Below are 72,089 nucleotides of genomic sequence, written 5' to 3' on the forward strand. Positions count from 1 at the left end.
TACATGATATTAAGAGTTCAAAATAATTTTTGAATGATTTTTAGTGATGAATAAGTCATTTGAACATGCAACACAAAACAAATGTTCATAAGGAAAGTGCTGTTTGAGCAACATTTTTGTAAAAATTGGTAAAAATCGAAATGTTGGAATTTTCCAGTGAGGTCAGATGGGTTTGAAATCTAACTCAAAATATTATATTTCAGAAAAAGAATCACGAATTTTGGTTCATAAATGAGTGAGATATGGCAGTTTAAAGTCAGGTAAAGAAATCTGACAGATTGCATGCATGATGATTTGTTAGAAAAGTGAGTTTTCATCATTTCCTTGAGTAAATCTTTTGAAATATTTTAAATATATCATGATAAACTCATATTTTAGTCATGTTTCCAGAGATCAAAAGATTAAAAGTTATCAAAATGTATACATGCATTTATGAACAAAATTTTGTTTCTCAAAAACTCTTAACTTGAGTTTGATGTTTTAGTCCTTAAAATCGATTTTTGCACTAAGATCATGAACATGCAACCTTGTTTATCATACATGCATGGTGTTAAAACACATCCATGATGTTCTAAAAACCATTTTAACAAAAAGAAAACAAGTTTGAAGAAGATGAAGAAGGAGAAAGTGTAAGAAAAAGAGCAAAACTTGAAGGAAAAGTGAAGTAGAAATCGATTTTACCTTCAAGAATACCACAAGATGATGAAGATTTCGAGTTTGAGGAGTGTTCTTGGGTTTGTTTCCTAGAAAATTTCTTCGTTCTTAGAGGGAGGAAGAGAGAATGGAGTGGTGTTTGGAGAGAAAAAGTAGAGAGAAGGTAGAGAGAGTTTTCTAGAGAGAGAAAGAAGAGAGATGTGTGTGTGTTGGAGATTGAGAGTGTGAGAGAGATATGGGGAGAGAGGGATCCGATTTTAGGGGAGGAGAGGCTCTCTCTCTCTTGTTTCTTTTATAAAAATTCAAATCTTTTATAAAAATATCCAACTTTTTATAAAATATGCACCTTAACCTAGTTTTTATGCATAAAACTCTTGATTTTTGACTTATAAATCAAGGGTAAATGTTAATAACTAAATCTTTATTTTTCATTGAATTGTATTTCATAATAATTATTATGATAAGATAATATTATAAGGTTCATAATTGTTTTTATAAGATTTTTAAGGTTAAAGTTTATAAATATGAGTTTTTAGGGCTTTTAGGGCTTTGGAGTTTAATAAACTTTGAATATCAAAATAAATAGAATATTTGAAACTTTAAATTATCTTATGGTATTATAACTCTTTTATAGTTATAAATAATGTTTGCAATTTATTTTTATCGGTTTATTGGCATTCTATGTAGTGATTCCGAGATTCAAGCGAAATTGAGGAATCGAGTATACTAGTCCTAGTCTTCAACTTTGACATAAGTTCCTACGAGACTCGGACCTAATTTATACCACTAGGTCAAGTGCATGATGTGTGTATATGATTCATAAAAAGGTGTTCGATTCAAAGAGCGACCCGAATATGGATAGTCACTACAGTTAAGTAGTTGTAGAATTCACATATCAATGTGAAATCTAAGTACGCTATCATTCGATCCTACTTGTTTCCAAGTTTCTAGTAGGTTATAACTTAGCTTCTAGTTACTAAGTCTATTATGTCTCGTGCCTATATGCGCAACTAAGTTTATTCAAATCTAGAACCGACTCGAATTTTGACGGTTGTCACACATACTTGAATAAAACGTAATCAATTACTAGCTTCTTGGTAACCTTGTGACTTTCCCTGATCCAAGTGCGAGTCCTGTGCTTCCGGTAGTATAGGCCTCTACTACCATTCACACCTACTCAGACTCGTCCCAAGTATTGTCTCGCAGTTTTCAAAGTCATCATACAAGAAAATCACACAACAACTTAACACATCAGATAGTAAAACGAAGGTTTTATATTATTCCTTGAAACGATTACATGGGTGTTCAAGTTCATCCTAGACTATGCCTCTAATAGGCTACACCTTAAGATACTATAAATTGATCTTCGGATATCCATCCTCACTCCTGATTCCTTGCATTGTCAGCTGCTTCGTCTAGGATCATATAGAATGCTCCTGCCTTCGGTTTTGGCGTCACATTTGGATTTACAGCTTCTTCTCTCCTTGGGCAGTTTTGCTTGTACTGTCCTTCTTCACCACACCTAAAGCAAACTTCTCTCTTGGTTGTGCATTCGCTGGCGTAATGACCAGTCTTCCCGCATTTGAAGCAGGTCATCTCTTTAGAGCATCTCCCAATGTGCTTCCTTCTGCACTTGTCACACCATTGTGCTCCTTCTCTAGACTTTGAGAGTTTTCTCTTCTCGTCGGACCTTGTGCATCCTTCAAACTTTCTCTTATCGCCAACTTCAACCTTGCTGGCGGCTCTTCCCTTGATCATATCTTCAATAGACTTGGCAACCCAGATAACTACCTCTAGAGTAGGTACCTGACGTACCGGCACCGCATACTCCCAGGGAAGTCCCTTTGCGTACTTGTCGACTTTTGTCAGCTCGTCTGGGACAAGGCGCAAAGCAAACTCCATTTTTTTTGTGAAGTTGTTGGTATATTCATCGATTGACATGCTCCCTTTCTTCAAAGTTAGGAATTGGTTCTCTAGCTCGAGCAGGTTTTGGGCTGAGCAATACTGGCGCTTGAAATGCACCAAAAACTCTGCCCAATTCAGTTGCAGGGGCTCATTAGGGCTTAGAGTCTTCCCCAGTGTTGAAAATATACGATCTGATTACCACGAATAAAGGCTCGGATACCAGTTACTGGGTGACAGATATATATATTTAAGGAGATAAGATGCGGAAAAAAAATAAGAAGTGCGGAATAAATATAAACTGGAAAGCTATAAATGACTGAAAGCTATAAATGAAATAAATGACAGTATTTAAATGACGTAAAGCTGTAATAAAATATATAAATATATATAAAGTCGGTTCGTCAATAAATTGACTGAACTGGTTTAGAATTGGACTGGATCTTAATAGACTGTGTCTCTATTTGTTCAAAGTTCAATCCGGTAAGTAACAATAAGTTCTTTTTATGTAACAATGAATTGTTTACAAAACGATACAAAATACACGGGTAATGTTTTTTGTATGTGGGTGTGGGGTTTTTTAAGGTGATTTGATGAGGTTGAAGTGGGTATTTGGAGGGTGGTAGAAGGTGGAATAAGGTTGTAGTTTTGGTGGTATAAGGTAACAAAGAGGGTGATGTTGAAAGAGCTTTGGGTGGTTACGAATATAGATTTTCGTAGTAAATCTCTCTGGATAGCCAATTCTCTCTCGCGTCTCTCTGGGGTTTGCAGTGGTCAAAAAAATCGACGAAAATTCCTGGATGTAGGTAAGGTCCTGAATAATTTGCGGTGAAAATCTCTCCATTATTATCTTGTTGAGTTGTGCTCGGTGAATTTTTTCTTAACTTGCAAATTCTGATGTCGAAAAACAGCAAGGTGGTGATGGTTGTGGTGATTTGAAATGGTTTTTGGAGGAGGTTTAAGGAGGGTATTTGGAGGGTGTTTGGAGAATATTTTGAGGTTGGCTATGTGTTTATTCTTCTGGAGATGAGAGAGTAATAGGAGATATATTACAAGGAAACACAAAACACACACAAAAACTCATGTAAACATGCATCTATATATATGCAAAGGAATCAAGCAACTCTTGTTTGTTTAAGGAAAAGTAACGAAGTGATTGATTGTAAAGGTTGGAAGCACACATGATGTTTGGTACTTTTGCTTTTGTGAAGATTTCTTTCCAATATATATATATATATATGCATGATTCATGTATATATATATATATATATATATATATATATATATATATATATATATATATATACAATATGCATACATATATATATACAATCTAATATATATACATATATATTTATATAATATATATATATATATATACACACGAACACTTGTATATATATATATATATATATATATATATCCAATTGTGAATTGAATTTCCATTTTTGACCCTTGAGGTTTTTAAATTCTTGACAATTTTAGTCTTGATTTGTTTTGTCTTCAAACGACCAAATATTGCATCTATCTTTCCGTCTTTGCGTATTTCGTCTTTTGCATATTTTTCTATTTCATAATTAAGCACGAATCCACGCAACCTGAAATAACTGATAATATTTGTTAGATAATATAAAACCAATTCGTCTTATTTCAGTGATGATCACATATAAAAACATTTTTCAACCATTTCCCCCTATATGATCATTGATGAAATAAGGATAGATATAATCACATTAACAGTGTTAATCTTGAAGATTTGGGATAAAAGTTTTGTTAATGAGAAGATATATATAAAACCATTGTAATAGTTTTGAAAGTTTGTGACCTGGTTTAACATATCTTATGTAAAAGATTTTCAGAAATTTGTTTCCGAATCAAAGTCTCGGGTTCGGTTATCAAAGGGTAGTCATATATGTATCTAAAGAAATTTCCTTAGATTTTATAGCATTATTAATGACGACAAGTGGTCTAACAGGTCGATTCAGATGAACGCTCATAGGTATAGCTCACACTTCACTTGGGTGTTTGGTTGTTCTGGCAGCAGAACAAGTTAATGATCACTAAAAATGAGTGATATCTCTGTCTGACGACTCACACTCATATCGGAGGTGTTCAGCTATGCTTTTCCTGTAAAGTCACTTAGTCTCATTATTAGATAATCAATCACATAAGACTGGTTTCGGCATTACTCAGCGGGTTTCTTCATTCATGCCATTAAAGTTCACTCTCTCTCCGTCGGGAAATACATGTAGAGGGGTTTAGCAATTTTCATAGTGCAGTTTGCAACTAAGATTCTTCAGTGATGAAGGCTACAATATCCCGGGAAATCCATTGTTGTTGCAGCTTCTTCTTTGATAGTATCCTGTTTGTTGATCAATATCGATTTATTGTAAAAAGATATTTTGTTTTAGCATTGAGAATTTGCTACATTTGAGACCTTTTTAAGAGTATTTGACTAGAGTGATTGAGATATCTTCTTTTGTGAAAAAAGGTTAAAACAAATCGCGGGATTTTATGATTTTTGTTTTGAAATAACCATTTGGTTGAAAGTTTGTTTGAAAATACCAAATATAGAATATATTTTTTTTTTTGTTTTGTTTTGTATATCTTTATTGAATCCATTTGTTTTCTTGTTGATTTGTCTTTGAGGATTGGATGTTGATAGATATTTGTTTTTCCTTTGGTTTTCTTGTAAGGATATGTCGTTGTTTGCTTAATGGATCATGGGATCGCAAGTCTTCATTTTTGGTTGACTTTTATCTAGGTAGGGATAGGTGGCATAAAAGACAGTTTGTCTAGTATGTAAGAAATGAATGTATCGTCCCTGGTCATTTTGATATCTAAGCAAAAATGAGACCGTGACAAGGTATAATTGGGTACACCTTATAAGCAATAGTGACACACCTAAGCTCACAAGAAATGATTTCCACAATGATTTAGATCGACGAGGCACAAATTCCCACATGGGTTTTTGTTTTCATCTGAACCTCCTAACCTTATGTCCCTTGATTGTTTAAAATCATCAATAATGAAATAAAATCGAAGGAAATAAAGTTATATACATTATGAAAAGTAGGATATTTGAACCTTCACTCCAATTGAGAATCAATATGACTTAAAATCTTCATCGAGCATAAGCATCTGAAAATTAAGTCAAGAGAAGATTAATCACAAGGTTCTATAAAAGCTTATTATGGCAAGTCTTTTATTAATTTTTTTTTGAAGATTTGTTTTTCTGAATGTTTTTGGAAATATTGGTTATTTGAATGTTTTTGGTAATTTTTAAAAGGAAAGCAATTTTCAATTGTTTTTGAATTTTCCTTTTGAATGAAAGTAAACACACTTTTGTACAAACAAAAAGTAAAAGTTTAAGGATAGATGTTATCTGGATTTAACATTCCTAGACGGCCTAGGAAGTATTGAAACTTTGTTTCATCGAGAGCCTTAGTGAAGACATCGGCAATTTGATCTTCGGTGTTGATGAAGTGCAATTCGATATGACCCTTTTGAATGTTGTCTTTGATGAAATGATATCGAATATCAATGTGCTTTGTCATGGAATGGTGAACGGGATTGTAAGAAATGGCAATTGCACTGGTTGAGTCACAAAATATGGGAATTTGTGAAATTTTGAAGCCATAGTCTCGCAGTTGAGTTTGCATCCATATGACTTGCGAACAACAGCTGGCGGCAGCGACGTATTCAGCTTCTGCTGTTGATGTGGATACATAAGTCTGTTTCTTTGAAGTCCAACTCACTAGTCTACCTCCTAGGAATTGACAGCTACCAGATGTACTCTTTCTATTTAACTTGCATCCTCCATAGTATGAGTCGGTGAAAGCGTTCAGCTGAAAATCGGATTTAGCTGGATACCAAAGGCCAAGTTTGGGAGTGCATTTTAGGTATTTGAAGATGCGTTTCACAGCGACTACATGGGATTCCATAGGATTTGCTTGGTATCTGGCACAGACACATGTAGAAAACATGATGTCAGGTCTGCTGGCAGTGAGGTATAAGAGTGATCCGATCATTCCACGATATCTTTTTTGATCAACAGGTTTGTCATTTAAGTCTGCATCGATTTTGTATCCAAAAGCCATTGGGGTTTTTGCGGGATTGGATTTGTACATTGAAAAGCGAGTGAGTAGGTTTTTGACATAATTCTCTTGGTTGATGAAAATGCCATCAGTTGACTGTTTGATTTGAAGTCCGAGAAAAGTAGTCATCTCCCCAATCATGCTCATTTCAAATTTGCTCTTCATTAGATCTGCAAACTTAATACTCAAAGATTCATCAGTAGAACCGAAAATAATGTCATCAACATATATTTGTATGATTAAAAGATGTTTATTATAGATTTTACGAAAGAGGGTTTGATCGATTGAACCTCTTTTAAAACCTGATTCTTCGAGAAAGGTTGTCAATGTGGCATACCAGGCTCGGGGTGCTTGTTTCAAGCCATAGACAGCTTTCTGCAATTTGAAGTTGTGATCAGGAAATTTGGGATCTTCGAAACCTGGTGGTTGTTGGATGTATACATCGCGATCTAACTCTCCATGTAGGAATACACATTTAACATCCATTTGGAATACTTTGAAGTTCTTATGTGCAACATATGCAAGAAAGATGCGAATTGCTTCAATTCTGGCAACTGGAGCATATGTTTCATCGTAGTCGATTCCTTCTTGTTGTGAATATCCTTTGACTACGAGACGTGCCTTGTTTCGACAAACGATTCCTTGATCGTCAGTTTTGTTTCTGAATACCCATCTTGAACCTATAACAGAAACATCGGGTGAGGTAGGGACAAGATTCCATATGTCATTTCTTTCAAATTCTTCTAGCTCTTCTTGCATAGCTTTTACCCAGTCTGGATCTTTGAGAGCAGAATGTATGGTTTTGGGTTCAGTCATGGATAAGAAGGCTCCAAATAAACAATCATTAGAAGTTGCAGATCTAGTTTGGATGCCTGAGTTTGGATCTCCGATGATTTGGTCAGTTGGGTGGTTTCTGGTCCATTTTATTAAGCGATTCTCTTCCGCTATAATAATTGGAATTTCAGTATCCCATTGTTCTTCTCCGGGAGTTTCATCTTGGAATAGGTTTGAAGGTTCCCCCATAAATGATGCATCGGGATTGTTTTGGATATTTGGGGATGGGGTATTTAAAGGAGGATTTGGTGTTTGTTCCAATGAAGAAGTATGTGTAGGTGGTTCCCCCTCGAATTGATCTGCATCATTTTGGTTTGTTTGTGGAGTTCCTTCAGTGGTTGTTCCTATAGAATCAATAGAAGTAGTTAGAAGTTCAGAATTGTAAGCGGTTTTGGGTTGTTCAAAAAGTAAATCAAGATCGATTTCAATATCTCTGTCAGGAGAAGGTGTTTGTTGAATTGGATTTTGAAAAATATTATCGATCATTTTTGAACCAAAATGTTCACGATCCAATTTCCTGACATAAAATTCATCGAAATGAACATCGGTACTTTCATCAATTACTCTGGTACGTTTGTTCAGTACTCGATAAGCAGCTGAAGAAAATGAGTAACCAAGGAAAATTCCTTCGTCCGACCTTGATTCAAATTTTGAGAGGTGGTCTTTATTGTTCTTTATGAAGCATCGACAACCAAAAATATGGAAAAATTTGATGTTTGGTTTTCGGTTGTTAATGACTTCATATAGTGGTTTATGAAGATGTTTATGGATTAAGGAACGATTTTGAGTGTAGCAAGCTGTGGCTATTGCTTCTGCCCAGAAGTATTGTGGCAGATCAGCGAAGATAAGCATTGATCTTGCAGCTTCACATAGAGTTCTGTTCCTTCTTTCGACAACTCCGTTCTGTTGTGGAGTGTATGGGGCTGAGAAGTTATGTTCAATTCCTTTGTCTTTGAGAAATGAATCTAGAGTCTTGTTTTTGAACTCTAAACCATTATCACTTCGGATTCTTCGAACAAGTCGTTTGAGCTTCAGTTCGATTTGTTTTATGAAGTTGATCATCTCTTCAGGTGCTTCTGATTTTAGTCTTAAGAAGAAGACCCAAGTAAAGCGCGAGAAGCCATCAACGACAACAAGAATGTACTTCGTCCCTTGTATAGTTTGGGTTTTGGCAGGGCCACAAAGGTCTATGTGCAGCAATTCTAGTGGTTCGGATACACTAGATTCTGAGATGCTTTTGTGAGTGGATTTGGAAAGTTTTCCCTTTTCACATGCAGCACACAGAGTTTCATTATCAAGCTTCAGAAGTGGCAGTCCTCTAACAAGATCATCGCCGATCAGTTTGTTGATGTACCCAAAGTTTAGATGGGAAAGGCGGCGGTGCCATAACCAACTGATATCTGCTGGGGCTTTTGATTGCAGACATATATCGGGTTTACCATAGATAAGATCCATGTCAAGTGGATACATATTGCCGGCACGGTAAGAATCAACAATGATTTCTTTGGTTTTGGCGTCCATGATCAAGCTTCTTTGTTTGGTGAATAGGACTTCAAGATTGTTATCACACAGTTGAGAAACACTGATGAGGTTGTGTTTCAGGTCATCGACATAGGCAACTTTCTTTATGGTGAAGTTACCATTTGTTATGTTTCCATAACCCTTGATTTTTTCCGTCATGTTGTTGCCGAAGGTAACGTCTTGATTGGTTTGGGTGGGTTTGAAGTCACGAAGGTAGTTTCGGTTTCCTGTCATATGCTTGGAGAAGCCACTATCAATATACCATGTATCATCCTTGGGTTCTCCAGCATTAGATACCTGTTCTATGACGTTTGGAGCTCTTGAAGGTCTATCAACACCAACTACGAAACAGAAGTTTGATTGTGTTGGTTCATTGTCAGCTTCGTCTTCAGAAGTTGGCCAGTATTCCACGTTTGGTTCATGGATTGCCATCAATGCTCTTTGCTTATCTTGATTTTCCTGTTTCTTTAATTCATCGGCTTTTTGAGCGTAGTATGCTGAGTCTTTGACTTTGGTTTTGTTTTTGGCTCGACATTCTCTGGCATAGTGATTAGTTCCTTTGCAGTTGTGACAAATGATCACTTCTTCATCACTGTCATCCTTTTGACTTTTAATCGGAAGTCTTTCAGGAGCTTGAGTTTGGATTTGTTGGAAAGATTGGGAAGGGTTCTGTTGGAATCCAAAATTTTGGTTGTTTTGAAAGCCATTGTTTTGATTAGTGTAACCTTGATTTTGGAATCCTCTGTTTTGGTTTTGAAAACTGTTGTTTTGGTTATTGTTATGATGACTTGAGTTGGGATTGTTTTGAAATCCCTGGTTTTGAAAACCTTGGTTTGAATTGTTTTGGAAGGAAGGTCTTTGAAAATTTTGTCCAAAATAAGGTATTGGTTGAAAACCTGAGTTGTTTTGAACAGGTTGAGGTCTTGGTTGAAATCCAGAATTATTTTGTCCAAATGATGGTCGGTTTTGAAAATTTGGTTTAAAATTCGATTGACCGTGATTTGGAATAAATCTCTGGAGGTTTGTGTTTGCTACCAAAGCACACAATTGTTGGTAGTCTGCTTCATCATTTAAATCAGATTGTTCAAAAGAATTGTTCAAAAAGGGTTGGTTTTGAAAAGATGTCTGATTAAAATGATTGAAGTTTTGTTCATTAAAAGGCGTTTGGTTTTGAGAAGATGTGGAAACGAGAGCAAGTGGTCCTCCAAAAGTTGTAGTGGTTGGTGGGTCAATCGAGGATTCATACGATTGAAGTTCTCCATACAAATTGTATAAAGTTTCAGTATGAATGGCTGGATTTCCCTGAATGATGAGTTTAACCATCTTCTAGCTTTCGTAAAGAATGTTTAGAAACTTGAGATTTATCTCGTGTTGTGTCTTTTTGATGCCTAAATTGTTCATTTTTACCATGATAAAATTGAACCTATCATGAGCATCATGGATGGTTTCTGATGAAAGCATCTTGAAATTATCGAATTCATTTAAAGCAGATGTTCTTTTGTTTCCAATAATTCTTTGATTTCCACAAAAACGATTTTTTAAATTTTCCCAGATTTGATTTGCAGTCAACAGTATTATGTCATCCATTTGACTTAGAATACTGTAGGGAATTCCAGACACAAGTTCCTTTTTGGCTTGGAGTTGCAGCCTTTTTTCGGTTTCAGCAAGAGTGGCTTGATTTGTAGCAAGAGTAGCCATATTTTCTGGAGTAACATATGTTCCTTCTACACAATTCCAGACATCTTCATTTATGGAGTTGAGATGAAGATTCATACGGCCAACCCATGAATTATACTCTTCGGGAATAAGTATGGGTGCCTGTGAACCAGATCCCAAGCTGTTAACAATAGAAACAGAGTTCATGTTAGAATAATTAGCAGAAGACATAATAATTTTTTTGTTTTTGAAAGGATTTTGAACAAGTGATATTAAAATGAAATTTTTAAAGAAACGCTAATGGAAGGTTTTTTAAAAAAACGCTAACCAAAGGTTTTCGACAAAAATTTCAAAGTAAATCACACAAGCTCTGATACCAATTGTTGAAAACATATGATCTGATTACCACGAATAAAGGCTCGGATACCAGTTACTGGGTGACAGATATATATATTTAAGGAGATAAGATGCGGAAAAAAAATAAGAAGTGCGGAATAAATATAAACTGGAAAGCTATAAATGACTGAAAGCTATAAATGAAATAAATGACAGTATTTAAATCACGTAAAGCTGTAATAAAATATATAAATATATGTAAAGTCGGTTCGTCAATAAATTGACTGAACTGGTTTAGAATTGGACTGGATCTTAATAGACTGTGTCTCTATTTGTTCAAAGTTCAATCCGGTAAGTAACAATAAGTTCTTTTTATGTAACAATGAATTGTTTACAAAACGATACAAAATACACGGGTAATGTTTTTTGTATGTGGGTATGGGGTTTTTTAAGGTGATTTGATGAGGTTGAAGTGGGTATTTGGAGGGTGGTAGAAGGTGGAATAAGGTTGTAGTTTTGGTGGTATAAGGTAACAAAGAGGGTGATGTTGAAAGAGCTTTGGGTGGTTATGAATATAGATTTTCGTAGTAAATCTCTCTGGATAGCCAATTCTCTCTTGCGTCTCTCTGGGGTTTGCAGTGGTCAAAAAAATCGACAAAAATTCCTGGATGTAGGTAAGGTCCTGAATAATTTGCGGTGAAAATCTCTCCCGTATTATCTTGTTGAGTTGTGCTCGGTGAATTTTTTCTTAACTTGCAAATTCTGATGTCGAAAAACAGCAAGGTGGTGATGGTTGTGGTGATTTGAAATGGTTTTTGGAGGAGGTTTAAGGAGGGTATTTGGAGGGTGTTGGAGAGTATTTTGAGGTTGGCTATGTGTTTATTCTTCTGGAGATGAGAGAGTAATAGGAGATATATTACAAGGAAACACAAAACACACACAAAAACTCATGTAAACATGCATCTATATATATGCAAAGGAATCAAGCAACTCTTGTTTGTTTAAGGAAAAGTAATGAAGTGATTGATTGTAAAGGTTGGAAGCACACATGATGTTTGGTACTTTTGCTTTTGTGAAGATTTCTTTCCAATATATATATATATATATATATATATATATATATATATATATATATATATATATATATATATATATATATATATATATATATATATGCATGATTCATGTATGTATGTATATATATATATATATACAATATATACAATATACATACATATATATATACAATATACTATATATACAATATATATATATATATATATATATATATATATATATATATATATATATATATATATATATATATATATATATATATATATATATATATATATCCAATTGTGAATTGAATTTCCATTTTTGACCCTTGAGGTTTTTAAATTCTTGACAATTTTAATCTTGATTTGTTTTGTCTTCAAACGACCAAATATTGCGTCTATTTTTCCGTCTTTGCGTATTTCGTCTTTTGCATATTTTTCTATTTCATAATTAAGCACGAATCCACACAACCTGAAATAACTGATAATGTTTGTTAGATAATATAAAACCAATTCGTCTTATTTCAGTGATGATCACATATAAAAACATTTTTCAACGCCCAGGGTGTTCCACCAACGCACAACGCCTCCTCGGAACTGACGTACTGCAAATGTGGTCTGTAACTTGCTTCTGCATCCACACATCATGAAGGCCAACTCCATCTCCGATATCCAATCCATAACTCCGATCGGATCTTCCTTTCCAGTGAAAGTCGATGGCTTGTAAGTTAGAAAATCCTTGTACTTGCATCCGTTCCTCTCGTCTCCGTCATCTTGGTTGTTTCGTCGAACTATTGGTGGGTTGGCTTGACCAACGGTCCCACTATAGTTCCCTCCTTCCGACTGCCCATCATTCAGTTCGGGTTGTTCAATTGGTATTGTAGCTTCCTCTCGATTCTGTTGAAGCAAACGTCTAGTTTCCTCCATTTGACGATCCAACATCATTTGGATCATCGCCTATACTTCGACCATAGTGATGGGCTCAGGAGTGGCTACCACAACAGGTATTTGCCTAATCACTGGAGGTTGATTCCTGTTTCCGTTCACATTCCCGACTCCACTTCGGGTTCTTTCCATTTCGATCTATACACCAATTCAGACGTTCGGAGTGTAATGACGAGAATTAAGATAGGACAGATTTTATTTACGATCAACGTGTAAATCTCCCTATCACTCCAAAAAGTTATATGCCAGTTCTAATATCGTAATTAAACGTTTACAAACCTGAACACATAAAGTTTCCAGATCCGGTCGGCAACAGACCATAGATCCGATCATATAATGCATATCATAAATCATTTAGCATATAAAAGCATGTTAAGTATTTTCCCTAAATAAGCTAGTGCTTGTGTCTATTCAGGTGTATTACCTAAATTTTATTAGATACACTCCTCACAATCATTGCTTTGCATTCTAAGTTTAAGTCTAGAAATAAATCCATATTCCTAGTTCGCTTAAACTAATGCTTTGATACCAACTGTGACATCCCCATTTTCACGGCCAGAAAATACCGATTTTGTTTATGCTTTATAAAAATCAGAGTACCTCTTTTAGTGAAAATGTTGCGGAATTTGTTCTCAGTAGAACATGATAAATACGTTATCAAAACATTTCTGAAGAAATGTATTTTTATTCATTTTAAAACATTTGGGATGTCATCGTCAATACAGAAACATAAGCATAAACAGAACTTACATTCATTAACACTAGTGATCTACATCTCTTCAATCTCTCAGTGTAATGTAACTTCGTATCGACACCTGTGATACAAATAAGCTTGAGTGGGTCAGGTTGGGAAACCTGGTGAGTACACAGGAATTTCAATCCCATAATGTTATATCATATATATAATTTAAATGTCACAAAATATACAATTTCACCATATATATATATATATATATATAAGCAACTCTTACCACACCCCGTTAATCCTTACAACAAGACTATCCATACTCTCGGACCTTAAATTTTACCTGTTACTTAACCCATACTCTCGGATGTAATTCATGCTCTCGGATCAATAATTGTGCCCATTCCATACTCTCGGATTATGGACAAGTGTCTATGTGTAAATCCATTCTCCCGGATTAACGACGAATGACTATGTCCTATTCATACTCCCGGACTTAGGACGACTGACTATGTCTTAATCCATACTCCCGGACTAAGAACAACTGACTATGTCTTAATCCATACTCCCGGATTAATGACAATTGACTATGTCCAATGCATACTCTCGGACTAGGGACAATGACTATGTCTAATCCATGCTCCCGGATCAATGGCATATACTAAAGTTCTATTCTCTGAGTATAACTCACTCGTACTCGTAAGAAAATACTACCCAATATTCCTCATAATTAATTTAGGTTTACTCTTTATCCTAAATCATCATATATAATCAGGTATGTTCTTTAACACGTATTTCAGGCAACATCAATTAACTCACACATAAACATATAATTAATACTTCAATCAATACTTGTATTAAAATCATGTTCATGAAAGGGACTATGCACTCACCTGCAAAGGTGGTGACTCGGTACTCGGACAGCACTTCGTTTACTTTAAAAGAAATTTCCATTGACAAAACCTGGTATCATTTCCACTAGAGTTTAGTCTAATGTTCAACGAGACTAATTAATAGTCTAGCTATTATTATTATTATATAAGCATTAAACAATACTCTTCACCCACTATGTACAGACATGGGTCAGACATGGAACACCGGATGGCAGGATCATTTTGGCATATAGCACTTCTGAAATCCAACAACCCAGGCGGCCCTTCAAACCGGATTCCCCGTACCGCGAGTGGTTAAAAAGATATTATAACGACACTTATATAACCCATAATAATAGCTCAAATAATTATTATAAGGTCCTAATAACGTTACTATATTTAAATAAAAGCTATATTAAAAATTAGGTAGGCGTATCTTACCTACAAGGGGGTTTGGCTAGAAGCTGGGCTCTGTAGGGGCAGAACTTTCGAGCCGAAAGCTCTTCTTCTCGGAGTTGTCGAGCGCTCCGGGGCTTTCTTCTAGCGCTAGGGGAGTTTTGGGAGGTTTAGGGAGAGCGTAGAGAGGAGAAAGAATGGGAAATTTGTGAAGCAAATGAGGGTGGGAGAGGTTCTATTTATAGGGTGAAATATGGCTGAACTTGGTGCCACATGTCACCATCTGGTGCCAAGACTTGGGGAGAAAGCAATGGTCAAGATTGTGCCACGTCACCCATTTTCGCACAACACACTTCCGAATTCTAAAACTCGTTACTTTTGCATACGAGCTCCGTTTTTTACGTTCTTTATATCCACGCGTAGGGTAAAATAAGATCTACAACTTTCATTTTGACTCCGTCGGCTAATTCTTGACCGATCTTATATTTAACAGTAGGAGGAGATTATAATGTTAAGTGACTGCGGAAAATTCGTAACTCTTTCATACGGACTCCGTTTTCATCTGTATTTTTATCGTTGACTTCCTATTAATGAGATCTTAAACTCTCATTTAGGTCAAGTAGGCCAAAACCCGCTCGATCTAAAATTCGAGTTTCGGGCCGTGCACTGCCATGCCAAATCTTAGAAAATTCATAACTTTCTCATACGAAGTCAGATTTGGGCGTTCTTTTTATGCATGCTCTCAGTTTAACGTATACTACAACTTTTGTTTATATCACTACGCTAAGAAGTCCTCTATCGTAAATTCACTATTTACGTCTCCCGGTGTCGTGCCGGTTTTGCCGTAAAACTTCGACGGGCCATAACTTCTTCGTTATAACTCGGATTTCGGCGTTCTTTATATTTACGGAACCCTTGTAACATATACTACCACTTGGTTAAGATTACTCCTTCTAAATAATATTCCATAAATAACTCATTTTTTATTCTTATTGTCTCTAAATTGACTAGCCCGAATCTGCGGGCGTTACAACAGCTTCCTTCTAGCCCATAGCTAGAACTCTCCCAGTGTTTCCAGCAGTTGTTGCCTTGGGGCAGTTCCTCTTGAAGTTCCCAGTCTCCCCACATCCATAATAGGCTTGACCAACACCCGCTCCAGAAGCCTGATTGGTTGGTTGAGCTCGTGTCTTGCAAAACGAGTTGTGTGCCCCTTTTTGCCACAGCTGTTGCACTGCATGTCACAGCAGGGTCGGTGATGATGAAAGTTACACTTATCGCACCTTGGAAGAGTACCAGCATATCTACTAGCAGGTCCTTGGGCGGTTGGAACAGCAGCAGGAGTAGTAGCAATGTGGACTATCATTGTTTGTTGCTTTTTGGAGGGCTCTTGCGAAGATTGGCCCTTACGCTTGTTCCAAAACTTTTTCTTCTCACCACTCGCCTTTGTTGGTTTGGGAACAACTATTATGGTTTCATGATTAACCCTGTGATCAATTATAGTCTGCGCTAGACACTTGGCGCTGACAAATGTGAGAGGTTTAGCAGCCAATATGTTCCCTTGAGTTGGGGGTGTCAATCCCCATATGTACTTCTCAATTTTCTTGCTTTCCGGGGTGACCATCCCGGGACATAGAAGAGCCAGGTCACTAAACCTAGCGGTGTATGCAACAATGTCGGAACCTTTCATCTTCAGGTTCCGGAGCTCGTGCTCTAGCTTTTGCGTCTCGTCCCTTGGGCAGTATTCAGCGAGCATCAGTTCCTTCAGACTTTCCCAAACCATAGCATTGCCTACTGGTGGAGTTAGGGATTTGAGTCGGCTGTTCCACCAAGTTAGTGCTCTACCGGTGAAGGTGCAGGCGGCGAACTTCACCTTGCTTGCCTTGGGGTACACACAGATCTCAGAAATTGATTCGATCTTCTCGGACCAACGAGTCAGGGCAATAACACCTCCATTTCTGTCAAATGACTTGGGTTTTGCGTTCATGAAATCTTTATAGGAACACTCCCTCGGGTGTCCCTGACCACCATCAAGATTGAGGGGATGGGTACCACTACCCGACCCGCCAGAGACGCCAGAATTCATCTGTGACATGGCGGCAGCCACAACGGCTGTAACTTCTGCCTGGAACATGACATGATCGAACTGAGGAGATGGCGGCGGAGGATCGTTGTTCTTTCTGTTGGGTCTCTTCCTGGGAGGCATCTTTCTCTAAAAGATACAAGGGGAAATGACGATAAGCCTTCCATATTGATACAAGGGGAACAAGATATATCTTAAGTGTTAACAGATATCTACAATAAAGGTTTACTAACATAAACAAGGAATTGCAGGTCTTTCATTTCTGAGGGGTAGTACTACTTGTAACCATTATGTGCAGTGTTATAGAACTATAAAATACTCCTATAGTATCTTAACTTTGTGCTTCATTTGAATAAGATTTGGTGAGTTTTAGACTTGTCGCAACACCACAGTCACTCCCAAACACATGTTGGTCATATCTCAGACAAATATAGTTGATCAGGTTATATTGGCCCCACATATGATTACATAAGTATTCAGGTTTAACCGTAGAGTCCGACTCGCCCTAAATACTTATATGTAGTTCTTACTATGATACAATTTCTAGTATGTATGTATACTTGTATACTTTTTATGAAATACTTAAATGTTAAAAGTATACTTTTAGTTTCAGAGCGCTTCGACCCCTTTAGTGTTTATAGTTGTATACCATGTAAGGTTCGGTATACTTAGTTCAATATAAACAATAGCTCTGATACCAATCTGTCACACCGCCAAACCGAAACGACGGAAAGGTTCGGGGGTGGAGGACGTCATGTGTAGTATCACAACAATTGCATCATAGTAATCAAAGTAAACACAACCATTACATTGAATAAGTAAAATATTTACATCTGTTTGATACATAGCTAGTATACATCAAAAGCATAGAAAAATATAAAAGACGTGACTCTATACGCTCCGTCTTCTCAAAAGCTGCGAGAGTACCTGTCTACTAATTTCCTGAGAATACAAGCGTTTTTGAAAAGTGTATCAGCATTAAAGATGGTGAGTTCATTAGCAATGTTTTTGTAATGAAAACCAGTTAATAAATCAGTAAAAATGTTTGTATGTTTCCAAGAAAATCCAATATCTTCTAACATATGTGTGTTCATTACGGTGTTCCACAAAGTATTAGTTCGTATGCCTGGTTACCACCAGATGTATTGTATAATGTTGTTTTGAATGAAAACCCTTTTGTATGAAAACTCTAGCTACCACCAGTATGAATAGAATATTCTGTTTGAAAACCCTGATTACCACCAGTACGTATAGTAGTTTCATTAATTAAAATAAAACTATGTATGTTATCCCGTGGAATCCTCCGGTACAATGTATAATAGTTCTATTAATTAAAATAAAACTAATGAAGAATGAAATCCCGTAAACAAAAGGTTAGTTTATATTGTTGTGAGTCGTATAACCATGCTTGATATGACCTAGCGACCTCTACGATGTTCTTCAGGCGTCGGACGTTATGACATTTGTCGCCCCACGCATGACTGCCTAACTGTAGCTAGCAGTTCAGGTATGGGATAGTCAATCCCAAATAGATCTATTCACAAATTTCACGCTCTCCCTCCAGGAGACTCTGGTTATAATATGATAGGATTTAGTTCTGTACTCCGAAGGGTACAAATTAAAGTAGTGCCTCACAACCCTGTATTAACTAGTTTACGTGTTGTTTAGTATTTTTCTCTCGTACTTGAATCTAAATGTATGTCTTGTAGAGTAAAAATAATTATACTTAAATAATTATTTAGTAATGTACTCTTGTTATCCGAAAGATAATAGTGTATATCATAAACTAAGTCTGTCATAGTTTATATGAGAGTTAATGTATAATCCTGAGATGATAAAACTGTGTATTGAATTCCCAAACTATACCTATTATAGTTTGTATGTATGTTACGTACTAGTTTGTGTAATGTTCTGAAAACTATGTAATTATAGTTGCGAGTTGAAAACTTCCCTTATGCTCAGCATGTTACAAAAGGGATAAGGTATCTAAACATTTTATAAAATGTGGTAATCTTTTGATTGTATTAATTGCATAAGTTTTAACCCTGTTTGAAATCCCATGTATAGAAAAAATATTTGTATTTAGCTTGTATTCCCCCTGAAAACGTTAAAATAATAAAAGCGTAGGGGTATGAACTTACAATTTGTTGCGTGTATGAGCCGGACAACGAGACTGGAAACGAAGACCCTTGAGTTGATATACAGAGCAATTAAAGGGATCCTAGTAATAATTAAATACATACATGCGTATTATTAGCGAAACCATTAATTATAGTGTTGGAAAAACACTTGCTTTTGGTTAAGGAATGTTACCGAGACTCGATCAAAGTGGAAAAGCAGGTTTTCAGCTATGTTTATGGCTTAGGGATGATTGTGGTCGTGAAGGGATTACGGCCCTGAACTGTTCTCGGCCGTGATCAGTTTACTGCCTTTGAAGGGTTCACGATCTTTGAAGGGTTCACGATCTTTGAAGGGTTTACAGGCTGTTCTTGGTGGTCTTGAAGAGATATGATGGTTTGAAGGGTTCACAGCCGTGAACTAATTTTGGCCCTTGAAGATTTGAAGATTTGAAGGGTTTACGACCGTGATCTCAAGAACAACAATGCTTGATTTAATGAAAAGTCGGATGTTTGATGCTTGAAAACGGGTTCTAAGGTGGATTGAGTGATAGATGAAGAGAAAACGTGGGTTTTTCGGGTGATGATTTTAGAGAGAGAAAGTGTGTTTTCGTCCAGAAAAGTATAAATAAGGGTAGGAACACGTATATATAAGCTGGGTTGATGGTAGGTGGTGGGGTCCTCCAGCCGTGATCGGGTTCACGGCCGTGAACACCAATAAGACCGGATTATGTTGATTCTCGAAGAAAAATCGGGTTTTCGCATGATTTTGGTTCCAAGTCTTATTTAAATAAATAAACAATTTTCTAAACCATAAGAATTTAACGGGACAAATAAAATTCAAAATTTATTTAACGAAATCGAGCTAACGTTAACGGAAAAAGTTTTGAGTTGTCACAGGCTCCGATAGCCAAAGCACCGTATCGGCTAGCTCATCTTGAGATGGAGGAGTTGTCTACACAGCTGCATGAGCTGTTAGACAAGAGATTCATTCAACCGAGCATTTCTCTATGGGGAGCACCGATCTTAGTTGTGAAGAAGAAGGATGGGTCTCATCGTATGTGCATTGACGACCGGGAGCTCAATAAGGTAACATTGAAGAACTGTTATCCACTCTCGAGGATTGATGATTTGTTTGACCAACTTCAGGGTGCATCTTGGTGTTCCAATATTGATTTGTATTCAGGTTATCATCAGATGAGGGTTAGGGATGAGGATGTGTAAAATACGGCTTTCCGGACTCGTTATGGTACAATGAGGATGTGAAATATTGATGTGCATTCAGGTTATCATCAGATGAGGGTTAGGGATTTGCATTCAGGTTATCATCAGTTCGCGGTGATGCCTTCTGGGCTCACCAATGCTCCAGCCGCGTTCATGGATCTCATGAACCGTGTATGCAGACCGATGCCGGATCGGTCTATGATTGTATTTATTCATGATATCTTGGTCTATTCTAAGACCCAGGAGCAACACGAGTAGCACTTAAAGGAGGTGTTGGAGACTTTGAGGAGGGAGATACTTTTTGCAAAGTTCTCCAAGTGTGAGTTCTGGTTGCATGAGGTGCAAAATCGTATTCTAGTCAATCCGGACAAGGTCGAGGCTGTGATGCGGTGGGAGGTTCCGAGGTCTCCATCTAAGATTCGAAGTTTTCTTGGTCTAGCAGGTTATTATCTAAGATTTATCTAGGATTTCTCCAAGATAGCTGTTCTTTTGACTCGGTTGACGAAGAAGACGGTCACATTCCGATGGGGGCCTGAGTAGCAAGAAACTTTTGAGACATTGAGACAGCGGTTGTGTGAGGGACTGATTTTGACCCTCCCGGAGGGTGTCACGGATTTTGTGGTTTATTGTGATGCGTCAATGACGAGTTTTTAGGCCGTGTTGATGCAGAGGGGCCATTTGATCGCTTACGCTTCGAGGCAGCTGAAGCCTCATGAAGCGAATTATCCTACGCATGATTTGGATATGGGGCTATGGTTTTTTCCCTCATGATTTGGCGACATTACCTCTATGGGGTCCGCTTTACTATTTACACGGACCACAAGAGCCTGAGGTATCTGATGGATCATCCAAATCTGAATATGATGCAACGCCGATGGTTGAATGTGGTGAAGGATTATGATTGTGAGATCCTTTATCATCTGGGGAAGCCCAATATGGCGGCCGATGCTCTCAGCCGCAATGTGGTCGTGGCTACGATCAAGGATATATATTTGAGGATGACCATGATTAATCCATTATTGACGCAGATTCATGAGGCTCATATCAAGGCTATGAAGGAAGAGCACTGGAAGAATGAGCGTATTGTAGGTTAGGTAGCTTCCTTCGATTATAATAGCCGTGGGTTGTGGACTCTTCATCGAAGAGTATGGGTTCTATACTAGGGTGGTGTGCGTCAGGTTCTGATAGAGGAGGCACACACGTCTAAGTACTCCATTCATCCCAAGGCGACGAAGATGTATAGAGATCTCCGTCCTGATTATTGATGGCCCTGCATGAAGCGGGATGTGGCTTGGTATATGGAGTGGTGCTTGACTTGCAGGAAAGTCAAGGCCGAGCATCAGTGACCTCATGACAAGATGCAACCGTTGGAGATTCCCATATGGAAATAGGAGGAGAACACCATGTGTTTCATCACGAAATTGCCTCGAACTGCACGCATAGTGGATTCGATTTGGGTCATCATGGATCGATTGACCAAGAGAGCACATTTTATCCCGATCTAGGAGAGTATCTCTATGGAGAAGTTGGCGGAGGTATACATCAGGGAGGTTGTGGCACGACATGGGGTGTCGGTTTCCGTGGTTTTAGACAGGGATGCCAGGTTTACTTCCAGGTTTTTGAAGAGGCTCCATGAGGAGTTGGGTACTCATCTTCCTTTTAGTACAACCTTCCATCCGTAGACCGATGGTCAGAGCGAGCGGAGTTGGGATATGTATCTTCTGTTAGCGGAATTTTCGTATAACAACAGTTATCACACCATCATTGATCGACCACCTTTTAAGATGCTTTACGGGAGGAAATGTAGGACCCTGTTATGTTGGGGTGAGGTTGGTCAGGGGGTTATGGGGAGTACCGAGGTGGTACTCAAGACCACCAAGTTGATCCAACAGGTTCGGAGTAGGCTCCAGACATCTCAGAGTTGGCAGCAAAGTTATGCCGACAGACGCCAATCAGACTTAGAGTTCTGGGTGGGGGATTTGGTTCTCCTGAAGGTGTCACCTTGGAAAGGTGTCATCCGATTCAGGAAGAGGGGTAAGCTGGGCCTCAGGTATATCGGTCCTTCTAGGGTTTTGGCCCAGGTGGGCCGGATTACATATCGCTTGGATCTTTCGGATCAGCGCAGTCAGATCCATAGCACATTCCATGTCCCTCAGCCGCGGAGGTCTTTAGTGGATGATTCCGCAATGTTTCCATTGAAGGGTATTCAGGTGGATGACCGCCTGAACTACATTGAGAGACCGTTGACGATTCCTGACCGGAAGACGAAAACCTTGAGGAACAAGGTTTTTGAGTTGGTGAAAGTTCAATGACAGCATCGCAAGGGTTCCGAATGGACATGGGAGCCAGAAGATGAGATGGAGGAGCACTATCCGGAGTTATTTGGAGCAGCGGACTTCGAGGACAAAGTCTGATTCAAGTAGGGGTGAATTGTAACATTCGGACCTTGTAAGTTTCCTTTTAACCCTTGCTTAATAGAATAATTGCATATTGGTCCACTGGCTAGTACGCGGGGTGTACTCTATGAGTACGCTTAGCGTACTAGCTAGATCATGATCACGGGCACCGACCACGTACACTGGGCGTACGTGGGTTATGAAGGGCGTACGCTGGCTTGGGACAAACCCTAATTTTTAGGGTTGATGCCCTATTTAAGCATCTTAAACCCACCTCCTGACCATTTTAGACCAACCTCCATATCTTGAAAACCCTAATCTCACCCTAAGCCTTTGTTTTGGTGTTTTGAGCTCTTGTGAAGCATTTTGGTGTGTTTTTCTTCAAGTAGAAGGAGAAGATTGAAGACTCATTCTATGGAGAAGAGCTTAGAGATCCAGATTTAGCTTCATCATTTCGTGACTTTTGAGGTATAAAGTCCATAACTTGTCAACTCCTTGTATTGATCTACTTCTGGCCTTGTTTATGACTATTTTGGTCCTTTTGGTTGGTTCTTGTGAGCCAAGGCCGTTTCAGAAGCTTAACTATTTAGATTTGGACTTTTTAAGGGTCCCTTATGCATAAAAATGCAAACTCTATGGTGGATATGGACCCATGCATGTGTTACGACCATTTGTTAAGCTCTTTTGAGCTCTAGAGCCCCATTATGCCATGGATGAACGTAAAGTTGCCAATTTTACATGATAAATCATCTTTTGAGAAAAGATCTGAGAGTATGGAGTAGGGGTTGAACGAATTAAGTGCTCAATGATGTGGGGTGGCCAAATCGGGAATACGGTGGGTGTACAATTTGGAAGATTGGGCCATAATTGGGCTTGGGTGACCATTTTTGGAATTGGGCCTTTGTGAGTAGTTGGTTTGGTGTAAAATTCCGATTCCCAGGTATGAGATTATTCGTTAAAGCATGTTTTTCCATTGTAACTCGGCGTGTTGAAAGCCTCAACACGACGTGTTGAAGGACTTTTGGGCCGCATATTTTTATGGACCAACACGGCGAGTTGGCGGGGGAACTCGGCGTATTGGCGGCTGGATGAGAAACCCTAAGTTTTAGTGTTATGCACCTTATATAATCTCCTTAAGCCCTTAAGGCAGATCTTTTATCAGCCTCCAAACCCCCATATCGGCCCTTGTGAACCCTAATCATCTTTCCCTCTCATTTTGTGAGTTAGTGCTGTATTTTTGTAGAAAAAGAAGAAGAAGTTTGAAGAAGGAAGCAAGGATCTAGCAAGAAAAGCTCTCATCTTCAGTTTGGCACTCTTCTGGACCTTCGTAAATGCCCAAGATCCGATTTGTATTCCTCTATGTAGGTAGATCTTGAGTTTTGTCCCTTTTTCTGCTTATTCTTGGATGTTGCCATGGATGGATCTCATAAAGTTTGCAACTTTATGAATCTCCGGGTCATGATGACCTTGTAGTAGCTTGGATCTGGTCTTTAGCCAAGTTTGGATGCAATGCATGGAGTTTAGGTCATATTTTTTCTTTTTTGACCCATTTTGGGTTCAAGACATGCATTAGACATGCATGTCTATAAAGCACTAACCTTTGGGATGATTTTGAGGCTAGAATCTCTTCTGGAAAAGTTGGGTTTCAGATATCAAGGATTTTGTGCTTAATCAATAATCCCTTGAGACTTCAAGCCTTGTGAAAGGGTTTTTTTGAACACTTGGAGCAGCCCCAAAGGATAAAGTTGGAAACTTTGTCCTTTTAGACAACATTTAGGTTTAGATCTAAGCCTTAGAGTCCCTCCAATCGAAGAAATACATGAATGTATTAAGCTGGGGAAAACTCGACAAGTTTGCCAGCCAACTCGGCGTGTTGGCTAGGGTTTTTCCCGATCATCTGGTTTCTATAAGGACTCGATGAGTTTTATTGGTGCACTCGACGATTTGGGTCAACATGGACTGTTGACCTTGACTGTTGACTTTGACTTTGACCATGGTTGACCAAGTTTGACTTTTGAGGGCATTTTGGGTATATCGGGATTTTGATGGATTTGGTCACATGGTGGTTTTAGGAATTTGAGTCGAGAGCTGAGATTTGGAGTCAGACCTTATCAGTTCTGCACTACTTGTGAGGTGAGTTTTCCTCACGGTACTTTCGGGTCGAACGAACCAAGGCCGACCCATTGGTTTGATAACCTGATATTGTTGATATGTTAAGTATGAAAAAGATATGCATGGTAGTTTTGATATTTTTGTTGGTAGATCTGTAGGACCACCTGTGATACTATCTGTTTATCTTTATATGATATTATCTGTTATATGTCGACATATAGTGAGGGTTAGGTTGTGGTTGTATTGCTCCGTGTTGTAGCCAACAAACCCTGGAGCATACTAGATAAGAGAGCTGAGGGTCAGGAAGGGCATGCCAGACTCATACTGAGGGCTCATGAGCATTCCAGATACAAGCTGAGGGTTAGGTGGGGCATGCCAGAGTTGTACTGATGGCCGGGGAGCAAGCCAGACATAAGTTGTGGGCCTAGGGGGAGCCAGACTTATGTTGTGGGCTCAGGGGTAATCCGGTCTGTTAGTTGTGGACCCATTGCATGTTCTAATTATGTTTTTGATGTTTTCTATGTATCGGCATTTTGGGGGAACTCACTAAGCTTTGGGCTTAAAGTTTTGGATTATGTTTTAGGTACCTCAGAGGATCTTGGGAAGGCGAAGGCGTGATCGTGCACATCCTCATCTTTTGTTTCATGATTTTGGGATTTCTCTGATGTTTAAACTCATTTTGAAAACTACAATATAAACAATTATGATTTTTGGTTGCTTGAAAAAGTTTAAATTTTCATGAATTGGTGGAGCACTCATGTGAATCTTGTCTCAAACTAAGGAAAAAGATTTTAAAATGATTTTCCAACGGTTTTCAAAATAATCAAGGGTGAAACGATGTGTACGATCATCCGGATGCAGTAAGTAGACCCCAAAATACCTTACTAATATTTGAGATTATGATATGTTAGAAAAACATGCTAGTAATAGGCTAGGGATCTTCAGGATGTTTACATGATAGAATTGTCTGAGTATATGATGCCTGATAGCCTAGGGTCCTTCTATAATAGAATTGACATCATTACTGTAGTTGCTTAGTGTATGCATCATGGTCGTACATAACTAAGATCTTTTAGCCTAAGAATGTTTGGTTTGGCCTTATTTCTTGTTCTTCTTTGATGAAGGGCTTAGGGTAGGATCATATATTCGAATGACTATAGAGTCCAGCGTTATGTATGGCTAGCATACTCACACGCTGCAGGGTTGGTGGAAGTTTCATGGATGAGTGGTGTGGGGTCAGCCGGCCAATTTTGATATTTATATTGTGACAACCCGAACCTTTTTCAGTCAACGAAAGTCAAATCCCGTTAAATAAAATTTCGGATTTTATATATTTTGTCAAATTTGTAAGGGTTGAAAGCAACTTAGATCATATAAATTAAATTTATATAAGTGTCGGGTCTAAAATCGTGTGGAAAATCAAGTTTTTCTTCGAAAATCATCCAAGTCTTGTGCAACCCGGTGTTAATGGCCGTAATCGTGTTCACGGCCGTAAACCATTCACGGCCGTAAACCGCGCGCGGCTGGGTGGACCCCACCACCAACCATGAACCCAACCTATATATACGTGTTTTCACCCTCATTTTTACCTTTCTGGCCAAATACACTACTTTCTCTCTCTAAAACCATTAATCAAAAACTCAAGTTTTCTCTTCATCTATCACCCAATCCACCTTAGAACTTGTTTTGGAGCATCAAACATTCATCCTTTCATTAAATCAAATACTCCTCATTCTTGAGTTCACGGCCGTAAACCCTTCAAATCTTCATATTTTACCAAGAACACCAAGAACAGGCCGTAGAGCATTTAAAGACCGTAAACCCTTCAAAGGCAGAAAACTGTTCACGGCCGAGAACAGTTCACGGCCGGGAATAGTTCACGGCCGTAATCCTTTCACGGCCGGAATCGGCCGAGAACATGTAAACATTTTACAGATTCACAGAAAGGATTTCATTACAAAAATATGCTTATGAACTCACCAGCTTTAATGCTGATACTCTTTCAAAACAGCTTGTATTGTCAGGGAATTAGTAGACAGGTACTCCCGCAGGCTTTTGAGAAGACGGAGCTGATAGTGCCTCGTCTTTTATACTTTTGGATATATATATACCTTTGTTGTATACAAACTATGTATTAATCAGATGTAAATATTTTACTTATTCAATGTAATGGTTGTGTTTACTTTTATTACTATGATGCAATTGTTGTGATACTATACGTGACGTCCTCCACCCCCGAACGTTTCTGCCATTTTCGGTTTGGGGGTGTGACAGATTAGTATCAGAGCTATTGTTTATAGTGAACTAAGTATACCGAACCTTACATGGTATACAACTATAAACACTAAAAGGGGCCGAAGCGCTCTGAAACTAAAAGTATACTTTTAAAATTTAAGTATTTTACAAGAAGCATACAAGTATACCTACATACTAGAAGCTGTAACATACTAAGAACTACATAAAAGTATTTAGGACGAGTTGGGCAGTACGGTTAAACCTAAATAGTTATGTAATCATATGTGCGGCCAATATAACCTGATCAACTATATTTGTCCGAGATATGACTAACATGTGTTTGGGAGTGGCTGTGGTGTTGCGACAAGTCTAAAACTCACCAAATCCGATACAAATGAAGCACACATAGTTAAAATACTATAGGAGTATTTTATAGTTCTATAACACTACACATAATTGTTACAAATAGTAATAATCCTCACAAATGAAAGACCTGCAATTCGTTGTTTATGTTAGTAAACCTTTATTGTAGATCTCTGTTAACCCTGTAGGATTAAGATATATCTTGTTTGAAAGTATCCGACTCATGATCAATATAGAAGGCTTATCTTCATTTTCCCCTTGTATCTTTTAGAGAAAGATGCCTCCCAAGAAGAGACCCAACCGAAAGAACAACGATCCTCCACCGCCGCCACCTCCTCAGTTCGATCCTGTTATGTTCCAGGTAGCAGTTACAGCCGTTGTGACTGCCGCAATGTCACATATCAATTCTGGCGGCTCTAGTGGATCGGGAACCCATCCCCTCAATCGTGATGGTGTCCAGGGACACCCGAGGGAGAGTTCCTACAAGGATTTTATAAACACGAAGCCCAAATCTTTTGACGACAATGGAGGTGTCATTGCCCTAACTCGCTGGTTCGAGAAGATCGAATCCATTTTCGAGATCTATGTGTGCCCCGAGGCAAGCAAGGTGAAGTTTACCGCCTGCACCTTCACCGATAGAGCACTAACTTGGTGGAACAGTCGAGTTAAATCCCTAACTCTGACGGTGGCCAATGCTATGAGTTGGGAAAATCTAAAGGAACTGATGCTCGTTGAGTACTGCCCGAGGGGCGAGATGCAAAAGCTGGAGCATGAGCTTTGGAACCTGAAGATGAAGGGTTCTGACATTGCTGCGTACACCGCTAGGTTCAGTAACCTGGCTCTTCTGTGTCCCAGGATGGTCACCCCAGAAAGCAAGAAAATAGAGAGGTACATATGGGGACTGACACCCCCAACTGAAGGGAACGTCTTGGCTGCTAAACCTCTCACATTTGATAGCGTCATGTGTCTAGCGCAGACTCTGATAGATCACGTGGTTGATCATGAACCCGTAACAACCATTCCCGAACCACCAAAGGAGAGCGATGGAAAGAGAAAGTTCTGGAACAAGCGCAAGGGAAAGTCTTCGCAGGAGCCCTCCAAGAAACAACAAACAGTGGCGGTCCATGCTACTACCACTCCTGCTACTGTTCCTGCAACTCAAGCACCTTTCAGTAGATATGCTGGAACCCTTCCAAGGTGTGATAAGTGTAACTTCTATCATCACGGACCATGCCATGAGATGCAATACAACAACTATGGCAAGAAGGGACACACAACCCGCTTCTGCAAAACATAAGTCCAACCAACCAATCAGGCTCATGGAGCTGGAGTTGGTCAAGCCTGCTATGGCTATGGTGAAGCCGGGCATTACAAGAGGAATTTCCTAAAAGCGACAACTGCAGGCAATACATGGAAGGTTCTAGCTATGGTCCAGGAGGAAGCAGTCGCTGATCCCACCGTAGTTAGGGCTACGTTCCTCCTCGACAACTCTTATTCATGCATTCTTTATGATAGTGGTGCGGAGAGGAGTTTTGTTAGCCATGCATTTAAACATCTACTCAAGCATAAATCCTAACCTTTAACCGAAACATTCACCATCGAGATGGCTAAAGGAAAGAAAGAGAGCACTAACGATGTATTCATAGGTTGTACCCTTACTCTAAACGATCATTCTTTTCCAATCGACCTAATGCCAGTTTCCATAAAAAGTTCCGACGTCATCATCGGCGTGGATTGGTTGATCCCCAATCGTGATGATATACTTTGTTATGAAAAAGCCATTTGCGTCAATCTGCCATCTGGCGAAGCCCTCATTATGTATGGTGATAAACTCAGCTCAAGCCTTCGTATCATTTCATGCATCAAAGCCCAAAAATATTTGTGAAAGGAGTATCATGCATTCCTAGCCCATGTCGTTAACGAAAAACAGGAAGTTAAAGACCTCGACAACATCCCCGAAGTCTGCAACTTTTCTGATGTCTTCCCCGAAGATCTTCCCAGAATTCCTCCCGAGCTTCAAGTCGAGTTCCGAATCGAATTAATTTCCGGAGCTACTCCCGTAGCCAAAGCCCCTTACCGTCTAGCTCCGGTATAAATGCAAGAATTTATCCAGCCAACTCAATGAACTACTCAACAAGGGATTCATCAGACCAAGGTTCTCACCTTGGAGAGCCCCAGTCTTATTTGTGCAAAAGAAGGATGGGTCCTTTCGGATATACATAGATTATCGCGAACTGAACAATCTTACTATCAAGAACAGTTACCCCTACCCAGAATCGACGACCTCTTCGATCAACTCCAAAGAGCTAGCTACTTCTCAAAGATAGACCTGAGATCAGGGTACCATCAATTACGAGTCCATGAGAGTGATTTTCCTAAGACAACATTTTAGACTCGATATGGTTACTACGAGTTTGTAGTAATGCCCTTTGGTCTAACCAATGCACCCACGATATTCATGGATCTGATAAATTGGGTGTGCCGCCCATTCCTAGACAAGTTCGTGATAGCATTCATAGATGATATACTTGTCTATTCTCGGAGTGAGGAAGATCACAAACAACATTTCAGACAAGTGTTGGGAACTCTAAGGGCGGAGAAACTATATGAAAAATTCTCAAAGTGCGAATTCTGGATTAGAAAAGTAACTTTCCTCGGTCACGTGGTTAGCAAAGAAGGCATACACATGGACCCTTCCAAAATTAAAGCGACCGAGAATTGGTCAACACTGAAGACACCCACAGAAATCCGTCAATTCTTGGGTCTTGCTGGCTACTATCGCAGGTCTATCTAGAATTTCTCCAGGATTGCTAAGCCTCTTACCGCCCTGACTCAGAAAGGTGTAACCTTTAGTTGGGGAGAAAAACAAGACACTACGTTCCAAACATTGAAGCAGGCCCTATGCAGCGCACCTATCTTGTATCTTCTAGAAGGGGCGGAGGACTTCGTGGTCTACAACGATGCATCCAATCAGGGGCTAGGCTGTGTGCTCATGCAGCGACGGAAAGTCATTGCATATGCCTCGAGACAGCTGAAAGCACACGAAGTCAATTATACAACTCGCGATCTAGAGTTGGGAGCAATGATCTTCGCATTAAATATTTGGAGACATTATCTCTACGGAACCAAGTGCACTATCTTCACCGACCACAAGAGCCTACAACATATTTTTGACCAAAAGGAACTTAATATGAGGCAACGGCGATGGGTAGAGCTACTCAATGATTTCGAGTGCGAAATTCGCTATCATCCGGGCAAGGCCAATGTAGTAGCGGACGCCCTTAGCCGGAAAGAGTATTCAGGTCGCAGAGTGAAAACACTAAACATGACAATCCATTCGCATCTGGCCACATAGATCAAAGAGGCACAGCTAGAAGCCTAGAAGCCAGACAATGTGGCAGATGAAGCCTCGAGAGGAATGGACAAGAACTTCGAAATCAAGGGTGACGGGGTTCGTTATTTCATGAACCGGATCTAGACACCAAGGTTCGGTGGGTACAGAGATGTGGTCATGAATGCAGCCCACAAAACTCGATATTCCGTTCAGCCAGGTTCAGATAAGATGTATCTGGATCTCAAAAATCTATATTGGTGGCCAAATATGAAAGGATAAATTGCTACTTTCGTGGGAAAATGACTGACTTGCGCCAAGGTGAAGGTGGAATATCAAAAGCCCTCAGGTCTACTTCAGCATCCAGAAATACTTAAGTGGAATTGGGAATGGATTACAATGGATTTCATTACCAAACTGCCCAAGTGTAACATCCTGTCTCGGATTGTCCGTGGTTAGGGTTCGTGGGCCACGAGCCGGGGCATGAGGAGGTCTCGGGTTGCGACAAGTTGCTAGAAGCGTAGGAGATCTCGTTACCTTTCCATAGGTATGCGGATCTTTGGAATCAGAGTTACATCAAAGGAGCTATGGAAGTTTGGGGATTTGGCAGTATGAGCCCCTAAGTTGAGAAATGTAGCAGCGGAGTACGCTGGGCGTACGTATGTGTACGCTTAGCGTACGTGTGCGCGTGATCCTTAAGCAAGAGCCACCTAGTACGCTGGGCGTACCAGAGGGTACGCTGGGCGTACTAGGCATAGAGTGGAAACCCTAATATTTTGAATGACCCTATATAAAGAATGAGATGGTCTCATTCCTGGCCATCCCTCTTAGGGAACAAACCTTCCAAAACCCTAAATCTTCGTCATAAGAGATTGTGAGTGCATGAGAGCCCTTGAGGGTGACTTTGTAAGTCCTTGGAGTGAAGAAGGAGCATTGAAGGGAAGGGAGTTAGAGTTCAAACTTTGGATCTGAGCTTTTATGGGGATGGAGCATCGATTGAAGGTATAAAGTTCAGAGCTTTCATACTCCTTTTTGATTTATGCTTAGTATGGTCCATTTTAGGGATTTTGGTCCCAAAGCTTGAAGCTTTGTGAGTTGTTAAACTCCAGAGCCCATTATCCGTCCTTTTGAGTGTTTGTGATGGAGTAGTTTCATAAAACTGAGATCTTGGAGGTTAAAATCAAGTCATGCATGAGTGGAGAGCTTAATGAGTAAAAAGAATGAGTATTTTGTGTGTTTGTGATCACATCAGCCATGCAAAGGCCTAAAGTCCCTGACTTTATGGAGTAAGGACTGTTTGGAAATCTAGATCCAAGAGATAAGTTAAGGTCTTAAGGGGTTAAGACCAGGAAAGCAGATCAAGCAAAACTGAGCGTACGCCCGGTGTAACTTCAGTACGCCCCGCGTACTGGGTTGAGGTCCCCGATCAGATTCATGCATGCTTGAGTACGCTAAGCGTACCAAAGGAGGTACGCCCCGCGTAACCCCTCTGTGAGATTTTGGGCTAGACTTCGTGATGGGGCTTTAGGGGTTGGGCCTGAACCTTTGGACTTGTGTATCTGAGGCTACGAGCAGAGAAATGTTATAGTTATGCCTTGGGCCTTGTGTTGGGCTCATCTTTTAGATGGAGATTTGGGCCTTGAGAGGGCCCATTTATTATTGGGCCTTGGTGGGCCCAATGGGTTTAGGGCATTGATAGGCTGGTTATTGATCAACCTCTAGACCCAATGAATAAGAGTTTGGACTTAGTTTCTAATTAAGATAATTGTGGGTTTGGCACAGAGTTAGTGGCCGGTGCGGAGCAACATCGTTTATAGGGGTTGTTCGTCATCCGAGGTGAGTCTTCTCACTATACAATACCTAGAGTGGTATCTATGTGCAGACCGAAGGGTCTTATGTGTATGTGTATGTTTGAGATTTATGTGCATTATGTTATATATATGTTATGTGTTATATAGACCGGACCAGAGGGTCCAACGACTCATGAGGCTAGAGGGTCCTTGATCAGACCGGGCCAGAGGGTCCAACGATTTAGACCGGACCGGAGGGTCCAACGAGCTAGACCAGACCGAAGGGTCCAAGGAGCTACGGGACTGGAGGGTCCCGCTGAGACACATTGACCGGAGGGTCATACCGAGTTATAGCCTTGAGTAGCTTATGTGTTGCGTGTGGTATTTTGGGGAACTCACTAAGCTTCGTGCTTACCGTGTTATGTGTTATGTGTTTCAGGTTCTGCTTAGGATCGCGGGAAGGTGGCGGCTCGATTGTACACGCAAGAGAAAAGAGTTATGAATGAGGATCCAGGATTGTGATAATGCTTTGAAAACTTTGTTGAGTATTAAATGATGTTTATTGAAAATGACATGTGTTTTATGAAATTAAAAACGAAAAATTTGGTTTGAAAATTTACGGTGTTACAAATTGGTATCAGAGCCTTGGTTTGAGGGATTCGGATACACCTTCGGGCATATCTAGACTCAGACTGAGGATTTGAGAAAAGTTTTCAAAAGAAACGATTTTTCCAAAACGAGTAAAAGATTTCAAGAGGAAGCAGAAAAGAGCAGTATGTACAATCAGCCAGCACCCGAACAGTAATTTCCCAAAATACCCTTACGTTATGTGTTATGAGATATAATGAGATATTATGCATGCTAGAGTAGGCTAAGTATTCATATTTACGACTAGAGTGGCCTGATTTATGATGCCTTAGCCTAGGAGTTGCTGCTATCTGTGATGCACTTTCGAGGATGTGCTGAGTGAGAGTATCCAACAGGAATCCTTGTAGAGAGGGATTTGAGTAGAGGAGTAATCTAGGAGAGATACCTAGATGAGCATTGTGGAGCCTATTGAGAGAGTAGCTAGATACCCACGAGGGGTAGAGTTGCAGAGTTCGGTGATATATTTTGAGTATGAGTGGAGCAAGTGGAGTTATCACCTAGAGTGGGTTTTACGTGTTTATTCGATGCCCGAATGTTGCTTGCTTCGTGCTTTGTGGAATTCCCGAGGATGGGAGTCATCTACCAAGTGAATGTGACAATATTCAGGAGGTAAATGACTGGCATCATAAGGAGTTTCTCAGCAGCTGATGGCGGAGAAGTGTAAGAACCTAGGAAGAGCCTAGGATGTGACCTTAGTCAGATGAGTACGCTGACAGAGTAGAGCATTTCGCTGGGGAGCGAGTACACTTGTTGGGATTGGCGATTGAGAAAGTTGAGTAGCTACTTAGGGAATCTGGGATGGTCCGTGTAAAGAGTATGGGTAGATGTGGCATGTAGTATGGGCCCGTACTACTGAAAGCAGAGGACCCATACCTGAGTACCATGATAAGTAGCAGATCGAGAGGTGATGTCAGGGTTCGAGTACCATGATAAGTAGCAGATCGAGAGGTGATGTCATGGTTCGAGTACCATGATAAGTAGCAGATCAAGAGGTGATGTCATGGTACGGGTACCATGATTTATAGCAGATCGAGAGGTGGCCACATGGTTTGAGTACCATGACATGCGGCAGTTAGTGCTTCTGGTTTTACCAGGTTATTTCGTGGCGACTGTCTAGACTGAGATCAGATGTGAAAGAGTATGGGGCTAGAAGGCCATGATAAACGAGTTTAGTGGAGCATCCTTGGAGAGGGAAATCGAGTTAGCTCCGAGGGATTGTTGGTGATATGCCAGTTGGAGTCGCAAGACTCAGGGATAAGTAGGGATGGTGCGTTATGGAAGAATACGGTCTGCGCTGGGCGACCGGCCGATAGTGGAGATGTCACTTTCTGTGACCTGAGTAGTGCAAATTCTGTTTCCTATGGGAGACTTAAGAGGTGTTGAGATTTCGGTTTCTGAGTTTGGGGGTGAGCCCTGTGGGATTGCACTGATGGTGATCTTCAATCAGAGTATATGGCAGTGAGTCTGGTGCGAGGTAAAGATATGGCTTTAACAGGCTGTCAGTGGGGACTGAGATGGTCACGGACCAGCACACACCCTAATTGAGTATAGTAGGGCATGTGTTAGCTGCAGCGACGGACGCTCAAGAGGAGTATGTCGCGGCGGTGGCCCTTGGTGTCTATGATGGGTATCGAGTGGGGAAATGAGGTCTCTACTTTTATGATAATCCACGTGATGGGGCGTTGGTTGAGGAGTCGAGGAGGAGGAGTAGGATAATTCATTATTTCCAGACTAAGAGTCGAGGTTAATACAGGACAGTTGGGATGTCCTGTGATACGACGGTATGAGACTCTGAATGACTAGAGGCAGTCATGATGAGAAGTTTCTAAGGATTTCAGCTGTGATTCGGGATATTTGGAGTTGCTTGATCTCTATCGGGGAGATCATCGAGCGTTGCATAGCACATACCAAGGGTAGGTGCGATTTTACTGGTGGAAACAGTCTGTGGGATAGATTGTTAATGCGCCAATTGGCGATGGTTCGAACCCTAAGTGGGGGAGAACCAGGTGTTTTTGAGGGGATCCGAGATTTGGTCAATAGCGGTAAGAGAACTGGATATGGAGACCTGCGGTAGGGGTTCATGAGACCAGGGTTATTAGTGGTTAAGGCGAAGTGCGAAGCGAGATAATGCAGGTTGTACGTGTTATGGAAAGGATAACTGTCTCCACGACAGGTGGTCGTCGGTCGACGACCGTGTGGTGGCTCGTAAGGATAGTTTCGATGGTTGAGAATTTCTGGTTCAATGTATGGGTTGTATATGCACTTGGGAAAGGTAGAAGTTGATTGGGCAACCAGTTTCCGGTTCGGTATGGGTATTCTTGCATGGGATTTTGAGCAATAGAGGAGGGAGTTTTGGATATTCGTCAATGTGTTCTGAATCGTTGACGATTCTTTCGTGGTTCAATTGAGAGTTGGAATATTCTCAAGTTACGTGTGATGAGGAATGAATATTAGTTGTGAGATTCTGAAGGAATGCATTGTTGTATCTGTGTATGATGTCGTAAGTAAGAGATCAGTGGTTGAGACAGGACATCGTGAGGTTCTGTGATGGTGTACCGAGGTATCCGAGTATGATGTTCTAAATTTCGGATTACTTTGAGACTTGAGTTATCGGTCAGCGAGAGGGTGTTGTGATACTGCGGGGAGTCGTAGTACTCACTAGTCAGCGAGAGGGTGTTGTGATACTACGGGGAGTCGTGGTACTCACTAGTCAGCGAGAGGGTGTTGTGATACTGCGGGGAGCCGTAGTACTCACTAGTCAGCGAGAGTGTGTTGTGATAATGCGGGGAGCCATAGTACTCACTATTCAGCGAGAGGGTGTTGTGATACTGCGGGGAGCGTAGTACTCACTAGTCAGCGAGAGGGTGTTGTGATACTGCGGGAAGCTATAGTACTCACTAGTCAGCGAGAGGGTGTTGTGATACTGCGGGGAGCCGTAGTACTCACTAGTCAGCGAGAGGGTGTTATGATACTGCGGGGAGCCGTAGTACTCACTAGTCAGCGAGAGAGTGTTGTGATACTGCGGGGAGCCGTAGTACTCACTAGTCAGCGAGAGGGTGTTGTGATACTGTGGGGAGCCGTAGTACTCACTAGTCAGCGAGAGGGTGTTGTGATATTGCGGGTAGCCGTAGTACTCACTAGCCAGCGAGAGAGTGTCATGGTGTTGCGGGGAGCCGCGTTATTCGTTAATCAGAGCATGACGCAGAAGAGTTCTTAGGCTTGAGTAGCCTTATTGGATTGAGTATTCGGGAGCCTAGTGGCCAGATCAGGAAAGAGACGGAGGTCTCTATATTTGTCGGGAATCGTTATACTCTGATTTGAGTTGCGGTTGTCGCAACCCAAGGGAATTGGAGAAGAGGTATACGCACGGGTTACGAGTCATGAGTTATGAGTTGAGTGCTTTTTGGTACGAGTGGTTCCGATTCAGTGTCGGACCAAACGTTTGAGTTGAGCTTGGCTCTAGTGGTGTATTGAGTAGGCAAGATGAGATTCCGAAATTTAGGATGGATTCCATTTGAGGGGTAATGATTTCCATCAGATGTTTTTAGACTTGGGAGGGTCGGTTCATCGGTTGTGGGGGACCACGAGGCACATGTTACGGACAAGTGATAGACGACGAAGGTCGGAGAAGTGGCAACATCAGTTAGATTGTAGCATTCGCTTGGGGATAAAGCGAAATTCGTGACTTGTGTGACACGATGAGTTGAGATAGCTATTGTGAGAAGGAAGTCGGTGGGACGTTTTGGTATGCAATTAGTAACCCTTGGGGGTTCACCTTTTGGGTCGGGAGCTGGCCTGGTGCTCTGTGCTGAAGGAAAAATTCGAAGAGGAAGCTAAGGCCTATGTCTATAGAGGTCATAGGATATTTCCAGTCGCGCATGATCTTTTCTTGTGTTCGATATCAGAGTTGGAAGAGTGTTCTTAGATTCTGTTAGTCGTCGGGCGATTAGCACGATGATGTTTTTTTTAGGATGGTCTGGAAAGGAGATAGACCGCTAGAGTTTTCAAGTTCTGAAGGCTCGGTCCGAGTATCGTGGCAGCAGTTGAGTTTGTCCTTCTCTAAGGTCGGGGGTCCCTGTTAGGTTCAGACATTTTTGGATGAGATTGTTGTGGTACATGGGGTCTCTCGGGTACGGGATCGATCTATGCAGTGATAAGGGGGCGATTTCGAGGGCGAAATCTAATTAAGTGGGGGAGAATTGTAACATCCTGTCTCGGATTGTCCGTGGTTAGGGTTCGTGGGCCACGAGCCGGGCATGAGGAGGTCTCTGGTTGCGGAAAGTTTCTAGAAGTGTAGGACATCTCGTTACCTTTCCATAGGTATGCGGATCTTTGGAATCAGAGTTACATCAAAGGAGCTATGGAAGTTTGGGGATTTAGCAGTATGAGCCCCTAAGTTGAGAAATATAGCAGCGGAGTACGCTGGGCGTACGTATGTGTATGCTTAGTGTACGTGTGCGCGTGATCCTTAAGCAAGAGCCACCTAGTACGCTGGGCGTACCAGAGGGTACGCTGGGCTAACTAGGCATAGAGTGGAAACCCTAATATTTTGAGTGACCCTATATAAAGAATGAGATGGCCTCATTCCTGGCCACCCTTCTTAGAGAACCAACCTTCCAAAACCCTAAATCTTCGTCCATAAGAGATTGTGAGTGCTTGAGAGCCCTTGAGGGTGACTTTGTGAGTCCTTGGAGTGAAGAAGGAGCATTGAAGGGAAAGGAGTTGGAGTTCAAACTTTGGATCTGAGCTTTTATGGGGATGGAGCATCGATTGAAGGTATAAAGTTCAGAGCTTTCATACTCCTTTTTGATTTATGCGTAGTATGGTCCATTTTAGGGTTTTTGGTCCCAAAGCTTGAAGCTTTGTGAGTTGTTAAACTCCAGAGCCCATTATCCGTCCTTTTGAGTGTTTGTGATGGAGTAGTTTCATAAAAATGAGATCTTGGAGGTTAAAATCAAGTCATGCATGAGTGGAGAGCTTAATGAGTAAAGAGAATGAGTATTTTGTGTGTTTGTGTCCACATCAGCCATGCAAAGGCTTAAATTCCATGACTTTATGGAGTAAGGACTGTTAGGAAGTCTAGATCCAAGAGATGAGTTAAGGTATTAACGGGTTAAGACCAGGAAAGAAGATCAAGCAAAACTGAGCGTACGCCCGGCATAACTTCAGTACGCCCCGCTTACTGGGTTGAGGTCCCTGATCAGATTCATGCATGCTTGAGTACGTTAAGCGTACCAAAGGAGGTACGCCCCGCGTAACCCCTCTGTGAGATTTTGGGCTAGACTTCGTGATGGGCCTTTAGGGGTTGGGCCTGAACCTTTGGACTTATGTATCTGAGGCTACGAGCAGAGAAATGTTATAGTTATGCCTTGGGCTTTGTGTCAGGCTCGTCTTTTAGATGGAGATTTGGGCCTTGAGAGGGCCCATTTATTATTAGGCCTTGGTGGGCCCAATGAGTTTAGGGCATTGATGGGCTGGTTATTGGACAACCTCTAGACCCAATGAATAAGAGTTTGGACTTAGTTTCTAATTAAGATAAGTGTGGGTTTGGCACAGAGTTAGTAGCCGGTGCGGAGCAACAGTGTTTATAGGGGTTGTTCATCATCCGAGGTGAGTCTTCTCACTATACAATACTAGAGTGGTATCTATGTGCAGACCGGAGGGTCTTATGTGTATGTGTATGTTTGAGATTAATGTGCATTGTGTTATATGTATGCTATGTATTATATAGACCGGACCAGAGGGTCCAACGACTCATGAGGCCAGAGGGTCCTCGATCAGACCGGGCCAGAGGGTCCACCGATTTAGACCGGACCGGAGGGTCCAACGAGCTAGACCAGACCGGAGGGTCCAACGAGCTACGGGACTGGAGGGTCCCGCTGAGACACATTGACCGGAGGGTCATACCGAGTTATAACCTCGAGTGGCTTATGTGTTCTATGTGGTATTTTGGGGAACTCACTAAGTTTCGTGCTTACCGTGTTATGTGTTATGTGTTTCGGGTTCTTATCAGAATCAAGGGAAGGCGGCGACTCGATTGTACACGCAAGAGAAAAGAGTTATGAATGAGGATCTTGGATTGGATAATGCTTTGAAAACTTTGTTGAGTATTAAATGGTGTTTATTTAAAATGACATGTGTTTTATGAAATTAAAAACGAAAAATTTGGTATGAAAATTTACAGTGTTACACCAAGACCCCGAGTGGCCATGACACTATCTGGGTAATCGTCGACAGATTGACTAAATCTGCCCACTTCCTGCCAATCAAATAAACATACAATATGGAGAGACTGACCCGAATCTACATCCAAGAGATAGTTCGACTGCATGGTGTGCCTGTGTCCATTATCTTTGATCGAGATAGTAGATTCACCTCGAGATTTTGGCAGTCTTTGCAGAAGGCTCTTGGAACTAAGCTGGATATGAGCACAACTTACCATCCACAGACCGACGGGCAGAGTGAGAGAACCATTCAAACCCTAGAAGACATGTTGAGAGCGTGCGTTATCGACTTTGCTAAGTCGTGGGATACCCATTTGCCATTGGCCGAGTTCTCTTACAGCAACAACTATCACACTAGCACCAAGGTTGCTCCTTTAGAAGCACTCTATGGCTGTAAGTGCAGATCCCCTCTGTGCTAAGCTGAGGTGGGTGACATGCAACTAGTCAAAGGTCAACTCCCTGATAGCTCTCTCACTGGCCCAAAAATCATCCGAGAAACCACCAAAAAGATCGTAAAAATCTGAAAACGACTAAAAGCTTCAAGGGATAGACAAAAGAGCTACACCGATAACAAACGAAAACCTTTGGCGCTCCAGGTTGGTGACCGCGTTCTATTAAAGGTCTTACACTGGAAAGGCATGATACGCTCCAGAAAGCATGGAAAGCTAAATCCGAGATACATTGGGCCTTTCGAGATCCTCGCCAGGATCCGCCCCGTAGCTTACAAACTCCGGTTACCCCAAAAGCTTAGCAACGTACATCCCGTCTTCCACGTGTCAAACCTCAAAAAGTGTCTATCCAATGAGACTCTTGTAATTCCACTCGATGAAATCGAGGTCAATGAGAGTCTTAACTTCGTGGAAGAGCCAGTCGAAATAATGGATAGGGAAGTCAAACGAACGAAACAATGTCGCATCCCGATAGTGAAGGTTCGTTGGAATGCCAAGCGGGGACCTGAATTCACTTGGAAGTGCGAAGACCAGATGAAACAGAAGTATCCACATCTCTTTCGCTAGTCCATAATTGTATTCGTTTTAGAATTTTGGGACGGAATTCCCTCTATCGGGGGGATGATGTGACAACCCGAACCTTTTTCAGTCAACGAAAGTCAAATCCCGTTAAATAAAATTTTGGATTTTATTTATTTTGTCAAATTTGTAAGGGTTGAAAGCAACTTAGATCACATAAATTAAATTTATATAAGTGACGGGTCTAAAATCGTGCGAAAAATCAAAATTTTCTTCGAAAATCAGCCATGTCTTATGCAACGTGGTGTTAACGGCCGCAATCATGTTCACAACCGTAAACCGTGCATGGCTGGGTGGACCCCACCACCAACCATGAACCTAGCCTATATATACGTGTTTTCACCCTCATTTTTACCTTACTGGCCGAAAACACTACTTTCTCTCTCTAAAACCATTAACCCAAAACTCAAGTTTTCTCTTCATCTATCACCCAATCCACCTTAGAACTTGTTTTGGAGCATCAAAAATTCATCCTTTCATCAAATCAAACACTCCTTATTCTTGAGTTCACGGCCGTAAACCCTTCAAATCTTCATATTTCAGCAAGAACACCAAGAACATGTCGTAACCCATTCCAATACCGTAAAACCTTCAAAGGCAGAAAACTGTTCACGATCGAGAACAGTTCAGGGCCGTAGTCCTTTCACGGCTGCAATCAGCCTCAACTGGAATCGTGGCTGTAAACCCACTTTTCCCACTTCGATCGAGTCTCGGTAACATTCCTTAACCAAAAGCATGTGTTTTTCTATCACTTTAACGAATGGATTCGCTAATTTAGTTACGATATGTGTTAAATTATTATTAGGATTACGTTAATTTCGCGTGCAACAACTCGAGGATCCTCATTCCAGTCTCGTTGTCCGCCACTTACACGCATCTAACTGTGAGTTCATACCCCTATATTTTACTACTTTTAATATTTTCAGGGGGAGAATACAAGTTGAGAAATCTTTGCAATCTAAACAAACCGAGAAATCACTACATTTTATAAAAATATGTAGATATTTTAATCCCTTATGTAACATGTTGAGCATGACGGTAGTTTCAATATATAAATTTCAAGGTTTCAGTATCATACATGCTATACATTCAAACTATGTGGATATACTTTGGAAGAATCACTGAACTTTTACAAACATAATACAAAACTATAATATGTATAGTTTGGAGTTCAATACACCGTTTTACACGACTCAAGAACCGTACATAAGAGTACTTTACTAAATAATTATTTAAGTATAATTAGTTTTACTCTACAAGACATACATATAGATTCTAGTACAAGTGAACATTACATTACACGTAAACTAGTTAATACAGGGTTGGGAGACATCACTTCAATTGTACCCTTCGGGATGCGGACTAAATCCTATCGTAGTATAACCAGAGTCTCCTAGAGGGAGAGCGTGAGATTTTTGAATAGATCTATTCGGGACTGACAATCCCACACCCGAACTGCTAGCTACAACTAGGCAGACATGTCTGGGGTGACAAATTTCATAACGTCCGATGCCTGAAGAACGTCGTAGAGGTCACTAGGTCATATCAAGCATAGTTATACGAACTCACAATATTATAAACTAACCATTTGTTTACGGAATTCATTTCTTCAATTAGTTTTATTTTCATTAATAGAACTATCATACATTACAACTGGAGGATTCCAGGGAATTTGAATACATGGTTTTACTTTAAAAAGTAAAACTACTATACATACTGGTGGTAGCCAGGGTTTTTCATACAAAACATTCTACACAAAGGTTTTTCGTACAGAACACACCATACAATACAACTGGTAGTAACCAAGAATGCAAACTAACATTTTCATATACTACATCAGGATATAGTAACAAACATCCATAGTTAATCCTATAATTCCTTAGTTTATGCATCTGGGTTATGTATGAAGAATATTCGATAGACTGTGGAATGTGTGGTTTCCGCCTCATTTCCTGTTCCTTGTTTGCTTGTGGGCTTAGGGCAGATCCACATAATCAACCGTCTGTTCGATATTGGTTTATACATGGCTAGTGTGAACTAAGTGGTCATAGAAGGAATTGTTATTATCACGCTTTTACTAAAGAAAATATTGGATTTTCTGGAGAACATGTAAACATTTTACAGATTCACAGACAGGACTTCATTACAAAAATATACTTATTAACTCACAAGCTTTAATGCTGATACTCTTTCAAAACCGCTTGTATTCTCAGGGAATCAGTAAACAGGTACTCTCGCAGGCTTTTGAGAAGACGAAGCTTATAGTGTCCCGTCTTTTATACTTTTGGATATATATATACCTTTGTTGTATACAAACTATGTATGAATCAGATGTAAATATTTTACTTATTCAACGTAATGGTTGTGTTTACTTTGATTACTATGATGCAATTGTTGTGATACTATACGTGACATCCTCCACCCCCGAACGTTTCCGTTGTTTCGGTTTGGGGGTGTGACATATATAGTCATCCTCTAGGTTGTGAGAATTGAGAGTTTGGGTATGCTAGAAAGTATTGTTAGGGTAGGTGTGGAAGGTAGTATGGGCCCGTACTACTGAAAGCACAGGACCGTACTACTTGTGTTGGATCCCTATGTTATGTTATGTGCATTATCTGATATCTCCCTTATGTATTTTCAGTATGGTCACCACGAGGCGGGTTGAGATCGGATCCGGATGGGGATCAGGAGTCGGCAGACAGATTGGGGCAGATGAGTTGGATGCCCGAATTAGGAAGATTATTCATGAAGAGTTTGTGACTATTGTCTTGGGTCAGATACCGGAGATATTTGGGTCTATTAAGACCGCGATGATGGAGTTATTTGACGACAAATACACAACTATTGCTGAGACTGCTGTTGCACCCTCCGCAGCCATAGCAGCTGCTGGTGTTGGACCGGGTCGGGTTTTTCAATATCGGAACTTCGATAATATGAAGCCCTCGAATTTTGATGCGGTGCAGGACCCGATCATTGCCATGAGGTGGATATCTAATGTGGAGGGATGTTTCTTCACTTGTTTATGCCCTGCTTACCAAAAGCTCAGGTGCACTCTGAACCTTTTGAGGACCAAAGCGAAGGATTGGAGGAGGCTCGGTGCCAGTTCTTATTCTGCTGAGCAGAGAGCTACTATGAATTGGGAGCAATTTTCTGAGATGTTCCGCTCCCGATATGTTTTGTGGGTGGAGCGTGCGAGGTTAGCGCAGGAGTATCTAGATTTCAGACAAGGTTCTGAGACGATGAAGAAGATCACCAAGATGTTCACGGAGAGAGTTATGTTCTATCCTGAGTTTGCTGCATCCGAGCAGGCTCAGATGACGCGTTACTTGAGCATGCTCAAGACGGAGATCAGGTAGTTTGTTTCTATACAGCGCTATGGTACATTGCTGGAGTTGCACGAGGCTGCCAGGCGGCGTAAGATTGATACTGATCTGCAGAAGAGGGAGCAGAGGTCGGCCGAGGAACAGTCGCATCCTGAGCCAAAGCGGTTTAAGACCGCTGATGTCAGATCTGGGGGCCGAAAGGGCCGCACTTATGGGAAGTGGGGCAGGGCGCATGAGGGTGCTTGTTGATCATCGTCTGGGTGCCACGATTGTGGCCGTCAAGGCTACATGGAGAGGAATTGTCGCCAACATGCTCTGTCACTCAGTTCCATGATTTGTTATCATTGCGACCAGGTTGGCCATGTGAAGGCCAAATGTCCATCGCTCACTGCCAGGCCGGCGCACGCTCCAGCGCCGACTACTTTGAGGATCACTGACGGAAGTCTGGGCAGGGCGAAGCCCTCGAGGGCTCGAGGTCGCGCGTTCCAGCTTCTTGCCGAGGAGGCCAGAGCAACACCAGATGTGGTGGCTTGTATGTTTCTATCCCATATCTTATTGATTATGTTTGTATTATGCTTATTTATTTGTACCTTTGGTAGGTACGTTTCTAGTGAACTCCTTGCATTCTTTAGTGTTGTTTGACTCGAGTGCGAGTCGGTCCTTTGTTTCTCGGTCTTTTAGTAGGGAGTTTGCTTTTCCCTTAGGGAAGTTGGAGTGTCCGTTTCGAGTTTCTATCGCCAATGAACACGGGGTTTTTGCTTCTTCGGTATATCAGGGTTGCGTTCTGGAGATCTTCGGGGTATCCTTTCCAATCGATTTGATTCCTATCCCCATGGGGGATTTCTGCGTGATTATGGGTATGTATTGGTTGAGCCGTTTCGGTGCCATGATCAATTACAAGGGTCAGCACATGGTAGTTCGAACCCCAAGTGGAGGAGAACATGTTATTTATGGAGAGGGCACCAGAATGGGTTTAGGGTTTTGTTCGTCAGCCAGGGCTCGACAGTATATTCATCACGGGTGTGTAGGTTATTTGGCTTTTGTGGTAGATATGCGGGTTGAGGATCAGGTTTCGGTTGATGATGTTCTGGTCACCAGGGAGTTCGCTGATGTATTCCCGGAATAGTTACCCGGTGTGCCTCCAGAGAGGCAGGTCGAGTTCAGGATTGACCTCGTGCCAGGTGCGGCCCCGATTGCCAAGGTGTCGTACCGGTTGGCACCGCCTGAGATGCAGGAGTGATCATCTCAGTTGCAGGAGCTGCTAGGTAAGCAGTTCATCAGACTGAGTAGTTCTCCATGGGGAGTGCTGATTTTATTTGTCAAGAAGAAGGATGGTTCACATCGGATGTGTATTGATTACCAGGAGTTGAACAAGTTAAGGGTGAAGAACCGTTATCCCCTTCCACGTATTGATGACCTCTTTGATAAGTTGCAGGGTTTCTTGGTTCTCCAAGATAGATCTAAGGTTTGGATATCATCAGGTCAGGGTGAGAGATGAGGACGTGTGTAACAACATGATTTTTCAAAACAAAATTTTCAATTTTAAAACTCATAAAGAGTATGTCTCATCATTGATTCTCAAAAACAACCAACAAGTTTTCAATACAATTATTCAAATCCAGGATCAACAATCATAGCTCCATATCGAGAGTGTGTGTACAATCACGCCGGTGCCTTCCCGCGATCCTGTGAGGTACCTGAAACCCATAACACATAACACGGTAAGCACGGATGCTTAGTGAGTTCCCCAAAATACCACATACAACACATATTAGCCACTCGAGGCTATAACTCTGTACGACCCTCTGGTCAATGTGTCTCAGTAGGACCCTCCAGTCCCATAACTCTGTGGACCCTCTGGTCCTAACTTTGTGGACCCTCTGGTCCTAACTTTGTGGACCCTCTGAATCATACATAGCATAAATCACATAGGATAAGACAATATATCACATCATACAAATAGCATATGAGGTACTCTGTCACACAACTCTAATTACCACTCTAGGTAAATTATAGTGAGAAGACTCACCTCGGGTAACTCGGATAATCTCGAACTCGAAATACTGATCTAGCCTCCGCCTAATCACATAAAATAATTATCTCTAATTAATACGACTCTCAAAGGCTAGACTAGTCCCTCCCTATATTCTATCAGAAGGGTAAAAGACCATTTTACCCCTCCAATGGCCCCAAAGGTCCAAATGTTGACTAAACCCTAAAAGTCAACGAAAGTCAACCCTCCGAAGTACGCAGCGCGTACCAGCTCTGTACGCTGGGCGTACTCGAAGGCTTCACAGAATCGGGGAGCTCGACCCCCTACAATGCGCGTACTGGGATTACGCCCAGCGTAAGTCCCAGTTTCATACTGCTCATGATTTTGGTCTTAAACGGTTAAGACATAAGCTCATATTTCAGATCTGGTCATTCTAATATCTCTTAATCCATAAAGTCAAAACCTTTAAGCCTTTGCATGGCTGTAAAGGTCACCAATCACTCCAAACACCTATCCTCTTTCCTCATTAAGCCCTTATCTCTTACATGACTTAATCTTAACGTCCACGATTGGATTTTTATGGATCTATAACACAAGATACAGTGAAATGGGGCAGATCTAGGTCCATGGAGTCCCTTTGCTCATAAAGTCTCCAGCTTTGGGACTTAAACCCTAAAAATGCTCCTAGATGATGTTCATAATACAGAGAGACCAAGTTTGAAGCTTTTTAACTCTATGAGAAGCTCCTTACTCGGTTTAGCTCAGATCTAGAAGCTTGGACTCCAATCTTTCTTCTTCAAGGCCTTCTCTTCTTCTTCACAAGCACACAAGAACACTTTCATGCTTAATCACACACACACACACAACTTAGAACGAAGGTTAGGGCTCACTTAGGGTTTCACTCTCTGGAAATGGTGGCTGGGATGGAGGCCATAGCATTCTTTTTATAGTGCTCATGTCTCATTTAGGGTTTTAAGTCTAGGCCCAGTATGCTCAGCGTAAACTAAGGTACGCCTCATGTACTGGGTTGAGTCCGCGTCAAAGGCACACCCATGGGTACGCGCAGTGTACTCTTCAATACGCCCAGCGTACCCACTTATCACCATTTTCTATTTTGGGCCAATTTTGACAACTTGGGAAATAAGAGGGATTAAAGAGATATAGCTGCATTTTGGGGTGTTACAATTCTCCCCCACTAGAATCACACTTCGCCCTCGAAGTCTTGCTCATCAAATAACTCAGGGTACTGCTCCCGCATCTCCGATTCCGGTTCCCATGTCAAATCGGATCCCCTCCGATGCTGCCACTGGACCTGAACAAGGGCACTTCCTTGTTCCTCAGAACCTTCACTTTCCGATCTAGGATCGCAACCAGCCTCTCGATGTAATTCAGGCTCCCATCCACCTGAGTGTCCTCCAATGGCACTACTTCCGTCTCATCAGCCACACACTTCTGCAAATGGGACACATGGAAGGTGCTATGGATCTGGCTCGACTCCTCAAGTAGCTGCAGCTGATATGCTACCTTGCCTACCCTGGCAATCACTCTGACAGGTCCAATATATCGAGGCCCCAACTTGCCCCACTTCCTAAACCGGATCAATCCTTTCCATGGGGAAACTTTCAGAAGCACAAAATCTCCGACCTAGAACTCAAGCTCGGATCGCCGTCTGTCTGCGTAACTCTTCTGGCAACTCTGGGCTGTCAGTAACCTCTGTCTGACTTGCAGAATCTGCTCAATCGTCTTAAGCACTATCTCAGTGCTACCCATCACTCGCTGTCCTACCTCTCCCCAACAGATGGGGGTCCTACACCTCCTCCTATATAACAGCTCAAAGGAAGGCATACCAATACTCGAATGGTGGCTGTTGTTGTAGTAAAACTCAGCCAAAGGTAGGTATGAGTCCCAACTCCCACCGAAATCCATAACAAATGCCCAAAGCATGTCCTCGAGCGTCTGAATCGTCCGCTCACTCTGTCCGTCTGTCTGAGGGTGGTAGGCGGTACTAAAATGCAATCGCGTTCCCAGCTCCTCATGGAACTTCTTCAATAATCTGGAAGTAAAACGCACATCCAGATCCGAAACTATGGATGTCGGTACTCCATGCCGATCTACCACCTCTCGAACGTAAATCTATGCCAGCATCTCATCAAAAGAGCATTCACTAATAGCCAGGAAGTTGGAACTCTTCGTCAACCGATCCACAATTACCCAGATCGCGTCAACTCCACGCGCCGTTCTCGGCAATTTGGTGATAATGTCCATCGATATCTGCTCCCATTTCCACTGGGGAATCTCCAAAGGCTGCAATGGACCATGATGACATTGGTGCTCAGCCTTGACCCGGCGGCAGGTCAGGCACCTCTCTACTACCCATGCTACATCCCTCTTCATACAGAGCCACCAATAGTCTCTCTTCAGATCCAAATACATCTTGGTGGCCCCGGGATGGATCTAAAATCTCGATCTATGTGCCTCCTCCATCAAAATGCTACGAGCTCCGCCCGTATAAGGCACCCAAAGCCGACCTCGAAAGGTCATAAGTCCCCGGCTATCCATCACAAACTCGGATACATGCCTAATCACCCGCTCCCTCTTGCGGTTCTTTGGTCTCACGGCCTCCGCCTGGGCCTCTCGAATGGTATCCAACACCGGAGTCATCACAGTCATCCTCATGCATAAATCCCGAATCAGGGAACTCTCCGCCCTGCGACTCAGAGCATCGGCTACAACGTTAGCCTTGCCCGGGTGGTACAGGATTTCACAGTAATAATCCTTTACCACATCCAACCATCTCCTCTGGCGCATGTTCAGGTTGGGCTGATCAATCAGATACTTCAAACTCTTGTGGTCCGTGTATATCGTACACCGAACCCCATACAAATAATGGTGCCATATATTGAGGGCGAACACCACTGCCCCCAACTCCAAATCGTGGGTGGGATACCTCGTCTCATGAGGCTTCAGCTGCCTCGATGCGTATGCTATCACGTGCCATCTCTGCATAAGCACCGCACCCAACCCCGATATAGACGCGTCACAGTACACCACAAAATCCTTCATTCCCTCCGGAAGGGCTAACACCGGGGCTTCGCATAGTCTCTGGCGAAGAGTCTCCAACGAGGTCTGCTGCTCGGGACCCCAGGTAAAAGCAACGCCCTTCCGGGTCAATCTGGTGAGGGGAACGATAGTAGTTGGCCAACCCTAGAAAATTCCTGATCTCGGTGGGGGATCTCGGCACCTCCCAACTCATAACAACCTCAATCTTGGCCGGATCGACCAATATCCCATTCTGATTAACGAGATGTCCCAAGAACTGGACCTCTCGTAACCAGAAATCACACTTGGAGAACTTGGCATAAAGCCTCTCCGATCTCAACACTCCAAGAATCTCCGTCAGATGCTCCTCATGCTGCTCTCTGGATCTCGAATACACTAGAATATCGTCAATGAACACAATCACCGATCGATCCAACATCGGCCTTCATACTCGGTTCATGAGATCCATGAACGCTGCTGGCGCATTGGTGAGCCCAAAAGGCATCACCACGAACTCGTAATGCCCATAACGAGTACGAAACGCCGTCTTCTGGATATCCTCATCACGCACCCTCATCTGGTGATATCCAGACCTTAAGTCTATCTTGGAGAACCAAGATGATCCCTTCAACTGATCGAACACATCGTCGATCCTCGGTAGTGGATAATGGTTCTTGACCGTCAACTTGTTCAACTCTCGGTAATCAATGCACATCCGGTGCGAACCATCCTTTTTCTTGACAAAGAGGATCGGTGCTCCCCATGGCGAGCTACTCGGCCGAATAAATCCCTTTCCCAACAGCTTCTGAAGCTGCGAGAATAACTCCTGCATCTCTAGCGGTGCAAGGCGATAGGGTGCCTTGGCGATAGGTGCCTCCCACGGAAGTAAAACAATACGAAACTCCACCTGCCTCTCGGGAGGCACACCAGGTAGCTCCTCGGGGAACACGTCCGGAAACTCTCTCACCATCGGAACCTCAGCGACAGAACTCGGTCTCACTGAAACGTCCCGCGTATCTGCCACATACGCCAGAAAATCCATGCAACCCTGCTGCAAGCTCTGCCTCGCTCGAGAAGCCGAACATAATGCTGACCCAGATCGGGTACCCTCGCCGAATACTGTAAGCACTCCCCCACTAGGGTTTCGGATGGTCACCAGCTGACGCTCACAGTCGATCATAGCTCCGAACCGACTCAACCAGTCCATGCCCACGATGACACATACATCCCCCATAGCGATAGGCACCAAATCTATCGGAAACTCGACTCCAAATATCTCAAGCACACATCCCTGGATCACATCAGTCGCAAAAACAGCATGCTCATCAGCTATGGATACTCTCAAGGGTCGACTCAACGTCTCCCGCTGGATACTGATGTGACGACTAAAAGCTAGCGATATAAAGGACCGAATCGCACCCGAGTCAAACAACACCAAAGCTGGTACAGAACTCACCAGAAAAGTACCTAAGCATAACACAAATAAGCACCATATATAAGCAAAAGAATAAGCGAAAGATCACATACCAGCCACGACGTCGGGTGCTGCGCGGACCTCCTTCGCGGTCAACTGGAAGGCTCTATCGCGAGCCTTCGGTGCCTCGGCCTTCACTGGCCAACTCTCGGTAGCTCGTACGGCAGCAGGGGGAGATCCCTACGGTGCTCCCTGTGCCGATCCCCGCAGCTGCGGACACTCGGCCTTCTGATGTCCGGTCTGGTTGCAGTGGAAGCAAACTGCAAATCCCTTGGGGAAATCCTTAGCCATGGGCCCCTCCTTACCACACTTGTAGCAAGACCCTGCTCGACAAATCCCTTCGTGACTCTTTCCATACTTACCACAAGTGCGGCCCTTCTGGTTCCCTGGTCTCGAATCGGCGGGCTTTGCCCGCTTGGCTGTCGGCTGGGACTGTGCCGGTCGCCGATCCCTCCACTGAGACTCCGCCTCCTCCCTGGCCTGAGTCTCAAGCTCAATCTCCCTCTTCCGAGCATTTGCCTGGAGCTCGGCAAATGTCCGGTACGTCGAGTTTGCCACGAACTCACGTATGTCTCTCCTCGGTATGCTCAGATATCGACTCATGCGTGCCTGCTCAGTAGACACGTGCTCAGGGCAAAACAACGCCCTCTCATGAAACATCCGGGTAATCACAGTCACGGACTCAGTACCCTGCTTGAGGGTCAAGAACTCATGATCCAACTCTTCCCTCTCCACCGGGGGAACGTACTCATCTCAAAACATAGTGGTGAACCTCTCCCAAGTCACCGCGGTAAGCTCTGCAGTAGAGAAATCGGCTGTCACAAACTTCCACCAGTCCTTCGCTCCCAAGCGAAGCTGGTTCAGCTCGAACCGAACCCTCAAATGTTCCGGGCATGAACAAGTGTAGAAACACCCCTCAATATCGAAGATCCATCTCATAGCAACAGACGGGTCATGCGTCCTGTCAAACTCTGGTGGCTTCGTGTTGTTGAACTCCCGGTACAGCAATGAGTCACCCCCCTGTGGCCTAGCAGCAGCGACGGCTGCGGTGGCTGCAGCAACAACAACCTCGGTCAGAGCAGCATATCGCTCGTCAAATGTCTCAATCAGCATGGTCTTTATAGACCCAAACATCTCCGGTATCTCAACTCGAATGTCTGCGGCCACCTCCTCGTGAATCAACCTACGAATCTCCTCATCAGTGCCATCTGTCCGCACAGATCAGAGAGGCTGAGCTGGAAGCCTTAAAACCAGAAAACATCTTGGATGAAGCCTTGAGGGGAATGGATAAGAACTTAGAGGTCAAGGGAGACGGAGTTTACTATTTCATGGACCGTATATGGACCCCGAAGTATAGTGGTTACAGAGAAGTTATCATGAACGAAGCTCACAAGTCTAGATACTCCGTTCACCCATGGTCAGATAAGATGTACTTGGATCTTAAACAACTCTATTGGTGGCCAAACATGAAAGAGGAAATTGCAACCTTCGTGGGCAAGTGCTTGACTTGCGCCAAGGTAAAGGTGGAATATCAAAAGCCCTCAGGTTTACTTCGTCAGCCATAGATACCCGAGTAGAAGTGGGAAAGGATAACGATGGATTTTATCACCAAGTTACCTAGATCTCCGAGTGGGCATGATGCCATTTGGGTATTTGTCGATCGGTTGACTAAATCCGCCCATTTCCTGCCTATCAAAGAAAACTTCAAGATGGAGAAACTCACACGGATATACCTTCGAGACGTAGTTCGCCTTCATGGTGTACCTGTATCCATTATCTCCGACCGAGATAGCACGTTTACCTCGAGATTTTGGCAATCACTACAGAAGGCTCTTGGAACTAAGTTGGATATGAGCACGGCTTATAATCCGCAGATTGATGGATAGAGTGAGAGAACAATTCAGACATTGGAAGATATGTTGAGAGCCTGCGTCATCGACTTCGGCGCGTCATGGGACACTCATATTTCTTTGGTTGAATTTTCCTACAACAACAGCTACCATACCAGCGTCAAGACTGCGCCGTTTGAAGCCCACTATGGCCGCAAGTGCAGATCCCCTCTGTGCTGGGCTGAAGTGGGTGACACGCAGTTAGTCAAGGGTCAAGTCCTTGAGATCACTCTCACTGGTCCTGAAATTATCCGAGAGATGACTAAAAATATCGTGCAAATCCGAGAACGACTGAAAGCCACACGAGATAGACAAAAGAGCTACGCCGATAAGAGACGAAAACCCTTGGAATTCCAGGTCGGTGACCGCGTCCTTCTGAAGGTCTCGCCCTAGAAAGGCATGATACGTTTTGGAAAACATGGAAGGCTAAACCCAAGGTACATTGGACCATTTGAGATCCTTGCTAGGATCGGTCCCGCAGCATAAAAACTCCAGTTACCACGAAAGCTCAGCAACATCCATCCTGTCTTCCACGTGTCGAACCTAAAGACGTGTCTGTTCGATGAGACACTTGTGATTCCTCTCGACGAGATCGAATTAGGCGAGGGTCTACACTTCATGGAAGAACCTGTTGAAATCATGGATCGAGAAGTCAACCGTATGAAATAGAGTGGCATCCCAACAGTGAAGGTCCGCTGGAATGCCAAGCGGGGTCCTGAATTCACTTGGGAGCGCGAGGATTCAATGAAGCAAAAGTACCCCCATCTCTTTCCAAATTCATGATTGTACTCTATTCTTGAATTTCGGGACGAAATTCCCTCTAACGGGGGGATGATGTGACAACCCGGAAACTTCAATCCTGTACACTTAGTCAATTCAATCAATATTTAACTTGCTTTGTCGATTTCTGGTACTATTTAAGGGTTCATTTAAGTGTTCTAAGCTTGAATTTAACCAGGGTTGAGATTAGGAATGAGTCAGCATGTCCCATAGTGAGAAAACCGGGCCATACACCCCTCTTGGAGGAGTGTAAGGCCGTACACATGGGTGTGCGGCCGCACACCCACTCCCTTGGCAGCACACTCACTTTTGGGCAGCACTCTCACCCCTATATAAAGGGTAGACTCCTTTCCTTTCATTCCTTTGACACCTTGGCAGCACACAACACATTTCCTCTCAAGTTTCTTCAACTGCAAACTCTTCAAAGCTTCGAAAACATGATTAATTCATCCTCTAACTTGATAACCATGAAAGACCACTCTATCTAGACCTTTAGTGTGCAAAATCGACATGCTCTTCGTGTATGGAAGAGAGTGTGGCTACACGCCCCCTTTAAGGTGGTCGCACACTCTTTAAACACCCTCCAAAGTGAGAGTTTGACTTCCATATTCGAGATAGACATGCCCCCAGCCTTGTTGTACCTTGGAAATGGCATTTTTGGACATTTTGTGCTGGGTGTATGACCGCAAACTCACTTGTGCGGCAACACACTCCAAGTGTGCGACAGCACACCCAAGTGTGCGACCACACACTCATTCTAGGACCACAAACTCACTTCTAAGACCCGAAACTTGTACTACAACTAAGTATGGATCAAGAACACTTCATGGATGCAAGTGTAGGCCTTGAAAACACCACAAGAACACCTCTCATCATGAGTGTACAGCCGCACACCCATTAGGAAGCACACTCATGGCTGTACACAGCTTTAAGGTGGCCATACACTCCCCTCATGAGTGGTTTTCCTAACACTTAGTCCAAGTAGATCCAAGCCTCTAGAGTGGTTTTCCATCACTTATAGTGGTGAAATACCTTCGTTTGACTCTTTTATGTGTCATTGCGTGTTAATTAGGATCGAATCGTGTTCAAGGTTTCACTTGAACATCCAGCTTTCCGTATCGATCCTTCAATCAAACCACTTACCCGAGGTGAGTTCATACCACTACATTTTCCACGTTTTTAATGTTTTCATGGGGGAATACAAGCTAGACTCAAAGTATTTTATTAAGTTTTAAACTTATTAATACAGTCCAACGATTTCCACGTTTAATAACATACTCGTATACTAAATCTCTTTTGTAATACGTTGAGCATAAGGGAAACTGTTATTTTGGAAATTTAACTTCACGGCTTTCAGAAAGGTTTTACAAAGCATTTCCATATCAACTCTAATAAACTATAATGGGTATTGTTTGGGATAACCCTTTATACAGTCTCTACTAAATCAGATTTCATGGATGAATATATATATAAACTACGGCAGATTTATTTTATGTTATATATGTTTTCTCAGAAGTATAAAGTACATTTATTCAAGGATAATTACTGTTTTATACTCTTTCCCGCTAGTAAACTAGATTATACAGAATTGTGAGGCTCTACTTCAATATTGTACTCTTAGGTGTACAGTGATAAATCCTTTTAGTATAACCAGAGTCTCCTGGAGGGAGAGCGTGAGGTTTGTGAATAGATCTATTCGGGACTGACAATCCCACACCTGAGCTGCTAGCTACAGTTAGGCGGGCACGCCTGGGGTGAACAAATGTCATTTAGCTTAACTCCTGAAGAACGTTATAAAGGTCGCTCGGTCATATCAAGTATGGTTATAGGACTCACAAATAAGTATAAACTAACTCCGGTTTACGGACTCTACTCTTCATTGTTTTATTTTGAGTAGTAAAACCACTTTTATACATACTGATAGTAATCAGGGATTTCTAAACTGATGTCTCTACCTCTAGAACGGATAACTTGTTTTTAGGGAAAATATAGGATTTTCCCAGGATAACACTGGCATTTCTAAAACTGATGATTTACTTTGTACTAACAGATACTCTTCCAAAAACTACTTTTCATAAGAAAATATAGGATTTTCATGAGGAACACTTTTCAAAAAGGATCAAAGAAACATATTCCACAAAAACTTAATGCTTATGAACTCACCAGCTTTATGCTGATATTCTTTCAAAACTGCTTGTATTCTCAGGAAATTAGTAGACAGGTACCTGCTGGAATTTGAGAAGCTGGAGCAATAAGAGTCTTATGTTATTATTTTATATACTTTTGATGTACCTAAAACAAGATTTCAAACTGATGTAAATATTTTACTTATATATGTATCCACTGTATTGGTTGTGTTGGTATGTTTCCTATTATCCATTGGTTGTGATGCTAAACACGACGTCCTCCGCCCCCGAACGTTTCTGCCGTTCCGGTTTGGGGGTGTGACACTCGATCCCTTAGTCCTTCACTTGATTCACATATACATGTGAACAAGGAATTAGTCTTAATTTTTTTCAAAGATGAAAATTCTCATTCATCATACAATACAACTTACATGATTCCAACTTTCTATCCAACTGAAACTTGGATGATGAGAATCTTTCCTTATTTGGTAAATTATGACACTACCACAAACGAAAGAATCAAATCCATTTTCCAATATTGCAATCAATGGAATCATATAAACAACAAATTTTCACAAATGCCACTATAAGGATATTTAAAATAAATAAAAGCGAAACTTTTCTTTTATTTAAAACTTGCAGAAAAAGTTATCCTTACAATGCAAATGCATATGGAAACTATGTTATTATCTATTCCTAAGCAATCTATCACAACTCTTAAGCATCAGCTCAAAAATTCATATCACCGAACCATGCGATCGACATCCATATTCGCGATCAGAATCAGCTTACTCTTCTTTAAGCTACCTCTCTTTTCTTTGATTCTTAAAACTTCAACATGTGACCCAGTCACATCACGTAATAAGAATCTCCAAATAGGAACTAAATAGAGTTAGATGAACTGCCACGACCTGCTGCTTTTTGGCAGCCTTCGTCTTTCTCTTGTCATCCCAAAACTTCCACTTGGAATCAGCGGTTCTGAAGGGTTCTGAGATGGCCAGGGTTGTTGTTGCGGCCGGGGTACGAACCCCATGGTCTATGAGCCGTTGTGCCAATCGCTTGGCACTATCAAATGTAGTGGGGTTTGAAGCCAAAACATTTCCCTGGAATGGAGGCACCAGCCCCCATATGTATCTTTCAATCTTCTTCCCCTCTGTATGAACCATGTTGGGATAGAGGGCCACCAGCTCACAGAACCTGGCAGTGTAGGAGACTATGTTGGAGCCCTTCATGGTTAGGCTCCATAGTTCTTCCTCTATCTTTTGGATTTCGCCCCTCGGGCAGTACTCCTCAACCATTAGCTCTCTTAGAGCTTCCCAGCCCATAGCATTTGCCACTATAAGGGATAGTGACTGGACATGGCTATTCCACCATGTTAGGGCTTTTGACTCAAAGGTGCAAGCAGCAAACTTGACCTTGCTCCCTTCTGGACAGGAGCAGATCTTGAAAACCGATTCGGTCTTCTCGAACCATTGCGAGAGGGCAATGACTCCGCCAGTCCCTTTGAAGGACAATGGTTTGCAGTTTGTGAAGTCCTTGTGGGAGCACTCTCTGGAGCGCACAGGGATTTCACCATGAGTAGATAGGACAGGGGTTCCTCCTCCAGTGGAACCAGATGAATGATATTGTGCCATGGCCGTAGCCACAGCCGCAGCTACAACAGCATTCAGGGCTGCCGTGTCGAATTGAGGAACATGTGGTTTCGGTGCGGGAGGATCGCGTCTTGTCGATTTACGTGGAGGTATCTTTTAACTATAAGTTTAGAAAGATGAAGATATTGATAAGAATTTAATAGGAAGTAGATAAGAATGACTCATGGACTAACTCTCCATAGTCCAACAGCACAAATGAATAGCACGATTGAATAGTATGATTGAATGAAGATCTAGTACTAACAGATGATAGCAATTGGATATTGATTTCCATAAGGTTAGATATCTGTCAACAATACTGGAATTACAGATGTAATGAGTTCGGGAAAAATGACCTAGAAGTAGGTCTTACATCAACCAAGATGGAAAATTTTGACAGACTACTACCTAATCAAGACCTAACGGGTCTAAGATTTACAAAGATAGGAAATTATACTAGAGTTTTTACACAAACTAGGTTATATCTAAAAGAGAAGTCGATAAGACTCTATCGGCGACGAGAACTACTAGAGTGAGTTCTTGAATCCGACAGAAGGCGTTCTATGTCTCTCACGCACCTATCAGATCTTGCTTGCTGAGCTCGAAGTTCCCTGACTTCAGCTTGGGTTTCAGCAAGTTCCCTCTATAGAACTGCATTGCGGACCTGAGTCCTTTCATGAGCAGACTCTAGTTGGCGAATGCGGACTGTGTTAACGCCAGAGTTGGCGTCAATCTCCACGACTCGGTCGATAGCTGTTCTACCTTGCTTTGTGTTCCGAGCAATCCTACATACCATTATGGGTAGGACCCTGTCAGCTGAACCTCCCTCAGTGAGTTTGTAGAAGCTTATGTCTCCATTATAGGGTATGGGTTGACCCTGTTCCTGACTCCATTTGTTCAAGTTTGTGGCCCACAGAGGAGTGGGTCCTTGAAATGTTGGACGAGGGTTCAGGTTTGGGTCTTGAGCAGCTGGGGGTAGGTTGTTGACTTCAGGCTCTGAGTCAGAACCATCAGAAAAGCCTTCAGCTTCGTGATCATCCAAAGGGATTGGGTGATCATCTTCTGGCTCTTCTCCCAGCCATCCTGCATTGTCGTTGTTGTGATAGTACGGGTCTCCGGGAAAATGGAATCCAGCCATTATATCTACGCGAGAGAAGGGATAAGGAAATAATCAATAGAGGATCTAACTAGATAATTATAAGATGATCTTTATTAGTTACTCCAACATTTGCGTAGTACATACCAGTCATAGGTAACCTAGACAGGATAGACCTTCGAATAAGTGACCCTAACTCTAAGCCCACAACCAAACAAGGAACAGGAAGTAGAGCAAATATCAGAGATTCTAAGTCTATGCCATCCTAGTTACCTATGACCTTAATGTATCCACCCCGCAACTATTGACATACCAATAAAGACCTTTTTAGTTCTCAGATAAGTAATTAATAGTCACACAAAATACTCCTATAGTATTTTAAGTTTATGTTCTGTTCTACTGTTCTCGTTGTAGAAGTGTTGGTAAGTTTTTAGACTTGTTGCAACCTCACAACCACACTTAGGCACATGCTAATCACTCCTCGGATAATGTAGTTGATCAGGCTACATCTTCCCAGGGTTGACCATATGTCTCTAAGTCTACTTGTGCTGTCCAACAATCGTAATACTTTTGTTATGTCCTAGCGAGACTGATTTTAGTATTAATGCAGTTATGTATTGTGACAACCCGAAATTTCTATTCTGTACAACATGTCAAGTCAATAGAAGTCAAAACAGTTACTGTTAAATTTTCAGACTTTTTGGAATAAGTTTGAGTATTTTAGGATTTACACTTTAGGAGATATCAGGGGAGAGGATGCCCTAGGGTTATAGTGCATCACTGTTATTCCTAAACTCCAAGAAATTGGAGTTTACTGCCTGAATAAAATATGTACAGCCAAAAACCCTAAATTTGAGAGTATATATATGACACTTAGTCATTTTATATCATTTTTACAAATTCTCAAGAACAAATATCAAATCCTCTCAAGTATCATCCAAGTTTTATTCAAGATCTTCAATCTAGTAAGTGTTTCTAGCCCTTTTAAGTTAGTATATCACTTAATCTAGTGATTTAACACACTTCTATCCGTTAGATCTTTCCAAAAGATCAAATCTTCAAGTTTCACCAAGAACACCAAGAACACACACTAGTGTTCTTGGACTTTTGGCTCATTTCAAGCTTCTATATTGTAAGTACTTCTATCCTAGAGTATGTTTAAGCTTGCTACACATCTTTACATCAAGAAAACACAAGGAAACACCATGATCAAAGGTGTTGACGGTCCAAGAACACCTTGGACCGTAAACCCTTCTTAAGGGGCCAAAGTGACCCTAGTCCCTTCCTTAGCCTTGGAAACTAGTCTAGACTTATACCTTAATGTGTTTAGGACTTGAAAACATCAAAATACCATCATACATAGGGGTTTACGGCCGTAAACCCAAAGGGAAATGGTCCTAGGGCCGTAAACTCCAAATAGGAGTGAAATGGTGCCCTAACTTCTTCCATAGACTTATACTTCAAGTGGAAACACTTCTAAGGACTTAGAAACCTTCAAAACAACAAATGGTCAAAGGGGTGTGACTTTACGGCCGTAAACTCATGGGTTTACAACCGTAAACTCATGTGGTTATTGTCAAGAAACCGTAAACTCATGAAAGGGGTTCCCTTGAACCCTAAACCCCATAGCTTGGTCCTACAACACTTAGATGCAATCCTTAGGACTTATAACACTTATATAAAGTGTTTAACTTGTCTTAGGATGTCTTAACTTTATAAACTAGTTGTTTAAAAACTAATTGTATACATATATGTGTATTTATATGTTAAATAGGATCATTGTGTGTGTACAAGTCTTCACTTGACACCTAGCAATCCTATCTCTTCAGTACATCCAAACCACTCACTACAGGTGAGTTCATACCCCCTTAATTAACCTTTTAAATGTTTTTAAATGCTTTTATGGGGGGGGATACAAGTTGGACAACTATAGTTATTATATCAATCACCTATGATTAATAACTACCAAACAAATGGTTTTCTTACTTTTCAAACTGTTGATCAAACTGTTTTACCTCACACTACTTTACAAACGCTTTTACTTATCAAATACTTTTACTTAAACTCTTTTTAACTTATATTATGTATATCTATATAGATATAGTTATATAAGTAGGATTGAAGAGACTTAGGACTGCTAGCCTACCTTACTTCCTGTTCCTTGTTTGGTTGTGGACTTAGGGTATCAAGGTTAGTTGTCCGAAGGTCGTTTGAATCCTAGTTATATATTATGTATATGTATATGGATATGAAAGGTTATTTCCTTCATTCGGTTACATGCCCTTGGGTAGCAAGGGTATACAAACATGTTCATACATTGCTAGTAAGCTACCATAGGGGTAGTTTAGGAAGATACTATTACTAGAACAATGAAACATACAATGAGTCAGTTCATACATGAGTCAGTACATACTATGATGAGAAACAAACATAAAACCGAGTGATGAGAAACAAACATAAAACAGAGTGATGAGAAACAAACAATAGACACTATGACGAGAAACAAACATACAGGCTAGACAGAGAAAGAACACACAATACAGCTAGCACACAAATCACATAACATTTACAATAATACATTTATGTGAGCCATTAAACAGGGAATGGCACTACCTGCCATGACTGTTTTTGTATCAGAATCTCCTTAATTGGGGAGCATATGAGTTTGTGTATAGATCTATACTGGATTGACTATCCTACACCTTGCTGCTCGCTACAGTGGGACTTGCAAGTCTACGGGTGCCAAACGTCATTTTTACGGCATCTTACATTGTCGTTTTACTATTGAGTCGGTAGCAAGATACAGGCCGATCACATGTTACCTTAAAATTTTACATTTGGCTTAAGGTAGTTAGTACAGCAGTAGTTACTTAATACAGCACTACAGTACTATAACATTTTCCCTTACATTTTACTTTGTGTTATTCACACAATAAACAATGATGTAAAAACTATATTTTTGGTTAATGATAGTCGGATTTGGGAAAATACACACTTTTACAAGAGATACACACACAGACACTAGATGCCTTGGTAGAAGGCTACTTTTAGTAGGAAACATAGGGTTTTCTAGGAGAGTTCAAACAAATACAAACTTTTTACAAACATATACAGTACATTTTACAAAACATCTTACAAATGCTTTCATACAAACACAGACACTAATATACTTATGATCTCACCAGCTTTAAAGCTGATAAACTCTTTCAAAATAACTTGTATTCTCAGGTCACCAGTAGACAGGTACCGGAGCCAGGTTTTGAGAAAATGGAGCTCGTTCAAGGCTCATCTTACATTTTTGATGTATATTGTTTTGGTGTCTTTAAAACTTGACAGAACACACTTGTATGAAATTATATTATTAATGCAATAGATGATGTTGTTGCTTGTTTACTACTTGCATTGTTGTGATACTGTACATGACGTCCTCCACCCCAGAACGTTTCCGCCGTTCATAGGTTTTGGGGGTGTGACAGATTGGTATCAGAGCATTGTTTATAGTGAATCGAGTGTATCAACCCATTAAAGATATACGAACTATAAACACAAGCGGGATTTAAAATAGTCTGATGAAGAGTTTATACTTTAAATAATAAAATATTTAATAAAGTATACATACCTGCATTCATACTAAAAGTATTACGATTGTTGGACAACACAAGTAGACTTAGAGACATATGGTCAACCCTGGGAAGATGTAGCCTGATCAACTACGTTATCCGAGGAGTGATTAGCATGTGCCTAAGTGTGATTGTGAGGTTGCAACAAGTCTAAAAACTTACCAACATTACTACAATGAGAACATTAGAACAGAACATTAAACTTAAAAATACTATAGGAGTATTTTGTGTTACAATAATTACTTATTTTAAAACTAAAGGTCTTTATTAGTATATCAATGGTTGTTTAGTGGATACACTAAGGTCATATGTGCTAAGATGTCATAGACTTAGAATCTGTGATCTTTGCCTTACTTCCTGTTCCTTGTTTGGTTGTGGGCTTAGGGTTAGGGTCACTTATTCGAAGTTCTATCCCGTCTGCGTTACATGTAACTAGTATGCTTTAAACAGGTATTGAAGCAACTAATAAAGACCATCTTATAATTATCTAATTAGTCAGTCTAATTTAGTTATTTCTTATATCCCTTTTCTCGCGTAGATATAATGGCTGGATTTCATCTTCCCGGAGACCCGTACTATCCCAACCACGACAACGCAGGATGGCTGGAAGAAGAACCAGAAGATAATCACCCAATCCCTTTAGATGATTATGAAGCTGAAGGTTTTTCTGATGGTTCCGACTCGGAGCCAGAAGTCAACAACCAACCCCCAGCTGTTCAAAACCCAAACCCTCGTCCCGCATTCCAAGGACCCACACCTCTGTGGGCCACAAACTTGAATAGGTGGAGTCAGGAACAAGGTCAACCTTTTCCCTATAATGGAGACAGAAGTTTCTACAACCTTACTGAGGGAGGTACAGCTGATAGGGTCCTACCTATCATGGTTCGTAGGATTGCTCGGAACACCGAGCAGGGTCGAGCAGCTATCGACCGGGTAGTAGAAGTGGATGCCAATTTTGGTGTTAACACTGTGCGCATTCGCCAGCTGGAGTCCGCTCATGAAAGGGCTCAGGTTAGTAATGCAATGCTTCAGAGGGAACTTGCTGAAACCCGAGCCGAAGTCAGGGAACTTCGAACTCAACAAGCAAGATCTGATAGGCGTGTGAGGCACATAGAGCGTCTCCTATCGGATTCAAGAACTCACTCTAGCAGTTCTCGTCGTCGTTAGAGTCTTATCGACTTCTCTTTTGGATATAACCTAGTTTATGTAAAAACCTTAGGCTAATTTCCTATCTTGTTCAACCTTAGACCTGTTAGGTCAATTATTAGGTCGTAGTTCTGTCAAAAATTTTCCAATCTTGGTTGATGTAAGACCTACTTCTAGGTCATTTTTCCCGAACTTGTTACATCTGTAATCCGAGTGTCTTTGACAGATATCTAATCTAATGGAAATTATTATCCAAAGGCTTTCACCTTCATTCAAGTATTCATTCAATTACGTTGTTGGGCTATGAAGAGTTAGTCCATGAGTCATTCTCATCATATTTCTATCAAATTCTTATCAATGTTTTCATCTTTCTAAACTTTCAGTTCAAAGATGCCTCCATGTAAATCAACAAGATGCAATCCTCCAGCACCAACTCCACCTACTCCTCAATTTGATACAGCAGCTCTAAATGCTGCTATAGCTGCGGCTATGGCTACAGCCATGGCTGAATATCATTCCTCAAGTTCCACTGGAGGAGGGACTCCTGTTCCGACTATTCAGGTTGAAACCCCTGTGCGCTCGAGAGAGTGCTCCTACAAAGACTTCACAAACTGCAAGCCATTGTCCTTTAGGGGAACTGACGGAGTCATTGTACTCTCACAATGGTTCGAGAAGACAGAATCGGTCTTTGAAATCTGCTCGTGCCTGGAGAGAAGCAAGGTCAAGTTTTCCGCTTGCACCTTCGAATCAAAAGCCCTAACATGGTGGAATATCCATGTTAAGTCACTATCTCTAGTGGTGGCAAATGATATGGGCTGGGGCACCATGAAAGACCTCATGATTGAGGAGTACTGCCCGAGAGGCGAGATCCAAAAGCTGGAGGAAGAAATTTGGCGCCTAACCATGAAGGGCTCCGACATCGTCACATATACCGCCAGGTTCTCTGAACTGGTGGCCCTCTGTCCCAACATGATTCATACAGAGGGAAAGAAGATCGAGAGATATATATGGGGGCTAATGCCACCATACCAGGGAAATGTATTGTCATCACGCCCCACTACATTTGATAGTGCCAAGCGATTGGCACAGCAGCTAATTGACCACGGGGTCCGTACCCCGGCTGCAACAACCACCCTGGCCATCTCAGAAACCGCCAGAACTGCAGAGTCCAAGAGGAAATTATGTGATGACAAGAAAAAGAAGAAGGCTGCCAAGAAACAGCAGATCGTGGCAGTTCATAGTGCGACAACACCTACCACTGCTGCTGCTCCATTAAAGCGGTATTCTGGAAGTTTGCCGCTATGCAACAAGTGTACCTACCACCATGTGGGAGCCTGCCGGGAAATGCAGTGTGTAAACTGCAATAGGAAGGGGCACACAACCGTTTCTGCAAATCTCCGGTGAGGCCAATCACCTAAGTCCCCGGCGCTGGAGTGGGCCAAGCTTGCTACAATTGTGGCGATGTGGGCCACTACAAAAGGAACTGCCCCAAGGCAGGGACTGCCGGTGGAGTAGGAAGAGTTCTGGCTATAGGCCATGAGGAGGCGATTGCCGACCCCACAGTGGTCACTGGTACGTTTCTCCTCGACAACTTTTATGCTTGTATACTATTTGATAGTCGAGCGGAGAGGAGCTTCGTGAACCAAAAGTTTGCTCATTTACTTAAGCAAAAATCACGAGCACTCAAAGAACCATTCACAGTAGAAATGGCTAATGTGAAGACAGAGAACACTAGCTGCATATACATAGGGTGTGCCTTAACTTTAGATAGCCATTCATTCTCGATCGATCTCATGCCAGTCTCAATTAAAAGTTCCGACGTCATCATTGGCATGGATTGGTTGAGTCTTCATCATGCCGACATCATGTGTTACGAAAAGGCTGTCCTCCTTAATCTTTCGTCTGGCGAAACCCTAGTAGTATATGGCGACAAACCCGGCACGAACCTTCGTATCATCTCGAGCATTCAAGCTCAGAAATTCTTGCGAAAGGAATGTCGCGCATTCCTTGCTCATGTGGTCGATGTGAACCAAGAAACGAAACCTATTCAGAACATTCCAGTAGTACACGACTTTCCCGACATCTTTCCAGAAGAGCTACTTGGATTACCTCCGCAACGACAAGTCGAGTTCAGAATCGACTTAGTCCCAGGGGCTACTCCCGTAGCCAAATCGCCTTATCGTCTAGCACCTGCAGAGATGCAAGAACTATCCTGTCAACTTAACGAGCTGGTCAGCAAAGGCTTTATAAGACCGAGCTTCTCACCCTGGGGAGCTCCAGTCTTGTTCGTCAAGAAGAAAGACGGATCATTTCGTATGTGCATCGACTACAGGGAGCTCAACAAATTGACCGTCAAAAATCGTTATCCTTTGCCTCGGATAGACGACTTATTCGATCAACTTCAAGGGGCGAATTTATCTGGATATCACCAGCTACGAGTACTAGGAGAGGATGTTCCAAAGACAGCCTTCCGAACTCGTTATGGGCACTACGAATTCGTAGTGATGCCATTCGGATTAACAAACGTGCCCGCAGTATTCATGGATTTGATGAATAGGGTGTGTCGTCCTTACTTGGATCAGTTCGTCATCGTCTTCATCGACGACATACTGATCTACTCGCGAAGTAAAGAGGAACATAGTCAACATCTACGACAAGTATTAGAAACCCTACGCACTGAGAAGCTTTATGCGAAGTTCTCGAAATGTGAATTTTGGATCCGACGAGTCGAATTCTTAGGACACGTGGTAAGCGAAGAGGGAATCCACGTGGACCCATCCAAAATCAAAGCCATTGAGAGCTGGTCAGCACCGAAGACGCCTACAGAAATTCGTCAATTTCTAGGCCTCGCTGGCTACTATCGCAGGTTCATTCAGAACTTCTCCCGCATTGCAAAGCCTCTTACAACGCTTACCCAGAAGGGCGTACCCTTTCACTGGGAAGAAAAGCAGGAGAGAGCGTTCCAAACGCTCAAACGAGCCTTGTGCACCGCACCAATACTATCCCTCCCCAAAGGGAAAGAAGACTTCGTTGTCTATTGCGATGCATCGAACCAAGGTCTCGGATGTGTTCTGATGCAGCGAGGTAAGGTCATCGCCTATGCCTCGAGACAGCTGAAGACACATGAGGTCAACTACACGACCCACGATCTTGAACTAGGAGCAGTTGTTTTTGCTTTGAAGATCTGGAGACACTACCTGTACGGTACGAAGAGCACAATCTTTACAGACCACAAGAGCCTGCATCATATATTCGACCAGAAGGAGCTCAACATGAGACAACGACGGTGGGTCGAACTACTCAGTGACTACGAATGCGAAATTCGTTATCATCCCGGAAAGTCCAATGTAGTAGCTGACGCCCTAAGTCGGAAAGAATATTCTGGTCGTAGAGTCAAATCATTGACTATGACTATCCATTCACACTTATCCACACAAATACAGGCAGCTCAGCTCGACGCTTTGAAACCTGAAAATGTGAACAGTGAATCCCTTCGTGGGATGGATAAGAACTTGGAAGTCAAAGGTGGCGGATCCTATTATCTCATGGATCGGATCTGGACCCCGAAACGTGGTGGTTTCAGAGACTTGGTCATGAACGAGGCGCACAACACTCGTTATTCCGTCCACCCAGGTTCAGATAAGATGTATCTGGATCTTAAAAAGTTATACTGGTGGCCTAACATGAAAGCAGAGATTGCTACCTTCGTAAGTAAATGCCTTACTTGCGCAAAGGTCAAGGTCGAGTACCAGAAACCCTCAGGTCTTCTTCAACAGCCTGAGATCCCAGAATGGAAGTGGGAGCGGATCACTATGGATTTCATAACCAAGTTGCCCAAGACAACGGGTGGACTTGATACCATATGGGTCATCGTCGACAGATTGACCAAGTCCGCACACTTCCTGCCTATCAAAGAGACAGACAAGATGGAGAAGCTTACAAGAACTTACGTTAGAGAGATTGTACGACTGCACGGTGTTCCTATATCTATTATCTCGGACAGAGATAGTAGGTTCACTTCTAGGTTCTGGCAGTCGCTACAAAATTCCCTAGGAACTAGGCTGGATATGAGTACAGCCTACCATCCGTAGACAGACGGGCAAAGTGAGAGGACTATCCAAACCTTGGAGGACATGTTACGAGCCTGTGTGATTGACTTTGGGAAAGCATGGGATACTCATTTACCCCTTGTCGAATTTTCCTACAACAACAGTTATCACACAAGCATAAAGGCTGCTCCATTCGAGGCCCTCTACGGCCGCAAGTGCAGATCTCCTCTATGCAGGGCTGAGGTGGGTGATGCCCAGTTAGCTAAGGGACGAGTTCCTAAAAGCACTCTCACAGGTCCGGAAATCATTCGGGAAACGACGGAGAAGATTGTTCAGATTCGTGAACGATTGAAAGCCTCCAGAGACCGATAGAAAAGCTACGCTGATAAACGAAGGAAACTGTTGGAATTCCAGGTGGGCGACCGTGTTCTATTAAAGGTCTCACCCTGGAAGGGCTTAATACGTTTCAGAAAACGTGGAAAGCTAAATCCAAGGTACATTGGGCCTTTCGAGATTCTTGCCAGAATCGGCCCTGTAGCTTACAAACTTAACTTACCGAGCGAACTCAGTAACGTACATTCTACCTTCCACGTCTCGAACTTGAAAAAGTGTTTGTCCGACGAGACTCTTGTAATCCCACTCGACGAGATCGAGATCCACGAGAGCCTCAACTTCGTGGAAGAACCAGTAGAGATCATGGACCGGGAGGTCAAGCAAACGAAACAAAGCCGCATCCCGATAGTGAAGGTTCGCTGGAACGCCAAGCGAGGACCTGAATTCACTTGGGAGGGAGAGGATCAGATGAAACTGAAATATCCTCGTCTTTTTACTTAGTTATCTGTAACTACTTATTTGCTTAAATTCTAATTTCGGGACGAAATTCCTTCTAAGGAGGGGATGATGTGACAACCCGAAATTTGTATTATGTACAACATGTCAAGTCAATAGAAGTCAAAACAGTTACTGTTAAATTTTCAGACTTTTTGGAATAAGTTTGAGTATTTTAGGATTTACACTTTAGGAGATATCAGGGGAGAGGATGCCCTAGGGTTATAGTGCATCACTGTTATTCCTAAACTCCAAGAAATTGGAGTTTACTGCCTGAATAAAATATGTACAGCCAAAAACCCTAAATTTGAGAGTATATATATGACACTTAGTAATTTTATATCATTTTTTCAAATTCTCAAGAACAAATATCAAATCCTCTCAAGTATCATCCAAGTTTTATTCAAGATCTTCAATCTAGTAAGTGTTTCTAGCCCTTTTAAGTTAGTGTATCACTTAATCTAGTGATTTAACACACTTCTATCCGTTAGATCTTTCCAAAAGATCAAATCTTCAAGTTTCACCAAGAACACCAAGAACACACACTAGTGTTCTTGGACTTTTGGCTCATTTCAAGCTTCTATATTGTAAGTACTTCTATCCTAGATTTTGTTTAAGCTTGCTAGACATCTTTACATCAAGAAAACACAAGGAAACACCATGATCAAAGGTGTTTACGGTCCAAGAACACCTTGGACCGTAAACCCTTCTTAACGGGCCAAAGTGACCCTAGTCCCTTCCTTAGCCTTGGAAACTAGCCTAGACTGATACCTTAATGTGTTTAGGACTTGAAAACATCAAAATACCATCATCCATAGGGGTTTACGACCGTAAACCCAAAGGGAAATGGTCCTAGGGCCGTAAACTCCAAATAGGAGTGAAATGGTGCCCTAACTTCTTCCATAGACTTATACTTCAAGTGGAAACACTTCTAAGGACTTAGAAACCTTCAAAACAACAAATGGTCAAAGGGGTGTGAGTTTACGGCCGTAAACTCATGGGTTTACGACCGTAAACTCATGTGGTTATGGTCAAGAAACCGTAAACTCATGAAAGGGGTTCCCTTGAACCCTAAACCCCATAGCTTGGTCCTACAACACTTAGATGCAATCCTTGGGACTTATAACACTTATATAAAGTGTTTAACTTGTCTTAGGATGTCTTAACTTTATAAATTAGTTGTTTAAAGACTAATTGAATACATATATGTGTATTTATATGTTAAATAGGATCATTGTGTGTGTACAAGTCTTCACTTGACACCTAGCAATCCTATCTCTTCAGTACATCCAAACCACTCACTACAGGTGAGTTCATACCCCCTTAATTAACCTTTTAAATGTTTTTAAATGCTTTTATGGGGGGGATACAAATTGGACAACTATAGTTATTATATCAATCACCTATGATTAATAACTACCAAACAAATGGTTTTCTTACTTTTCAAACTGTTGATCAAACTGTTTTACCTCAAACTACGTTACAAACGCTTTTACTTATCAAATACTTTTACTTAAACTCTTTTTAACTTATATTATGTGTATCTATATAGATATAGTGATATAAGTAGGATTGAAGAGACTTAGGACTGCTAGCCTACCTTACTTCCTGTTCCTTGTTTGGTTGTGGACTTAGGGTATCAAGGTTAGTTGTCCGAAGGTCGTTTGAATCCTAGTTATATATTATGTATATGTATATGGATATGAAAGGTTATTTCCTTCATTCGGTTACATGCCCTTGGGTAGCAAGGGTATACAAACATGTTCATACATTGCTAGTAACCTACCATAGGGGTAGTTTAGGAAGATACTATTACTAGAACAATGAAACATACAATGAGTAAGTTCATACATGAGTCAGTACATACTATGATGAGAAACAAACATAAAACAGAGTGATGAGAAACAAACATAAAATAGAGTGATGAGAAACAAACAATAGACACTATGACGAGAAACAAACATACAGGCTAGACAGAGAAAGAACACACAATACAGCTAGCACACAAATCACATAACATTTACAATAATATATTTATGTGAGCCATTAAACAGGGAATGGCACTACCTGCCATGACTGTTTTTGTATCAGAATCTCCTTAATTGGGGAGCGTATGAGTTTGTGTATAGATCTATACTGGATTGACTATCCTACACCTTGCTGCTCGCTACAGTGGGACTTGCAAGTCTACGGGTGCCAAACGTCATTTTTACGGCATCTTACATTGTCGTTTTACTATTGAGTCGGTAGCAAGATACAGGCCGATCACATGTTACCTTAAAATTTTACATTTGGCTTAAGGTAGTTAGTACAGCAGTAGTTACTTAATACAGCACTACAGTACTATAACATTTTCCCTTACATTTTACTTTGTGTTATTCACACAATAAACAATGATGTAAAAACTATATTTTTGGTTAATGATAGTCGGATTTGGGAAAATACACACTTTTACAAGAGATACAAACACAGACACTAGATGCCTTGGTAGAAGGCTACTTTTAGTAGGAAACATAGGGTTTTCCAAGAGAGTTCAAACAAATACAAACTTTTTACAAACATATACAGTACATTTTACAAAACATCTTACAAATGCTTTCATACAAACACAGACACTAATATACTTGTGATCTCACCAGCTTTAAAGCTGATAAACTCTTTCAAAATAACTTGTATTCTCAGGTCACCAGTAGACAGGTACCGGAGCCAGGTTTTGAGAAGATGGAGCTCGTTCAAGGCTCATCTTACATTTTTGATGTATATTGTTTTGGTGTCTTTAAAACTTGACAAAACACACTTGTATGAAATTATATTATTAATGCAATGGATGATGTTGTTGCTTGTTTACTACTTGCATTGTTGTGATACTGTACATGACGTCCTCCACCCCAGAACGTTTCCGCCGTTCATAGGTTTTGGGGGTGTGACATGTATACTTGGTTAAATATTTTATTATTTAAAAGTATAAACTCTTTATCAGAGTATTTTAATCCCGCTGTGTTTACAGTTCGTATATCTTTTATGGGTTGATACACTCGATTCACTATAAACAATGCTCTGATACCAATCTGTCACACCCCAAAACCGGAACGGCGGAAACGTTCGGGGGTGGAGGACGTCATGTTCAGTATCACGACAATGCAAAGTAGTAAACAAGCAACAACATCATCCATTACATTAATAATATAATTTCATACAAATGTGTTCTGTCAAGTTATTAGACACCAAAAATATACATCAAAAATAAAAGTTGAGTCTTGAACGAGCTCCATCTTCTCAGAACCTGGCACCGGTACCTGTCTACTGGTGACCTGAGAAAACAAGTTATTTTGAAGGAGTTTATCAGCTTTAAAGCTGGTGAGATCATAAATATATTAGTGTTTGTAATTGTTTGGAAGTGTTTGTAAGTCTGTAATGTATAAGTTTTGTAAAAGTTTTGTAATTGTTTGAACTCTCCTAGAAAACCCTATGTTTCCTACTAAAGGTAGCCTTCTACCAAGGCATCTAGTATCTGTGCGTGTCTCTTGTAAGAGTGTGTATTTTCCCAAATCTGACTATTATTAACCAAAAATATAGTTCTTACATTATTGTTTATTGTGTGAATATCACAAAGTAAATGTAAAGGGGAAATGAAATAGTACTGTAGTGTTGTATTAAGTAACTACTGCTGTACTAATTACTTTAAACTATTTGTTATTTAAAGTACCATGTGATCGGCGTGTATCCTGCTACCGACTCTATAGTAAAACGACGATGTAAGACGTCGTAAGAAATGACGTTTGGCACCCGTAGACTTGCAAGTCCCACTGTAGCGAGCAGCAAGGTGTAGGATAGTCAATCCAGTATAGATCTATATACAAACTCATCCGCTCCCAAATTAAGTAGATTCTGGATACAAAACGGGTCTTGACAGGTAGTGCCATGCCCCCGTTAAGTGGCTCACATAACTGTATGTAATGTATATGTATGTGCTAGCTGTATTGTGTGTTCTTTCTCTGTCTAGCTTGTATGTTTTGTTTCTCATCACCATGTATTATGTTTGTTTCTCATCACCATGTATTATGTTTGTTTCTCATCACTATGTATTATGTTTGTTTCTCATCACTATGTATTATGTTTGTTTCTCATCACTATGTATTATGTTTGTTTCTCATCACTATGTATTACTCATGAATGAACTGACTCATTGTATGTTTCATTATTGTAGTAATAGTACCTTCCTAAACTATACCTGTTATAGTTTACTAGTAATGTTGTTTGTGTATATGAACATGTTTGTATAACTTTGCTACCCAAAGGCATTGAACTGAATGAAAGAAGTAACCTTTTATATCTACACACATATACACGATATATAACTAGGATTCAAACGGCCTTCGGACAAATAACCTGAATGCCCTAAGTCCACAACCAAACAAGGAACAGGAAGTAAGGTGAGCTATCAGTCCTATGTCCTTTCAATCCTACTTATATAACTATATCTATATAGATACACAGAATATATGTTAAAAGAATTTAAGTAAAAGTATTTATCATGTAAAAGAGTTTGATAAAAGCATTTGGTATGTAAAAGAGTTTGTAAGACAGTTTG

This window comes from Lactuca virosa, chromosome 8 (assembly GCF_052849685.1).
Source record: "Lactuca virosa cultivar CGN04683 chromosome 8, Lactuca_virosa_CGN04683_v6, whole genome shotgun sequence".
Lineage (NCBI taxonomy): Eukaryota > Viridiplantae > Streptophyta > Magnoliopsida > Asterales > Asteraceae > Lactuca > Lactuca virosa.